This window comes from Mixophyes fleayi, chromosome 3 (genome assembly GCF_038048845.1).
Source record: "Mixophyes fleayi isolate aMixFle1 chromosome 3, aMixFle1.hap1, whole genome shotgun sequence".
Classification (NCBI taxonomy): Eukaryota; Metazoa; Chordata; class Amphibia; order Anura; family Limnodynastidae; genus Mixophyes; species Mixophyes fleayi.
In genome coordinates this window covers 171,514,351-171,586,439 of record NC_134404.1, presented here as the reverse complement: position 1 = coordinate 171,586,439, position 72,089 = coordinate 171,514,351, and the positions used below count along the sequence as shown (strand labels likewise).

Here is a 72,089-nt window from a genome sequence, read left to right as displayed (position 1 = left end):
GACTTGCCTGGTACTTCCCAACAGCGTTTTGTTAGAAGTCCTTCATGCCCTGTGGAAGATGGAGCAACTCAGGGTGACCATAAAACTGAATACAACCCTTTCACTGGGAATTATGAGCTGTCCTGCGAACCTCATAAAGATTCCTCAAACTTCCTCATGGCGTCCCCTTTACGTGGGTCTGGCTCAGATCTTGCCTCTAAACATGAGATGGAATTGGACAGGAGAAGTGTCATATTCTCTTCAAGTGCTTGTGACCAAATAAGCACCCCGGTGCAATCATATTCTGGTGTGAGCTGTTTGGACAAAGAGTTTTCTGAGCATGTGCCAAAGGGTCTTTGGGCAGGAGCTAGCCAATCTCTTCCTAGTTCGCACACCTTTTCCCACAGTGGCCTGGTAGCAGACCCATTGCCAGGAAGGCTGCGGCCAAACACTAGTTGTCCTGTGCCAATTAAAGTATGTCCCCGTTCCCCGCCTTTGGAAACTAGAACCAGGACATCAAGCTCATGCTCCTCCTACTCATATGCAGAAGATGGCAGCGGTGGATCCCCTTGTAGCCTTCCTCTCTGTGAATTTTCATCATCTCCCTGTTCACAAGGCCCACGTTTTCCACCCACCGATCATCAAGAAGCTTGTTCAATGGCAGACTCAATTTTTAACCAAGTACGACCGCAGATAAAATGTGAGCAGTCATATGGAACAAACTCGAGTGATGAATCTGGATCATTTTCAGAAGCAGACAGTGAGTCATGTCCTGTGCAAGACAGGGGGCACGAGGTAAGCAATCCAAATGGCTTTGGTAGAAGGTTAATGCACCATAAATTGGAAGAAGGAAAATTAGTCCTATCCATTTCTATAAAATGTCCCTATTTCAATACACTGTGCAGCCTAATTACAGTCATGTAAACTGTATGTAACATTTATCCAGAGATGACATAAAGGTGTTGTCCGTTCAAGTTTGGTTACTGTGAGAATAAAGTTACATATTTTTAACTTAATAATCTCATTTCTGTGACACAGGTGTTTACCATGGCTGATTTCTATAGTAATTACAGTTGCTATGTGACACTTCCATGGATGGATTCCTGACATCTCCAGCATGCCAGGGCTGTGACGGTTCTTAGTTCTATTGTGTAATGGGCATTAGGCCTTAATGTTAACATTTAAGAAGCACAGATTGATTTTCAATTACTCCAGAAGCCGCACCTTCAGCTTGTTTTGTTTTTTACCATTGAATCCATTTTTATTGTGATGGGCCTGATTTATCGACCACACGGCACACTACATCACGCAGATGGCATTGTGACAAATGTGAAATCCATCAACAAAAGCTTGACATTGTTTCTGGAACACGTCAAGTAATTATATTTACTGTGAGCTAACCTGTTTGTAAGCTTGTCATAAGCTAGTAGTCTCGCTAAGAAATAGGAAACTGTTAGGCATATTATTTTACACTTCACGCTTGGTGTTTTTCCAACTTGAGAAGCATTTCACCTACTAGATAGTACATGACCTCCTGCAACTTTGATATTCCAGACTTTGGGCTAGATTTACTAAGCTGCGGGTTTTAAAAAGTGGGGATGTTGCCTATAGCAACCAATCAGATTTTAGCTTTCATTTATTTAGTAACTTCTACAAAATCATAGCTAGAAACTGATTGGTTGCTTTAAGCAACATCCCCACTTTTTCAAACCCGCAGCTTAGTAAATCTAGCCCTTTGTGTTGTCCAATTCCAGTACTACAAAGAAATGGATAGAGGGAAGCCAGAAAGATGGATCACTGCCTTTTTTATTAATTTTATTTTTACAGCCGGGCATATAAAAGATTGGTTTATGAAATTAATATGTAGGGGGAAAACCCCTTTAGCCATTCTGCAGTACATATTTGAGATTTAAGACAATTAGCAACTCGTCTCTAAAGTAATGTTTTGTCTTTACACTCAATATTCAGACACAATACTCTCCAGCAGCCAAAAGAATAGCAGCTTTTACCGCCCCCACATAAGGAAACTGCCAAACCAAAACTGAAGTGAACAAACAGAGAAGTACAACTGTTCACAAACTAATTATTTGGATTGCTAGACAATATTTGGCCCATGTCTTTTTTTTTTTTTTTTAATAGGCCATTAAATTGTAGTCTGTTTGTAACTCACCACTGACCACGAATTTCTGTTTCCTTATTGTTAAACATCTGCACAAGCTCAATCAATTTCTCTGTACATTTTATTTGCTAACTTTTCTTCCAAGGATAATGAAATAAGGTGTGCACTGTCTCATGGAGAAGGTGTCACCTATTTGGGTAAGCTGAGGCTTCGGTCCCATTATGTATCACCCTCCCCCCTACACATTTCCCTGATCCGTTTGAATCTCCTGCTGCCTTATCGCAGTCAGATAAAGTGATTGGCTTTATGATTGTACTTAGAACACCGGTGGACACTCCATCCTACAAATTAAAGGACCTTGTAATCTCAAATTGACACTTTTTAAAAAGAAGCATGATGGTACTATATCGTTCACTGTTAACCTGACCTTTTTATGCAGCTCTGTTGAAAATTAACGTTTAATAGAGTATTATTTCTAGTATTATTAGTAATATTTTAATTAATGATCTTCCTGCTCCATTGCAAGGAGCTGAAGCCACTAGCCACATATTTAAGTAGTATTCTAATGATGCACGACACAATGCTGAGACTGCAGTCAGAGCTACTGTTGCATCATCGGCCTAGTCCACCAGTTCACATTGTAGATTTTTCAACGTGCAACTGTGAAAACCTGTCAGTCACTCTGCATACTCAGAGAAGCACCTTTCCCCTGAAATGGGAACCGACTGGCTCTTGCTTGAAGCCACTAATCAATCTTTAGGATATATCCTCTTGAGATCTGGTGCAGGTTAAACACTGTGCGTATTCAGTTAGATAATCTAAAGACTTACCAATGGGAAAAATGGTGACGCCAGCAATCCATGTAGTCTATGGTCACATCCTTATACTGTTAAGCCATGTCCCTTTTCACTTATGAAAATCAGGACTGTCACATGAAAAATGGACATGTGACTTTATTTGGTCTTTAAGATCACCGGGGGTTAATATAAATGAATGAATCTGAATATGTATTAAAGTGAATTAATACAATAATTAAAATAAAAACAATAATACATACATTTGTTTTCAGTAATACTGAATGAAGAGTGAAAGGGGATCTTGAGAAAGAGACAAGAAAGGGGCACTGATTGAAACTCTAGATGGGGGGAGGCATTTCAGTCATATAGACTCTGGAATGGGAACACTGAAAATATACTGGTGAAGTAAGGATTTACACACTGGATTTGGCAAGGGCAGAGAATATGAAGTCAAAGACTGGCAACTAAAGAGGTCCTAAATGAGGATATAAACATACATTCTGTGGAGGGGCTAACAGAAACTGTATGTATATGTGTGTGTGTGTGTATATGTGTGTGTATATATGCATGGATATGTACGTATATATGTGTATGTGTATGTGTGTGTGTGTATATGTGTACATATATATATATATATATATATATATATATATATATATATATATATATATAATGTATATGTGTGTGTGTATTTATGCAGGAGCAAACACAGGATTTGTAGAGGAGGGTTTCCACACCACACGACCAGTGGGCGTGACCAGCATGCATGGGGGCATAGCTATATTTTTAGACAGTGCTTGGATGCTCTCCAACTCTTCCTATCCCCATAATATACATGGGCAATGCTGCGTGCACTACTGTTTGGTGCACGCAGCTCTCCCTTTTCAAGCAGAGCCGTGTGAAGCGGGTGCAGGGTCCAGCCACCTCAATTACACAGTGCCCCAGGCTTGGAGGGGGTTTCCATGCACTAGGAAACTCCCCTCGGTTTGCCTATGGTATGTGTGTGTGTGTGTGTGTGTGTGTGTGTGTGTGTGTGTGTGTGTGTGTATATATATATAATATACAGGGTGATTCAAAAGTCGCAGTACACCCTTTTATTTCAAAAACTCTACAGGAAATTGGGAAACCTAAATACTCCAGTAAGGTTTGGGTGACGTGGTCTATCTTTTACGGTAAGTACCAAACATGGGCGCCATCTTGAAATCGGCCCAATTTCTGTAGAGTTTTTGAAATAAAAGGGTGTACTGCGACTTTTGAATCACCCTGTGTGTGTGTGTGTGTATGTATATGTATATATATATATATATATATATATATATATATATATATATATATACACATCTACGATATAAATGCCTAGTGGCGTGTGTGGGGGAAAAAAAACCTGCAGCGCCACCTGCTGGGCAGAGTTATACACTGACCTATATATTTCTTGAAGGAGAAGTGACAGTTGGGAGTGGTTGGTGGTTGCCGGGGGTGACAGTGGGGAGTTTTTAACACCTTAAGTAGCTTGATGAAGGATGTGGCGATGAAGATGAAGGATGAGGTGATGGAGAAGAATGATGAGGTGGTGACACGTGGACAAAACAACGTTAAAAAAGGGTGCTTGCGTCGGGAAGTAACGCTCTTCCCCTGAGGAGGCCTGGGCTAGGCCCAAATGCATGACAAGAACCTTTTTAAGACCTTAAGTAGCTTGATTTGACTAGAATGCGTGAGTATCATGCACGGGTTAACTTGCATGTATATATATATATATATATATATATATATATATATATATATATATATATATATATATAGTTAACCCGTGCATGATATTCATGCATTCTAGTCAAATCAAGCTACTTAAGGTCTTAAAAAGGTTCTTGTCATGCATTTGGGCCTAGCCCAGGCCTCCTCAGGGGAAGAGCGTTACTTCCCGACGCAAGCGCCCTTTTTAATGTGTGTTCATGAGGTAAAATTACCTCACGAAAATGAGTTTGACCCCTCAACTCGTAAATTTAGCCTTTACTACCCCTCCCACGGGGGAAGGGGGGATGATGGAAGTAAACTGACTTCACTATTCTAATTTTTTTGTCAAATAATGTCAGTATACCAAATTTCAGGTCAATTGGATGAGCCCTTTCTGAGAAAATAGTTTTTTCCACACACAAACACACACACTAACACACGCCGCTAGGCTTTTACTTTTATGTATTAGATAATGCTAAGAATTTAGTAGGTCAGTGTATAACTCTGCCCAGCAGGTGGCGCTGCAGCTTGTTGTTTTTTTTTCCACACACAGACTAACACACGCCACTAGACATTTATATTATAGATATAGATATATATACATATATCTATAATATAAATGTCTAGTGGCGTGTGTTAGTCTGTCTGTGTGTGTGTGTGGAAAAAATAAAACCAAGCTGCAGTGCCACCTGCTGGGCGGAGTTATACACTGACCTACTAAATTCTTAGTGTGTGTGTAAAAAAAAATTCAGAAAGGGCTGAAATTTTGTATACTAAGATGTTTTTAATTTGTTAATTTAATTTGTTAATTGTTAAAAGTGTTTATAAAGATTTTAAAAAAATATATATATATTTCTTGAAGGAGAAGTGACAGTTGGGAGTGGTTGGTGGTTGCCGGGGGTGACAGTGGGGAGTGGTTGCCGGGGGTGACAGAGTGAGAGGAGTGTGATACTCAGGACCGCTGAGAAAGATCCCTGTGTCTGGATAGACATCAGGATAGATGTGGCGATGAAAATGAAGGATGAGGTGATGGAGAAGAATGATGAGGTGGTGACATGTGGACAAAACCACGTTAAAAAAGGGCGCTTACGTTGGGAAGTAACGCTCTTCCCCTGAGGAGGCCTGGGCTATGGCCCAAATGCATGACAAGAACCTTTTTAACACCTTAAGTAGCTTGATTTGACTAGAATGCATGAGTATCATGCACGGGTTAACTTGTGTGTGTGTGTGTATATATATATATATATATATATATATATATATATATATATATATATATATGTGTGTATGTATGTGTGGGTCTTTGGTGGGAATGGATGTGTTTGCTATACATACTGTATAAATGAGAAAATGTACTCTTGGGAGAGGAGTATAATGAAACATATTTCTATAAATTAATCTAGGTACATCATTTGGTCTAGAAAATAAATATTTAGAGTTACAAATTTCCAGGGGCAAAAGCGAGGTTGTCCTGGGGAATACATGGAACATGAGAGCCCTTCTCATGCTTATAAAGTTATACGAGACACACAGGGATTATGCAAAAGATAAGAACTGAATGCAGCCTAACATGACTTTCCAAACCCGTGCATGGAAAACATCATATGCGACAGTGTGAACCCATTTGTTCTCCACTGTGGGTTGAGTGCTTGTTACGTTTCTAGCATAACCTGCCTTCACAACTAATCGAAAATTCTATGGTAAAATGTCATTGTGTAATATTGAAGTGTCCTAAAGACCCCTACATGCATGACTCTGTCACTCAGTACTTTACTGCTAAAGCACCAAACTTTTAGCCCAAACACTAATATCTCATTTATACCAGATAATCGGTGCAATATTGCTATTGCATTTTATGTACAGCATGCAGCACCTTGGAGAAACAAGTTTTTGTTTTAAAGCAGGAGAATACAAAGAAAGCATATGAAAAGAAAGGCAGTTTACAGAAATTTTATCAATGGCTATTACATACCTAAATATACCATTGGGTATACATGATTTGAGATATATAGAGAAGGCATACCATGACTATTGTACATATATATATATATATATATATATATATATATATATATATATATATATATATATATTCATGCTAAATAGAGGATATTTCCCTTTAAATGTGCTAGTAAAATCTTTGTTGCCAAACACTATGGTTGATCGATGTACAAATCAGCAGTCCACATCATCAAGTCTAAGGTTACTTGTCCTGATTAAAGTGCAGTGCTGTGTATTTATTTGGGTGTCTGATGTAGCTGATATCCCACATTACAGAGGTACAAAGTCTGGGAAATACTAGTTGTGTGAAAGGAAGCAAAGTTCAGGCTTTTCTGCCAGGATTTATACACTGGAGCAGCATCCAAAGTCTGCTCTGTGATCCCTCTAGTGTTGTAATGCGTAATCACCCACTTGGCTTACAATGACTATATTATATGAATAATTAAGGCTCCAAAATGAAAATTGATTCAATGTGAAATGACATGTTCACATTCACAAATACATTTATTCTCAATTATAAAATTAGCAGAATTCAGATGTTTGAATGTGTATGTGCTCATGATATTTTTTGAATAAATGAGTTATTGATGGATATAGTGTACATGAAAATAAATATTATGTTTAGCCCAGATATCATTAGTTTTGACACAATCCTGAAACATTTTATATCAAATGCTACAAATACAGTTAGACGTGGAGTGTTACTAAATATGTCCAACATACCCACTATCGCTCCTCTAGCAGTTTTCTAAGATAGGAGGGAGGTGCTTCTCTAAATAAACAGACACTGATTGACATCATGGCAGACCTACTTCACAGAAATGGACAATGTAGATTGATTGATTCATATTGAGAGGCAGAGCCAGTAATATTGCAGCAGTTCAATCTCTGCTTTTTGACCAGTATCAGAGTCCATCATGTTATGTCCCACAGATATTGGAGGAGTTGCAGCTATATGTCTTGGTGTGAGGAGGTGAACTTATTAATACTTATAAACAGAGCTTCAGTGGAAAGTCAGGTTAACATTGACCAATGTATTTCCCTTCCATGGTTCATTTATGAAAAATCCGATTTTAGCGGTTCATTAAAATAGTTCCTCCATGTGTAATTGTTTTTGTCAATAGAAGTCTTTTTCATCTGACATTATTTTCCCAGAATTCAGGCCTGCACCCATATAGCAGGAATATATATTTGACCTAGAAAAAACGCCAAGGAATAGTATTTCTGTTTCAAAAATATAGGATCCCTGTCAAAACTAAAGACTTAAATAAAGGGCTCACAGTCAACCATAATCAATCAATAAATTAATCCACTTACATGTTTGTTTGTAAATAGAATACAAACATATAATAACTGCACATGTAAAAATAGAGTGCAAGAAAAATGAAGAGTAGTGGCTAAAGGTAATAATGAAAAGATTTTGTAACATCACCTATACTTGTTTTGTCATGGATTCTGACACATTCTTGTTTTTTTTCCCACTAAATGTGTGTTTCATTACACTCCAATACATTTTACTATACTGTAGCTCAAGCGTCCAGGTTTGACGGGATCATCAGGAATAAAATCTTCTTAGCATGACTGAATAATTGATGACATCATTGCATGCCACAGTAACCCAGTGTTGACAGTGAGCCCTAGTTATTAGTTAAATAAAAATATGAGCTTCTTTCCTTTGCATAAGTATTAAATCTCAACCACAGCATACTTTAAATAGATTTAAAGGAATTCTAGTACCCTTATAAAATGTCTTGTGAAAACAGATTTGAATCACCACCAAGCGTTATTTTTTGTGTTTTCGTATTACTCATATTACTGCTTGCTAAAACTCTAAGTTACTTTATGTTCCTGCTAATAAAGACTCACTTCTGAATTTTTGGATTAATAGTCACACTTTCTGTTATTAATTTACATAATTGGGCTAGTAATTGCTTATTCTTTGAAAATATGCTATTGCTGCTCTCTTGTGGAAAAAAATGGCTACTACAATATTAAATTGTATTTTTTTATAAGATTGCCATGGTTTGAATCATAGATTTAAAACCTATTTGACAACATGCAGTTAGTTTGCATTTAATCTTTCATTTTTTTATTTTTTTTATTTTTTTCTCCAACCTATTTGACATTCTTAGATATGCATCAGTCTCCTTCAAAACATCTCAAACTATGTGCTAAAATTTCATTACCTATTTAATACTTGCCCGACTTGTTTAACACCCGTCCCGCAAGTGTAGGCGACAATTGTGTCCCAAGTAAAGTTGCTCACATAATAATTGCTTTTATTGTACTTAACTTAGTATACCATTATGAGGGGGAGATATAGATATAGATATATATATATATTATAAAACTAGGATTCCTCTTTGAAATTGTGGACAGTTTTGTTTTGTTTCTTGTACATAACTTTTCATCTGTCCATAAAAGAAATCCTTGTTTTCTGTCTGGGTGCTGAATTGAATAAGTGATTATAGGAACCTTTTCAGCGCCAAACTGTGTAAATTCAGATGCACCAGGCATCGAAAGCCTACAAAATAAACAATTTGATTTAAAACTATCTAATGGCAATATTCACAATATGCGCAGCATTCAATCGGTAACAACTCGACCATTTGCTTGCAGTCATGGTAGTTTATTGTGCTTCGTAAATAGCCTAACCCAATAGGAGCAAAAGGGACTATGTTATCATTGCAAAGGGGACTCCTTCCCTGGATATTTATACAATCAAGCTGGTTTTGTTACTGTAATTAGTATCTATTATTTGTATAGTACCAATATACAGTATTCAGCTCTTTACAGAGAATATTTAGTAGTTCAGACCAGTCCCATCTCCCAACAGTATAGGAGATATCAAAGTAAACGGATCTGTGTTTATAACATAGGTGCTGAATTGAGCCATGTCTGTTAGAAAGTAACACAGCAATGTTTTCACCTCCTCTTTTTGACGAGGTAAGAGGATCTGGTGGAGAGTCGGGAAGGGTGAGTTGTGTTGTTGGGTTGTAGTCGTGGATGGCTTGGTTTGATCCCTCAAAAATAGGGCTGCGGAACATTAGATTCCTGCCCTTGAATTTTTTTTATTTTACTGTAATGCTAATGTTGTACAAACATACAAAACATCAAGAATCTTAATGGTAACAGTACTTGAACACATGGTGTGGAACAAAAGCTGATTGAATGTGTACACAGAGGTGAGATTCTTTTGTGGAAACCAATAAACCACTTCTCATTCTTCTGTCATGTAGGTTAAGTTGCCCTTTCCAATTGATCAAATCACAGATCTTCCACGCAATGATTTCCAGATGATGATAAAGATGCACAAGCTGACCTCAGAACAGTTGGAATTTATTCACGATGTCCGGCGCCGAAGCAAGAACAGAATAGCTGCCCAGCGCTGCCGTAAGAGAAAACTCGACTGTATACAGAACTTAGAATGTGAAATACATAAGCTGGTGAGTACCTGCTATCACCTCGCTGTGATGAGGTGGAGATTGAGAACAGTGCCATGGCTTTGGGTAATATATTTGTGGCATAGTTGCATGCAGAATTAATATTTAAAGATGTAGCTTTGCACTTAAAAGGACGGTGCTTCTTCTGTCACTGTACATTTCATGGTTATGTGGCTATTTACAGGATCTCGCAGGCCTACTAGCAGTCGTATCTTTTTTTCCACACAAGCATAAAATAAAGAAAAAAGGTAAAGCCAGGGGAAATTTTTATGGTGGCGAAAGTTTGCAAAATGCCCCCAACAGGTTATGTTTTGTATGTTCCAGGTCATACTAGAAATTGACCCCTGGGTAATATGATAGTTTTCTAAGGGTGTGTGGCTGCCTGTACAACATCAGAGGGCACTTATGCATTCCTTCCTATAATAACTTATAATGTAAACATGTGAATTGGTTATGCTGTAACATGGGCCCCAAATTTTATTTTCTTAATTGCGTGTTTTTATTGCAAATTTTTTTTTCCAAGCAACACATCCCCATAGAAAAAAAAATCTCTTTCGACATTAGAGAGATTAAAACGGACTAAAATAATATAAACAAACATTGTAGATTTAGCACTTAGAAGTTCATGCAAATATAAAACGGAGGTAGTCACTATTACGAATGTTAAAATCCCGACACTAATTACCCCGGCACGATTACAGCGAAGATCTCATCGCCGACTCAGTGGAAACACTGACCGCTTCAAACAGAGACTTTACTAAATTGCGGCAGCTGAAGATTCCGGCACCGTCCGATGACATCAGGTTGAAAGGACACACTGCCATCCGACCTTTTAAAGAGGCGCCGCCTGTACATGGTTGTTTAATAAGCCATGTACATTGTACAGGAGGTGCTTCCTTAAATTACTATCTTAAGAGGTCAGATGAGAGTGTGTCCCTTCAATCTGACGTCATTGGACACTGTCGGGATCTTCAGCTGCCGTAATTTACTAAAGTCTCCGTTTGAAGCTGGCTGTTTCCACTCAGTTGGCGATGAGGTCTTTGCTATAATTGTGCTGGGGTAAGTAGTGTCGGGATTTCAACATTTGTTGTATAGTACCCAACCTATATAAGGAACAATTCAATAATAGACCTGAAAAATCATAGTGTTCGTCAAATGTACAGTTTGTCAGCAACATGTTCCTAATGCATGTCTCTCCGCTGTGTAGGGCTGAGAACCAAACACGTACCATTTTTTTTTAGCGAGGACAAAGGATATCTCCCCTAAGTAATTGAATTGTCTGCCAGGACCGGACAATGCCTACAAAATTTGGAAATGTACCAGTTGCATCATATAGTATGATATTTCTTACTGCCTTTTCTGCTAGTGTACATGAATCTCTCATGGTTCATTGTATCATTGACCAAAACTGTCCAGTTAAATGAAACATGTACTTGAATATTGGTCTATTGAAGGTTACTTCTATGGTGAGACAAATCCTAGGACATAATGAGGAGGCAACCGGTAGAGATTGATACCCAAAATCTGTGCATCATGGGACATGACTTGAACATATGCCAGAAAGTAACTCTGGGGGCATTGTATTTCGGGCAATCTCAAAAGAAAGAGTTGCATTCTCCAGGCTTGTATAAAGATCAAAAGATAAAGGTCTCGGGATGTGACTGAAATGTAAACCATCTGTAATTTTTCTATGTCTACTATTAAAGTCTTTTGATCCCTTGCTCCCCTTTCTTTGAATATTAATGGAACATTTGCTTCTATCTTGAAGTAGCACTCCAGCAGATTAATCTTGGATAAATTAGTGGAGACCAAACTGGTTTGTATATTTGGAAAATTATGGATACTTTATATATAAGATTAATATATGGTTGTAGCTCTTACCAGTACGTTTGTCTAGTTTTATGGAGGAGAGAGCTGCTAGGGGTGAACGCACATTAACCTTGGTCACTTGTGCCCAAAGGCAACATGACAGTTTTATTTTCGGTATATAGTGCTTTATTATGCTATGTACTACAATTCATGTAACCCACTGATTTATTGGGAATGATAATTTGTTTAACAGACAATGTCACAAATATTTGACATGTTAAATTTAGCGCTCATTTTTATTTTATAAAATAACCAAGCTATTTCCAAGAATTTTAGGTATCTGGAGAATCAGGAATCTGAATTCCAGGAAAAGAAAAGTTCAGTGTTACACATTTTCATCATTGACATCATCATCATCAGCTATTTATATAGCGCCACTAATTCCGCAGCGCTGTACAGAGAACTTACTCACATCAGTCCCTGCCCCATTGGAGCTTACAGTCTAAATTCCCTAACATAGACACACACAGACAGACACAGTTCGAGAGAGACTAGGATCAATTTGATTGCAGCCAATTAACTTACCAGTATGTTTTTGTCGTGTCGGAGAAAATCGGAGCACTCGGAGGAAACCCATGCAAACAAAGGGAGAACATACAAACTCCACACAGATAAAGCCATGGTCGAGAATTAAACTCATGACCCCATCGCTGGGAGACAGAAGTGCTAACCACTAAGCCACAAATTAGGATGCATAGGAATCTCATAAAATGTGTAGCCATCCATGTTGCTCACTTTTGAATCCCACATAGCAGAAAAGACATAGCAGGGTTCAGGAGACCAGATTGGTAGTAATCTGGTGAAATAAAATTACATAATATGCAATTCAGCTACCTCAGATCACTTGTAATTTCACAAAAATATGTTTAATAAAAATGTTGTTTATGAAATGTTTCATGTGATGGCATTAAGGCTTGTGAGAAACCATGAATATATAATTTGTTGTCCTTCATTGTAGGTGTGTGAAAAAGAAAAGCTGTTATCAGAAAGGAACCAGCTGAAGGCATGCATGGGAGAGCTACTAGACAACTTCTCTTGTCTGTCCCAGGAAGTCTGTAGAGATATCCAGAGTCCTGAGCAGATCCAAGCTCTGCACAGGTACTGCCCTGTCTTGAGGCCTTTGGATCTACCCAACGCGGCTGCATTTAACCCATTACCAGCAAGAGGAGAGCAAAGTCTTGTTACCGCTCAGGATGCAGGTGAAAACATGCAGTGCTGCAACGAGCAAGCCCCAATACAACTTGGAGGTCACTCAATTTCTAACAACATACCAGACAATTGTATTGCAAGAAGAGGGCTGGAGGGATCTGACCATGGTACTTACTCAGAGAGGCAAACCTGTTTGGAACAGAACAGTCAGACAGTGACAGTGGATTTCTGTCAGGAAATGACCGAGAAATGTACGACGGATGAACAACCAAGGAAAGATTTCTCCTAGTAATGTCTGATGATGCGGCTGTATGGCCAAGCAGATGTCACCAGTCAGCCTTTGGCTGCCACTGCCTCCAGAAGACGTTATTGGTGCACACTACAGCAGTCTTAGCAGCAATACTGTTTTATAAGTATTTTCCTCCTCTCTGAAAGTAGGAGATCCCTTCACGATGGTGCTATACCTTGCTCAGACAAGGAACTATACAGTGTCTACACTGTCCTCCTTGCGTTCGATTTCATTTGTTAATGTATTCTAACTTCAGATCTTAACAGGGATGGACATATAACATCCATGAGGACCCAACAGCAGCTTATATTCTCAGTGACCATGTCACAAAAACCTATCTCAGGAATTTCCTCGGAATGTTCATTTGTTTTTCAAACTGTACATAGGTTCTATATCCATATGCAAAAAGTCCACGCATCCCTCAATTCTCACACCCTAAAACTGGAAGTCTTCTGTTCTCTACTGTACACGCAAGATACAACATTCCTATTTATGTCATTGATGCCACAGACTGCTTATTATCTTCTTTTTCTCAATCTGACACTATTACCTAGTTTCTAGTTATTTATAAACCTTGTCTAATTTTCCTATCCACGGATGTTTTTCAGAACATCACCGCTCCAGTTTTCATTCAATCAAAGAGTTTCTTTGTAGATTGTTGTTGTCATACTCAGACTGTACACTTTGTCCTTGCCCAATGCACTGAGTTATGCTGGTGTGTGTAAATTTAACATGACTACATATGCATTATTTGTTTGTATAACAAAGAAAACAAAAAGGAAAATACTCAGGAGATTAGGATGTAGGAACACTTTCTTGCCAAATATTTACCATATAGTGTAAAATGGAAACATGATTAATCCCTCTCCAATCCTGGCTACTTAATAACTGTTCTAAAAAAAAACTTTTGATTTCTGTGGGTGATCTTTTGTAAGAAACACTTTAGAAATCAGAATAGAAAATGTTGACAAAGGGAGTACGCTGCAGTCCATCAAACCAATGAAAATCATTTACCTCATTAAAAAGTGCAGGAATTCTTGACGATATTTTTTTTTTTTTTACCCGATAATTTATATCGGGGTTTCCTGACTTCCCAAGGTGTTATCCTTAGTTACATAGTCACAAGCAACAGTGTGACTAGTTTAATTGCTGTAGTCCCAAAACTTACATAATGGATCACATGAGAATATGCTGTGTTGCTGTTTATTTGGAAGACGAAAACTTAGAAAAGTTGGAATTGACTGTTGTTTGAATTGTTGCTATGCAAATGCAACTCTAGGCAGCTCAGATGTATATTAAAGTGTATTTTAGACCCTGCAGCACACATGTAAGCACTGTGTTTGTGTGTTTGTGCTGCAGCAATCTCTCAGTTGATTAAGCTTCTTATCTTAGATTATTTTTCCCATTCCTTTGATTCGCCTGTAACATAAAATGACTATGAAATTGTTGTCCTGTGGACTTAAAAGAAGGACATTAGTAGTTTCTACCGTGAATAACCAGTGAATTTGTGTCTGCAAGATCTACCTATGTACAGTCCTGGAACAGTTGTTCTCTTTCTGTACCCCATTCCAGATTGAACAGTTAAAAGGCTGCAAGAATTGCTACCACCACATCAGAGTCATGAGGGTACCCTAGCAGGCTGATTTATCAAAGTTACTCCGTCTTGCTAGTATAATGCAGAAGTATTTAGCACATTTTCATAAATCAGCCTGGAAATCCCTGTATTATGACAGTTATTTAATTTATTAAATACTAATTCTTTCTTGCATATTTTATCTCACAGGCTTGCTTGTTAACCCTATGGTAAGTGAAAACCCTAAAGTATTAACAAAACGATACATAAGCTTAAATCGTAAACAGAAGTTGGTTCTTCTAGTCATTTTAAAAGGATAGGTATTATTTCAGCACAGAATATTAAGCCTCATAATCTCGGCTTCAAATTGCTTTTAAAATACCCTGTGCCATTCTGCTCTTTAAAATTTATAAATGCATAGGGGGTATAAGGAAAACAAACTAGGTAGCTAAGATAAAAGTTGATTTCGTTGGAAAGTATTTTTTATTATTTCACATTTTCTTAACTCTTCCTCAGTGGATAATTACTCAAAGATGAATGCAAAGAAATACTACTCCCCCCCCCCCCCTCACTGTAAATAAAGCTTTTGAAGAGCACTTTTCACCTAGGCGCATGGAGGCCTCCATTTTGTGGTGTGAACCAATATTCATAAGAATGTGTTGCCTTCACTAGGAACCAGTGACGTTTGTTTTTTTTACTAACCGTGAATGATATCATTTCTAAATGTTTTCATATAGAAATCCTTTTTATTTTAGCCATAAGGCTTGTTTTATATTACCCCCTTTCCTGTTCATGATATAAATTTTAAAATAGTCACCTTCACTTTGGTGGTGATGACAAACTGTGTTCTCGTAAATTGTATTTGCAGTATAAAAATATAAGTATTTTAAAGGAAAAGCATGTTTTTGAAGGTATAAAGATATGAATGCACCATAAAGCCACATTAATCTGATGTATTTTATTCTTCACGGGCAAAGTAGAGGTTTTTCTGAGCTCAACATTTTAATGCAATGTTTCTTTTAGTTTGTACATCTGTACCACAAACCTAAATCACTCCTAAAGATAGATCATCCCAGTCCCAAATAGACACCCTCTCTTAATTATACTTCAGTAAAAAGGTATAACATGTATTTTCTCAAAGTGTATGTATTGTCTACATGCAGTGTAAGCATCCATTATGGGGATATACCAAAATGCAGCCTTTCAATTATTTAGGCAATATTGATATCACTGAGGTACAACGCACAAAATGCTACATTTTTTTGAATTTATATCCACTCTGTGCAGCTAACAGATACACTTTCAAAATGTAATTAGTATTTTAGATTGTGCATTCTAATTTGTTTGAGATACTTACCTAGAGATCGCAAAATGTGTTTTATGCCACTTTGTGAGCACGGCTAAGCCACGTTACAAGTGGGCACTGTGAGTAACAACACCTAAGTGGAAAACTAATCTTTACAGATTAATAACGGCTCCTGTGAGACCTGGCAAACGGCACACATAATGTAGGTGCTTATAAGTTTGTGATACATAGGTAAATGCATTGGTTTTACATCCTTTTTATTTCCATACATTTGGTTGGATTAGTATAAAGCCTGCACCTTGTAACAAACAAAGTTAAAACTGATCATAAGGAAACTGTTTGAATCTCTTAGGACTCGTTTGCACATAAACACTGGAAAACTGGGTAAAAGCTTGTGTGATGTGTTTTTTTAACGTGCGTTTCATGAGCTTTTGACACATTTTGCTTTTAAAAATAGGTTCTGTTTTACTGGTAGAGAATGTTAGCATGGGAAATATGTTGTGCTGTTTTCTAAAATTCTAAACGCAGTATTCAAATTTCCATTTTCTATATTGTTTCATAATTGTGTTTATACACTAAGCCAAATTTAACTGGAATTAACAGTAAAGTGTCCCTCTTAACTTTATAACATGGAGCCTTAAAGTTTTCGGCATTGATTTGCCTGGCATTTAGTCCAGAAGATATCTTGGCTCATTGTATTAAATACTGATGAAACTGCTAGAAGTTCATGTTGAAGGAGACGTGGGCTAGATAATTTTTTTTAAAACTTCAGGGACATTGTAACACTTAATATCAGATGTAAAGTACAAACAGAAATAAGTGTTGGTACAAGTGGAAAGTCTTAGTGTGTGTGTGTGTGTGTATATATATATGTGTATATATGTGTATATATGTGCATATATATATATATATATACACACACGCACACACACCGCTTTAATACATACTGCAGATATTGCCTTTGAAATGCTGTGCCTGTGCTGTATTACACCAGTGTTTCATTCATTCAGCTTTTGTAATTTTTGGTATTCTTTGGTTTATTTACTTTTTTAGATATTTTTTTTTTAAATGACTACTTTAAACTAAACAGTAACAGCATACTTGCCAACATTGGCAAGATGTTTCCTGGGTGTGTAGGGCGGGGCTCAAAGAATTGTGTCATTAGCCCCACCCCCAAACTGTCATCAGTATTTTGAACCAATAAAAACGGGACAGGCCACAATGACGCATGCAAGACGTTACTAAGTCCCGCCCCCTCCGTTTTAATTTAACAAAGCTGGCCGAGATCCGCTAGAATTGCCTGCACTCTCGGGAGGACTCTCAGAAATTCGGGAGTCTCCTGGACATTCCGGGAGAGTAGGCAACTATGAGTAATAGGCTTCAGCAAGGACAGAAACTATGTAACTGCCAGTATCTCCAAGGAGTTTTGTTTGTGGTTTGCTAATTTCTCACACTTGCATAGGGTTTGATGCTGCTCAATATACATTTTTTGTTTTGTTTGTGTACATCATTTCTGAAATCTATATACGTAAGGTTATATACATTGTACCAGTCCTATTACCTTCATTAAATGAGAACAAATAGTAATGTGGCGGTCATTTGACTATTAGTAAGTGGAATGGCTGAAGAGCAGATGCCCTCAACATACTTAATTATGCTGGGTTTACTCTTTATATTATCCATTCTCTCTGCCAATCTTCACATCAGCTTTCATCTTTAAATATATTGCTTTGCATTCCCTTAATATCTCCATCCTGGTTTATTGCAACATTTGCATGTATATCTTTCTCATTTGTGTATCCAAATTTCTGTTAATTACTTTATCCAAAGCTGCTTGTTTTCTTCATTTGATAAACAATAATAATCTGATTTCCATATATTCACTATTAGTATCGCTTTGGATCTTCTTATTTTCCTTTCTATGTAAACTCCTTTCTTCACTAAGTGTTTCATTGTATTTTTTCTGCCACTCTTATATTACACCTCATTGCAAACACATTCTAAGGAGAATGTTGGTGATTATTTCTGTACACTCTCTTTCACATATATCATAATAAGTATATCTGCTGTACTATCCCCGAGTTTCAGGTAATCACAAATAGGAAGCCGCCAAAGTAGGGACTTTTCTCAGTGGAAAAATTTCCACATTGGTGTCCGCTAAATTAATTTAAATGTATATAACGTCATTTGCATGTAGAACTATTACTGCTGAGCCAGTTTGAAAAAAAAATTATATATATATATTATACACACACACACTTTTTAAGGTATGTCGACAGCAGTTGACTACAAGTTTTTTTAACGGCTACATTAAACTAACTTTAAAGCAATTTACAGTGTTTTGGTAGGCACAGCTGCTGAAAATACCATTTGTCAATTTGCTCTGAATATAAAATATTGTATCTACGCAGATGATGATAATTTTAAACAATAAGCCATACAAAGTATATATGTGTATGTTACTAGTCAAACAGTAGGTTCACCCAGCTGCTTTACTGTCAGCAGTAGTATTATTCAGACCACTAGAGGTGCTGCAGGGAGTGAGATTAATAGTTTCTTGTAATTAAATAGTATTAATACAGAGCATATGTCACATGTTCTGCTACTATGTTTGCCAATAAAATAATAGTTTTCACTATGCATCTTCATATCCTAAAGTTTGTGTAAAATAGGACAGTGTACTGTAATTATTTTTTATAGTAAAGAGACTTGCTAAGAGCTGTCCATCCAATGACATGTGGCCATTGTGGTAACTCATTGAGATTTGTACTGCTAATGTCAACCAGGGTTACTAATGTACTATGTATAATTTGAATTGTGTTGCCAGTACCACAACCTTTAATACGGTTGCATTCTACAGTATCAGCATAGCTTAGACAGCAAGTAAAGCCAAGCTATATACAGGTTGTGTATTACTGAGTTAAATAATATGCACTTAAAACTGAAGTGTTTGTACTTAACTAAATGTGTCCACCAAGCTCCTTATCACTTCTCTGCAACAGGCTGCCATGTTAGCTGGTGGTGGTGCTTTTCTAACTAAACAAGCAGACAGTGACGGACTTTTCAGCTTTGTGACCTGTACGAGGTCTCACCAGGACACTGTTCTAAAGATGTGGGAGAAGTTACAGCTATCTAGCTGAGTGGAAAAATCATATCTTTCTTTTTAGCAGAGCTGCAGTGAAATGTTAGGTTGACATTGAACAATGTATTTTACCTTCATGGGGTTTTTTGTTTTTTTTAAATGTAAATTTTGCAGTTTAGACATCTATAGTTCCATATTTTAATACCCAAGTAGTTTGCCAAATTGAGCATTAACATGCATACAGCTGCCTGGGTCTATATCTAGAGATGGCCTCATTCACTTGTGTACTTCTGAGGTCCGTATAACTTATACTTGCCAACATTGAGTTTTTTCTTCAAGAGGGGGGTGTGGTGGGAGGGTGCGGGTCATGGCAGATGGCGTCATTAGGAAGTGGGCAGGATGCTGGAGAATTGTCTGCTGTCCCAGGAGTCTGGGAGACCTACCTGGAATTTGGGAGTCTCCCGGACATTCCAGGAGAGTGGACAAGTATGGTATAACTGCAGTATTTTCACAATATTGAATGGGCATTATTTACATTGTAATAGCAGCTAAAGAGAAGTTGGTGATGAGCAGTGATTTGTGAACGTGTAACATCCACCATCCATGTGAGCTGTACTTAGGTTTTTACACTAGACTGATGCTTATACAAGATGTGTATGTTATATTTAGCAGGGTTTTGCAGGGATTGTACCCAGGATATTAGTTACACATGACATAAAGATGTACAATTGCAAACTGAAAGACAAAGGGAGGTTGAACCATAATTGTCTTTAATAAGAGCCATTTAATGATAAGATGATTTGTAAATGATTACTGTTTCTTTCTGTGCTGCTTTATTATTGGGATACTGCACACAGTTTCCTAGACATGTCTAGTCTCAGAAGCAGACATTTCATGTACTATGTATGCCAGTGATTAACCTGATACACTTCGGGGGCCACATGGTGCGGCCCTCTAACCTTCAAAAGGGCCACACATTACCTTTTAGTCTCAGTTCTAAATTAAAACAATACATTAAATCAAAGAAAGAGACCCCTATCTGTAATAACATCAGCAGACATTTTAAGCAGTGTTACAAGCTATAACAAACAATGCAGTAAGCATCTGGGGGCTGTAGGTGAAGGCTCATAGGGTCACATGTGGCCCTAGGGCTGCTTGTTACCATGTACTGATGTATGCTATGCTCCCTCTAGTGTCCAGTTCTAATGCAGTGAGCCATCCCATATACTAGGTGTGGTCAAGTCACATAGGGAATGAGCCATGTCGCTTCCCTGTAATAGATGTGGCTTCCCTCACTTCTGTAGTAACACATCCACTTCACCATCTTTTATAGTAACAAATTTTCCCTCTTACCGCTATAATAATATATCCTGCCTCACTCCTGTAGAAACACATTTCTTTTCCCCACCTCTGCAACATATTTGCCCCTTTGCCATTGTCGATGAACCCCCCTGCTCACCCTGTATACATGCTCCCCTCTAGCAACACGTCCCATCCCTGTAGTAACACATTCTTACACCCCACCATCTCACCCTTATAGCAACATATTTAAACATTATCCCTCCCAGAGCAACACATTACTTAGCGGCCTCCAGAGCAGTTGCTTATTCTCTCTCGTGAAACTAAGCTCTACTGGTGAATCAGATTGACCTTACTGATGAATGACCACATCTCACTGTGGCTGCTGGGTGGACCCCGACAGCCACAATGAGACCCGGTATAACACCAGACAAATACAGGAAGGAACTGAAACAGAAATACTAAAGTGGTATTTTTATCCCAGGCCTCGCTGTATATCTGCTGCTTCTCACAGGCTGCAAAAAAACCGGCCTTGTACATTTTAAAGCGTGAGCTGCAGTGAGGTCCACAGGTAGTAGGTAAATGCCATTAGCCTACTTACTGGTGTGTACATCTGCTCACATCTCACCTAACAGTAGTATTGTATGGAAAGGGAAAGAGGGGATGGAGTCATTTCAAAATATTGCTATGGGATCCATTTATTCTTGCACCCCTGCTGACTACGTTTTAGCAGGAGAAAATATTGAGCTATCTGTTGTTGGGGATGGCGCACCACTTTAAATGCAATACCCATGATAATGCACAAGTAGTTGCACTTCCCATTGAACTGCTTAGCTACAAGTCAATGGGAGGTGTATTTTCCAAAATAGCCTATATTGAAAAGTCATTCTGAATAACTAGCATACAATGACTAGCCTGAATGATAGTAATTGGGTGCAAAAGTAAATGATGCATTTCTTTGATGCTATAACTGGCAGTATGACAATAATCCTTTCTGTTTGTTACTGAATAATGTTTTGAAAGATCTTACACTGGACATCTAGAGGCTGATTAGGAGTTAGGAGCAAATCCAATTACTGGGTGCAAAGTTTGCACCTGGAAAAAATAATTTGTGCTGCATTAGACAAAATGAAAAATGTGCAACCTGTGAAGTGAGCACAGTTAGCCCGACTCTAACATGTAGTTTACAAATAGAGCTGGCTAGCATGAGTTTGCAGCATGCAGTATTTATCCTGCATTCAGAAAATATTTTCCTTTTTAAGGACTAAACCTCAAATGCATCTTATCTTATTTAAAAGAGCTACTAATAACATTAAAAGTTATACAGTATTTTACAGTTCACGTACCATAACAGATATTTTAAGATACTAAACATTCTATTTACATTTACTGTGCAGTTAATTGCAAGAAATCGCATGTGCCATGAGTTTCTTAAAGTATGTCACCTAATGAAATCACAAAACCTTCAAATTAAGAAATTCGGACATAATCTTCAGACTCTGGTCTACCAATAAATCCTAACAAAAACACATAAGTCCCAGGCCACAGATATCCCAACTCCTTGTCCTAGCCAGCCAATCCAGTACACTAGGATTGGCAAGGAGGAGGCAAGTGCCTGGTCGTTCGAGTCTGGCTTGACAGCTTGCCACTAAATGAACCCACTCCTGCATGCATACAGCCTGTAAAAAAGACTATGACAACAAATATACATAAATATAATACCAATAATACATTTGATACTGAAGTGCTCTTTTTTCTGTAACTAGAGACTAAAAGAGACCAGCTATAGTGTCCCTAAGGAAGGACTCCACTTAATGTTGTTTTTTTTGTTTTTATAAAACAGCCCCACCCCCAGCTTTTGCAAAACCCCTTTCCTATCAGTGTTCTTGGTACAGCTGCATTGCTAGCTGTAATCATTTAAAGTTCTCCAGGGTGTCGATAGCTGACTATTAACCGGCCAAGGCAAGGGTGAATCCAGCATGAGCTGCAAGGGCCCCAGAAATTTAATTATTTTTTTTTTCTTTAATGGAATTGATGACAAAGTTTTCTGTGTGTTGAAAAATATCCAGCTTTACAGTGACAACTTTATCTCAAATATCATCTGTTCTAATGAGATGCTGAAAATTGCTGGCTACAAATGCAGTAAAATTTGACAATTGAATCAATATTGTTACGTATGTGATATGGATCAATCATATATTATTGTTATTGGGCTTATTGACAACTATAGTCATTATTGGTCCTCAATAACCTGCGTCAATGACTCCAAGAAAGATCTGGCTACTCAACCCATGTGTCAGGTGGCCTGATGTCATCTTATTTGACCACCTACATGCATGGCTAAATTGGTCAGTGTTTGTGTGTGGCTGGCTTTTAAGCTGTTTTATTTATGCCAACTTGCATTTTAGGTTTTGTGGTTATTTAAGCATGGAAGTTATTTTAAGCAAATAAGAATATATTATACAAAATAGAAAAAACACAAAACTAGAAAAATAAAATATTAAATTATTACATTTTTGGCTTTCATGTTACAGTGATAGGGGGAGGTGGGTTCTAGATTTGTAAAATGTTCTCACTTATTGGAAACAAAGCTCTTTCTTCCTAGAAGTTTTTGGACAACCATACTGACTAAGCACTTTACAAAACAATATTCAATGTGATTAATTGGGTAGAGTATATGTAAAGCTATAAAACAAGCACTTAAATAAGCTTAAAAATCTCCCATAATGTAGGAGGATAAAAGAAACATAACCCAACATACTGTATATTAAAAAGTAATTTCTATAAAACAGAACCGTGGAGAATTAATTGAACAATTTACTACTATAAAATGGTGAATAGATGCTAATTATGATGTATTAGTATAGATCCTTCCAATCATTATTATTTTCTTAATATCCTTTCACATCTTGCCAAAGCCACAGGAGTGGAGTTTTAATTCAGAGCAGTATACTATTTTTTTTTCTATTTAATTTGGACTGCCATTTTATGATGTGTTTTGTTGTGATAGCTTCACGCTAAATAAGAGTTATTGCAGTGTACAGAAAAAGGTAATATGTATGGCTCATAGCCAAATAACCTAAATGTTTGTATTTATGATTATTATGGACTATGCTGAGATATAGAAATGATCCGATATATTACATTTTGCACTGTGTCCTGGTATGTAAATAGAAAATAACAGATTATGACAAATTAAGATGCAATGAGTTCTCTTCCACAATAGTAGAGAAAGGAGAGGCTCTTTCATGGCTAGAACGAACACATTGCTTTAAGTGCACCCCTACCTAAACAGAGAGGAGGCAGCCATTTTGTGATTTAAACCAGTATTCATGGGAATGGAGACTTTAAAGTCAGTAAATAATGTCACTGGTTCCTAATGAAGTGCTAGGCTGTATTTAAATGGCTGCCTCCATGGAGTACAGGAGATGGATAATTTTTACATTGTGTCATACTGACAGTGAACTTATATTGTACAAGAAGATTCTATTATTAAACCTTGAATTACTTTTACTAGTTATTCTATGAATAACCTTGATAGTCTAACCCTGAACCTTCAGAAACTTGCGCAATGTAACACAAGCTTGTCTTGCTTATTTTCTGAGGAATATTTTAGAATCTTCATTATTACACATACTGTAATGCAAGCCCACTGGTCTTGCTTTCTCCACATAATTTCTTCATTTTCATAATCCAACACATTCATGTTTTTTTGTTTTTCAGCTTTTCTGGAATATAGTGCTACATTCATCTACTTCTTGTAAATAATACCAAGGTAGATGATTTGCTTAACAAATATGTGCAGTAATGTAAGTTTGTGTATTTATGAAATGAAATCCAATAATATTTAATGACTTTGGCTTCCACTTGGTTGCTGTATTACCATATATATTGGCCTACTGTCGGTGTACATAGGAAGTATACATGCATTATAAATAGAGGATTTATAAAAGCGGAATATGTGACAATGAAATTATTTTTCTTCTTCTAAAGCATAAAAAAGAAAAAAAAACATTTCAGAAACTATTTTATTTTAGCTGTTCATAATTTTGAGCCATGTTTAGCTTTTTTGGGTGCATTACAGTACTCTTCAGCACTTAAATGGTTAAATGGCTCCATAATTATGCAATGTTGAATAATAAGCAAAAAAAAAACAAAACCTGTTACTTTGTTTTGTGCTGACAGCCACTCACTTCTGGAGAGGAGCTGACCTATTTATACATAGCTATTCATGGGTAGCAATACTTGAAAGACAGTGGTCATCATATTCCCATATGTCCACAACTTATTATTATTTTTATTATTATTACTATTATGTTGTATGTGTGCACTATCCAACCAAAAAGGCAACCATGATTATTGTGACTGTTGTTAGAGATACTGTACACCTCTGTTTCTAAAAACTCCTAAGTATCTGAACAATGGGGATCCAAAGCTTGGGACCCCTGATGCTTGGAAAATACTCACCTCATCCCCCTGGCACCTCTCTGTAACAGCTGATATTCCTGGTGGGAGAATACTGATATGTAGTGCTTCCTATACATAGGCACTTGTGTCAGGATCACGGATTGGACACCTGCCATTTTGATACCCAGGTGGAATTGCTGATATTAAACAACGAGTTTGGATGGTTATCTCATTATGTATGTAGTTTTAAACACAGTGGGCTTATGTGTAGACGATAATTAGCCATGTCGTTTTGGTTGCTTGTATACACATCACTTGTGACTTTTCTGGGACTGAAGTTGAGAAGCTACATTGTTTTGTTATGTGTTTCCTTTTTAATTTCAAGTATTAAGCTAAGTTGAGAATTTCTGGCCTGCAGTGCACTGTGTGGAGGGGTTTTGCCATAATTAAGATGGCCTGACACAGGAAGGCTTCCTCTTCCCATGATAAGCCCCACCCATAAATAGCTAGCTTGGTTTGTGGGTGTATTTTACAGATCAGAAGTGCCCAGCTATGATATCCAATGCTGTCCATTGGAAACTCGATATCACATAATGGTAAATTGAAGGTACCACAACCAAAAAGGATACAAAATTTAACTTTAAAAAGACTAAAGCTAAGCACTTAATTTAATGAAATTGTTTTGTTTTCATCTTTACAGTCTCTTTAATTTGCTTCACTAATTACTATACTTCATATTTAATTATAGCAAAGTTAAATTTCTCGAAAGTAAACATATGTTGTAAAATACCAGGGCAAAACATAACTGTATAAATCATGTTGAAACAATGGTTCTGGATTCAGTTTTGAATGGGTAGCTTGTCTTTTGTTTGTTCTTTTTCATTCCTGCTCTACTGAGGCTTAAAATTGTGGTTATGACTTATGCTGACCAAAGCAACACCCGTTTCTTCTCCCACCCAGGTTGCTGATGTCAGAATGTTCATAAAGTTGTATAATCAGTTGGATACAAGTGCACCTATTGTTTGTTTTGCCTTACAATCTTCAAACTCCATATCAAACAGGGTTTTTCTCAGTGAATGCAAGTGGAGGCCGCTACCTCCATTTCCTTCCTCCCCAGGTCAAACAGAATGGACCGTTTCACACACATCTACCTGTAAAATCCTCTGTACCTCTCATAACTGGTCAATGACTGTAACAGGTTACATCAGGTGTTTTTTCTACATACTTTTTACACAGATTCTATGCGATGTAACTTAATTCAATGCAGCATTTTATTGTACTAGTTCTTAAGCTTGTCTATTATTTTTTCTAAGTAACTGTGGTTTTTCTTGTGGCTTTCTTGTACAAATGAGCTGTTTACGCTCATATATATGTTACTAAAAGTTTTTACCTTTTTTGAAAGAAAATGCAATGCTATGAACTAATGAATTAAAATGTGTAAATACAGTATTGTGCAAATTTCATTTATTTGAACTGCTAGTGTTAACTCAATTTTTTTTGTCTAGACACCATCTCTGTTGATGAAATAAAGACATATCATTATGTATTAAAATGTTTCTCATTTTTTCTTCTGTTGTGCTTTATGACCAGATTCACCACTACGCTTGCCATAAATAAACCCTAACTGAAAGCTATAGGTAGTATACAGTTCGAGCCAATATTAAGGGGCGTATTCAATTGTTAGCGGTTTTTTCCCCCGCCGGGTAAAAAAAAAAAATCCCACGGGTTTTTGAAGGCAATAGCGACCGTTTTGACTTAGCGCAGCGGGAAAACTTGTGCAATTCAGTTGAAAGAGGTAATGCTGCCCCCGTGTGTTAAAAGTTGTGTTTGCGAGATTTAAGGGGAGTGAAGGGGAGTTTTAACGCGGTCATGTATAACACCAAAAAAAGGTTTTGTAAACATTTCCATACATTAGATTGCATTACACATTGATAATAACTACATTACAGTACTTTCTTTAGCATATTTTTTAATTGGCCCATAGATTGTAAGCTTGCGAGCAGGGCCTTCTCACCTCTTTGTCTGTTTTACCCAGTTTGTTTATTAGTTTACTATGTTTGTCCCCAATTGTAAAGCGCTACGGAATATGTTGGCGCTATACAAATAAATGATTGAACTATTTTTTACTATACAATCATCTATACCATGTCAAAATGCATTACTACATTCATATTTGTACCAAAAACATACATAAATATAATAATTAGTGATTTTTTTATTTTTATTTTTATTTCATTATTTTTTCACAAGAAAATCAACTTACACAAGTTAGGCATTAGTGATAAACATAGGTTTAACTTTTTTTCAACATTTTTACATGATTTCATTCACTTTTTATTTTTAACACACCCCAAGGAGGTGCGAGATAAAACCGCATATTTTCCTGTTTTACCCGCGCGTTAAAAAACAATTGAATAGCTTTTAACGCGGCTGCCTCTCGCACACCCTATACTTTCAATAGACCTTCTACTGGAGCACGAGAGGACCATTTCATGAAAAAAAATGTAGCGTTAAAAATGGAATTGAATTGCGGGTAAAGTTAACCCGCTCGAAAATTATAAAAAAAAAACTGCGTTAAAATTACTTAACATGGTAAAAAAAAACAACAACTCGCTGACAATTGAATACCCCCTAAGTTTCTTTAAACAGTTAAACTCTATACATAAAGTTGTCATATACTAAAAGAAGAAAGGGTAATAATCAGTTTTATAACCAGCAGCATTTGCAACTAAAGGAAGGGACCGTTCAATAGATGTGCACAAATAGCAGATTCCCTCTGCATGCACCTGGCAGACAGATAAATAGACCATAATAAGAAAATACTAAAAGAAACCTTGGTTACATAAATTTGCAAAAAATAGATTTAAGTAATCTATATGTTTAAGACACTTTGCTGTTATTGTGTTCTTAACCCTTTCATTGTCAGGAGTTTTTACCACATATTTTGCTTTTCTTTTTTTTTTTTTTGCTTTCTGACGGCTTCTCTGCCTGAGACAATGTTATCTAATTTTTTAGGACACATACGGCTTTCTTATGTTACCACAGTAAGTAGTTTAGTCTATGAGCATTACACAGCCAAACCAGGGGAACATTTTCTTCTTTTCTGATAAACTTTTATGAAATTTATTCCATCCCAGAAATATACTTCTTACTTTATTCTATATATAACGTTTACAAGGATACTAAATATGTAATATTTTTTGATAGGTTGTGCTATACTGTGTGCCATAAGCAAGTATACATATACTACTGCAGACATTAAGGGTCTTTTGTGAACATCAAAAAATGCGGACCTGTTTCTTTGTGCCCAAGTGCAGTTACTTGTCCAACTACTTCACCTCAATGTGCAATGCAATGCCACTTCACAGTCCTTGAACTGCCCCTGGATAATGTATGTACCCAGTTTTACAGGTCTACGGATCCACCAGAATGCACATGGTGGAAAGAGTGAAATGTAGTTTGAAAGACTAACACGTTAAGACCATCCCATAGAAAGCAGATTCTCTGCAAAGACACCACCTTGTATTTAGTTGCAGTCATTATCTTGAGGTTAACTTAATAGATCATCATAACTTTTATTTTGACCAGGTGCAGTGGTCGACATACTGGGACGAATTCTCTTTTCTGACCACTGAACTCAGCCATCTTAAAGGAGGAAGATTTTATGTCCCTGATACGGGCATTCAGGAAGACAGCTGAAAGATCTCAGCAGGTTCTCTTTGTTGGTACGGTCAGATACTTCACCATTAATTTTTGTAGCCACGTGCCTCCATCTACTGTCCTGTCTGAGGTTTTGGAAGTGTCAGGTAGTATTAGCTGATATGAACAAAAATGCCTTTACCAAGCTGGAGTTTTACGAAGAGAAGGTAGATGCATATTACAGTACTCACCTAGTGACCAATTCGCTTAACGACCTAGTCGTAGGAACGGAACTAGGTCGTTAAGTGATATATATATTTACAATAACCTAAGAAGTAAAAAGACATGTAGCACTAGAGAAGCACAGAATTTGACAGCAGGCAAGGGCCGCGACCAATTATTAACCTATGGTGACCTCAAACCCAATTTGACCCTTTATTCTTTGTATGGATATCCTTATGTCTATCCCAAGCATGTTTAAATTGCCCTTCTACTTTAGCCTCAACCATCTCTGATGGGAGGCTATTCCACTTATCCACTACCAGTTCTGAGAAGTAGTTTTTCCTTAAATTTCCTCTGAACCTACTTCCCTCCAGTTTCAGAGCAGGTCCTCATGGTCTAATATTTATCTTCCTTACCTGCCTAGTTGCAAATGGATCATTTACACCAGGGGTGTCCAACCTTTTCGCTTCCCTGGGCCACATTGGAAGACGACGAGTTGGTTTGGGCCGCACATAAGATAGACTAACAATAATGATAGCTGATCATCCAAAAAACCATAGAAAACATAGTTAACATATATATATATATGAGAAAAAAAGTGATATATATATATATATATATATATCACTTTTTTTTTCAAATCCCCCTATACTTACCTTTCAATCGCCCTGTTCAAAAAATCCTCTCTAGTTATTATACTATAATCACTTTTTGTACTGTTTTGATGCAATATCAATAAAGTGCATTTAAGCCAGGCATTGTATATCAGGGTGCCCTGACCAGGCCTGCGGTACCTGACATATACATCACTGTGACCCCAAATTGTGACCTGTTTTGCTAATTACACCACTATGTTAGTTAAGGGATAACAACTTATAATGGGCCAAAGAGAATAATATATAATGCCCCATTAGTATTACAAGTAGAAGTATGTAGCAGGGAGATAAAGGTCCATGATGCTCCAGGACCAGGTGACTTTTATTCACTGGTCAGCGTCCCTTGAAATAATAAAAAAAATCCCCATTAATTTACCTTTTAATCGGCTTGTTCTCCTGTCCTCTTCTCATCTTTTCTCCAATTCTGTGCTGCTGATTGTTCTTCTCGCGCGGTTGACTCCTCTGTGCTGCACTCCGCAATGGATGTTGGGCGTGATGACATCACGCCAGACATTCACTGCGAGCACCGCACGGAGGAGGAGACAAGGGAGGGAGCCGGAGTACCAGCTGACGTGACCGCGTGACCGCAAGGTAAGTATTTTCTTTTCTTTTTTTTGCAGGATTTTTTTTTTCCATTAACAGTACTGCGCCCTTGCCACAACCAAAACTCCTTCTGGGCCACATTTACAGGCGGGCTGGGCCGCATGCGGCCCGCGGGCCGCGGGTTGGACAACCCTGATTTACACTATCCTGCTAAAATTATGAAATTTCTACCAAAAGTTATATAGTTTGCAATCAAGTCTCAACCCTTCATGGCCCTCACTATAAATTGCTTTTTTTCTTCAACTGCCATCTTCCTAGATTGTGTTGTTTCCTGTATAGAGGGCCTAGAAAAAGAGATCACAATAGAAAAGTTTAGTCAAGCTATTGAGAGTTAAAAGACTGGATGGGCCTCTGGAACGAATGTCTTCATGGCTGTTTATTATTAAACACTACAACAAATATAGGTTACTCACTTTTTAATGAAGTTGTGGTAAACCATTTTTATCACAAGCCATTGAAGCCAATATTTTTTGCATTCCTAAGCATGGCAAAGATCCAAATTTCTATACTGGTTATTGCCCTATATTCTTAATCATTAAGTTATTTTTTGCAATTCCTAAGCTACTTAATCAATTCCTCCACTCACTCGATTTTATTTTATCTTCTTTTTCCTTAAACTGTCTATTTGTTTTAACTTGAACTTTGTTGGTTGCAAGGTCACATTGAAGGTGAAAAGGGTCTGACATGATTTCTCTTGATTTCAGGCTTTACATTGCAAACACCTGCAATTTCAATAAGGGTGTGTAAACTTTTTATATCCATTGTATATTTATACAGGACCTGAAATTCATATTCGGATATTTTGGGGGAATAAAATTAATCATAAACCACTACAACCACTCGGCCATACTCAGACACCTTAGAAATTGGCTACACAGTACACATATTTATACTGATATTCTTCTGGAAAGCCACTATCTTCCAAAGATTGTTTCGCTCTCCTTCTTACATATGCAGGATCGGGATGTTCTTCAGGACCTAAAGAATAATCATCTCTTATGGAGTACACGTAAAATTTGGTATATTTTAAGACACAATTTAGGTTTAAACTCTCATAACTCTTTATTCCAGACACTTGCTGTCATAGGATCTTGTGGCGATATAGGAGCTCCTTCACACTTACACTTAATCCTGATTTTCAGAGCGGATCATCTTCCTACTCCTTCATGGCTTGGAACAAACGAGGCATTACCAACATAGATTGTTTAATGGATATTCCAAGTAAGTGTCCCTTCACACATACCCAGGCGGCGGAATAATTTGCCTTCTTAGTCCTTTCCCTTTTATATGCTTTCAAGCACACCATTACATCTCTAACGTAATTAGAGAATTCTCATCGGATGATTGGTAGAATCCATTAGATTCTCTCCTATCTCATAGTCCACCTCGACATAAGGCTACCTCTCTTCACTATAATTTTATTAGAGATCGCATTGAACACTCTAATGTTACAACAGGTCTTTCTCAATGGCTGCAATCATTCCCAGACCTAACAATAGAAACCCTTCTAAAAATGTGGACACTTCCTGCTGCTTAATAAAAGCTTCTATGTACACTGAATTGTTCCTAACCAATTACCATAGAACTTATATTTCCCCTCACCGTAGCTTCATGATGGGCTCAACCTTCTTCCAACTGTGTTCAAATTGCAACAAAAGGGACACAGATTTCTTCCCCTGCATATGGAGTTGCCCCCTAGTCAGAGTTTTTTGGCTTAAAGTTAAAAGTTTTGCTATTGGTAAGTTGGGGAATTATCTTCCCTTTACACCTCATTGGGCCATTCTGGGTATCCTCCCTGCAGGCCAACATGTGTCAAAGGGCAGCAAAAGACTTCTTCTGGCTCCTAGTGCAACGGCCAGAAAAACAATTTTACAAATGTGATCACAGCTGGGGACTCCCCCATTCAGTTTGTTCTAAGGAAAAATTATTTTATATATTCAAGATAGATTGGGTTGAAGCCTCACTCGCTGAGGAATTGTTTTAAATGTGGGAGAGTTGCATTGATTTGCTTCAACTGAAAATTTGATTACAGATACATAAATGTTTCTCCTCAATCTCGTGGTAGGAACTGAGAGTTGTTGCTGACAACCCACCTATTATGAAATGGGGATGCTTTCCCACACGGTGGCAATGCTTAATATTGGAAATGTTAAAAATGCTTTCTTGTACAACATGCATACACTTCTTTACCTCTCAGTGGCGCACGCAGGGGGGGTTTCTGGGTCTCCAGAAAATCCCTCTCCGCTAACTAAGTGCCCACCATAGCTGCACTGTCCTATACAGAAGCCGCGGCGCTGTCAAAGAAGCGTCCGCGGCGGTGCTGTCTTGTATACAGCATGCATGGTTTTTTTTTGTTTTTTTGGGGGGGATCAGGGGGGAACCCCCCCCCCCAACAATCCTGCGTGCGCCCCTGCCTCTATATTGAATACGTGATCTTTTGTGCTTGACACTTTGTTGATATGTTGTTTACACATTTATTTTTCATGGACCAAATCAGACATGACTTTTACAACATTCTCTGTAAACGGTTATCTAAACGATGTATGCATTGCTGCTTCAATTTGTATTGATCTCTCTCAGAGCATTGACAACAAAATCCATTTCTTTCAACAATCCTTTCTAACTTTGTTTTTTGCTCTCTTAAGCTGGGTACACACTACAAGGTTTTCGTCCAATAATCGGCTGAATCAGCCGACATACGACCGCTCGTTCAAAAGTCGGGTCAGTGTGTGCAGTGACACGATGGTCGAAAGTCTGCCCAAATGGACGATTGTCGCCTCATTTGGTTGGTCATACCGTTTAATATTTTCGTTCCAATCTTGTTTCCGCTGTATAGTGTGGATAAACTTCTGACATATCCACGACAATCCTCCGATACTTCCTCGACCTGGGGGGCGTGTATATGTAAATTTTTTGATGTCTATCCCAGTCCCACGTGGTGCGGAATCCGCACATCACAGGCTTGTGTTTTGTATCGATGTGTATTGCACCTGTCTGGCAGCAGACCGTTACACGTGTATAAAGCACGTGTGTTATTACCCTTTGCATCTATGTTGGCAATTATTTCTCATTTAACCTTTATAAAGTTTAAAAACTATTAAAGTTATAAAGTCATGGATACAGCGACTCTGTCTGTCGTGTGGGATTCCTTTAAGGCGTTCTTAAGAGGCTCTTTAATTAGAAGCATCAACTGTTTTTAAGAGAGAATCTAGGTTGAAAGGCGATAGATTGGAAAAAGAGGTTGTGCGGTTGGAGGAAGTATACCTCTCCTCTCATGCGGCTTCTGATAGGATGGCTTGGATAACAGTACAGAGAGAGTGGTCGGACTATTTGCTAGATAAATCAAGGCGTAAGTTGCTATTTGCTAAGCATACACAATACTTTGAAGCGGATAAGTGTGGTAGGTTTTTAGCCTATCTAGCTAGGTCTGAAAGGGCGGCGGCTGTAGTGGCGGGGATTACTGATACTTTGGGTGTTGTACATACCGTGACTGAAGAGATTAGTGATGTTTTTTATACATATTTCAAAGAGGCTTATGCGTCTAGAGCTGAGTACTCAGATTCTGATTTAGATACGTTTCTGGCGGCTGTTTCCATGCCCGAACTGAGTATAGATGGTAGAGAAAGTTTGGAACTGTCAATTTCTGATGAGGAGATTGTAGCTGCAATATTATCGTTCCCAAATGGTAGGGCCCCGGGCATAGATGGGATAGCCATAGAGCTGTATAAGGAACATCTGGGGTTTTTTGTGCCTCACCTGAAGGACATGTTTACAAGTTTTAGAGATCAGGGGTGTGTATCTCCGTCTATGGCTGAAGCCATTATAGTTCTTATCCCTAAAGCGGGATAGGATCCCTTGTTTCCAGAATCATACAGACCGATATCATTACTGGCAACGGATATTAAGATCTTAGCAAAAATTTTGGCGACACGGTTGAACCCGGTGATTAGTGAGAGAGTGCATCCTGATCAAACTGGTTTTATGCCAGGAAAATCTACGGCCATAAATCTGCGTAGGCTTTTTTGTCATTTACAGTTGCCCCATCCTGCAGAGGAGGAAGCAGTGGTGGTGTCCTTGGATGCTGCTAGGGCCTTTGACTCTGTGGAGTGGAGGTACCTGTGGGCGGTGCTTTTGAAATTTGGGTTTGGACCGTTTTTTATTCAGTGGATTAGACTATTGTATTCTTGTCCTACAGCTAGAGTCTGTGTAAATGGTTTTGTGTCCCGCCAGTTTGTTATGGGCAGAGGTACCAGACAGGGATGTCCCCTGTCCCCTGCTCTGTTTGCCCTTGCCATAGAGCCATTGGCATGTGTGGTAAGAATGCAGTCAGATATTACTGGTTTAAGAATGGGTTGCAGGACGGACAAGATTGCCCTTTATGCAGATGATATGCTGCTTTTTTTGTCATATCTTAATAAATCGTTGCCAAACCTACTCCATATGGTTTCGGTGTTCGGTAGATACTCTGGACTTTTGATTAACTGGGATAAATATAGTGTAACTCCGATTAGGGGAACTTGCCCTACGGGCCAAGTTCTGCAGACTTCTCTTAAATGGACTCTGGTATTTAAATATCTTGGTATCTGGATTTCTAGTGATATGGGTCAATATATTCAGCGTAATGTCCAGCCTCAGATTGATTATCTTAGGAGCCGAGTTGGGGTGTGGAAGCAGCTGCCATTGTCGGTCACAGGTAGAATTAATCTGGTCAAAATGATAGTTCAACCAAAGTTTCTGTATGTTTTGCAGCAGTCGCCGGTCTATATCCCCCATAGTACATTCCGTTACATAGAACGTCTTATGGCTTCTTTGATATGGGCAGGCAGGAGGGCAAAAGTTAAACTCACTACCTTATATCGTTCTCGAGGATCGGGGGGCTTGGCTTTGCCGAATCTACGGCTTTATTATTTTGCCACCCAGTTAGCACATATTGAAGTTTGGTTTAGGTCAAGGCTGGGTCTAGACTTGCATGATTTTTTGGTTTCTGAGACAGGATCTAGTCATACACGTGTGCAGTTTCTTCTGGCCGGAAGAAAAGTTGGGAGGGACCCCCCTTTATTAACACAGGCCATAAAGGTTTGGAGATTGTCATCCCAGATTGGAGGTGGAATGGATCTGGATCCATGCACTCCACTATGGGATAATTTGGATTTTGGAGAGCTGACTAAGATGGAGGGGGCTGCAGCTTGGCGAAACTACAATATAACACACATTGGACAATTGTATGAGAATGGTATATTATATTCATTTGAGCAACTTCAGACACTACATGAACTACCTAGGGGTTACTTTTATAGATATTTGCAATTAAGACATGCTCTGGCCTCGCAGTTTCGGGAAGCTACTCCGAGCTTTAACGCAGATTCCTTAAGGGTGCAATTGTCAAGGTTGGGCCAGAGGCGGCAAATCTCCTTTATGTATTCAATTTTGGTGGAAGGATCTGGCGAAGGGGGCTTGCCGGAGCTGCGATGCAGGTGGGAGGGAGATCTGGGGCGTTTCAGTGATAAGGCATGGGTTATGGTGTTATGTAGCCTAAAGGAGGTCACCGCATCAGTTAGATTTCGCCAAGTTCAATTTTTTCTGCTACACAGAGCATATCTCACCCCTCTTCGGCTTTCTAAGTTCAGTGGCGGCCAGAAAGTGTTGTGTCCCAAATGTAGGAGCGAGGCTTCTGGCATATGCTCTGGGAATGTCCGCTGGTTTCATCCTTTTGGAGAAAGGTGGAGGACTGTATTAAAAGATTGGAGGTGGGAGTGATTGCCCTGACTCCAAGGCTCTGTATATTCGGTTTAGGCCTGAACAAAAAAACTCGTAGACTCATTAGATTGCTTATCAATACGTTACTCATGCTGGCAAAGGTAGTGATAGCTAGGAAATGGATGGCACCAGAAGGTCCGACATTGAATAGCTGGATTGACCTTGTAAACGATACAGTCGGGCATGAAAGGTTCATGTATACCAGCAGGAATTTGGTGGATAAGTATGAAAGAATATGGTATAGATGGAGGATATCCCCGTATGTCACGGAGGGATTGAGAGAAGTGGAACTCTCTTGATTGAAGCTTGGGGCAGACATCCAGCCGCCTATTATGGTATTAAGATCAACGATTGTATCTTGTATTGCCAAAGCTGTACGATTATTTCACTATATCTTGGAAAAATTTATATATCTTTACTTGGAAATGCGAATGTCAATGTTTTTTTTGCTTTTTCTAACTGCATGGTGTACATATACTTGACAATACTTGTATCACTGTATGGGGTATAGTTGGGGGGATAACCTACTGTGTTGGGGTTTTTTTTGTTGTTGTTTAAAGGAAAAAATGCAATAAAATTTTACCTGATTTAAAAAAAAAAAGTTATAAAGTCATATTAACCTTTATTAAATAATATTTATAAAATACTCTGAATAAACCACACAGTGCTAATGCAACAGTTTTATTGCAGGTAAAAAAATTACAATATAAAATTTGTATAGTACAATATGAAACGTGAAAAAAAAAATAGTATTACACTGAAAGGGTGCTACTGGTTTGTGGCACAACAGTTGCAAACAGCATATACATGTCATCAAAAGTATTATCAAGGTTTTTTTCTTGATGTTGGCAATATTTCCTTTCATTTTTTTAAAATAATCGTTGAGCTTTGCAACATTTTTTTCTTCTTCCAAACTTTCATCGGATATGACGATGCTATCTATAAAGCAAGAAAATAAAAATGTTTTACCATTACGCTTCTATATCTGTAATAAAGTTAATAAAAGTTTTATTCCAACACCTGAAATGTGCTCACCTTGCCCACTACTCGAGATCAGTTTGTGTTGTGGTCCCTCTGGCACATTTATTTTTTCTTGTTTTATAACAGGTGTTATTACATCAGTGGTATCTACAGTGGCCTTCTCACCGTTAATTCTTGCTTCTGACAAAACAATAATCATGAGTTTGCATTGGTTCATGTGAAAGTAGAATGAAATACATAAAGTCCTTCAAACAGGTACACTACACGACTACACGGGCTACTCACTTTTTTTAATGTTTCTACGGATTCGCTCCAGTCTCCTTGCCTCTTTATTTTTAAGGTGCGACCACCTCTTCTGGACTTGGAATTTATTTATTTTCTTTCCAAGTTTTTCCTTCAGTAATCGCAGTAGTTTTTGGATTATCAATTCCTTTCTATTATTAAGTTTTCTGTACTTTCGCTTTTGACAGTCGTAGTCGTACTGGTCCAGTATTTTTACCATCATCTCCATCTCTCTTGGGCTCATTGACTTTGCTCTTTTAACTGCAGTATATTCTTCTTGAGCATCTCCATCCCCTACCGTAACTTTTCCAACATTTGTTGGCCCTTCCACCACCATTTGTGACTGTGTCTCCGTCTCCATTGCTTCAACCCCCACTAACACCTTCTCTTCATTCGCCATATTCTCATGTTCCTCGGCGCCAGACAGGCTCCTCTATAATTTTATACACTCAGACATGGGCGTTCGTTTAGAGAATGGGGCATTCTGGGTGATGCCTATTCATGTATAATAACCTCGTGTATGGATTTTTTTTTCTATAACTGTAACCCGTTCATGACCATTACATACAAAGGGATTTTACGATTCTTCGGAGCTGTGCATTCGTTCACATATATGGTAAGTTTTTTCTGATTGGTGCATACATGTGTACTTGCATTGGTTTATTGTACAGCACAGATGGGACTTATGTTTCTTTTTATTATACCCAAACAGAACACAATGGCTTACGAAAGAAATGCTGACCTAATGAAGGATTGTATTGAGACCTACAGGGCTCACCCATGTTTGTGGAAAGCCAAATCCAAAGAGTATTCTAACCGAATGATGCAAAACATGGCGATGCAAGAGCTTGTAAAAGCATGTCTGCCATATCACCCTGGAGCAACTGTTGAATGGACAAAAAGCAAGATCCAGAACCTTAGGACTGTGTATAAAAAAGAATTAAATAAAGTTGAAGCAGCCAAAAAATCTGGAGCTGCAGCTGAAGACGTGTATGTGCCAAAGCTATGGTACTTTGATATGTTACACTTTGTGAGGGACCAAGAAACACCACATACGTCCACTAGCAGCATGCCCACAGACAGCAGTTCATCCACAGAGGTAGAGCAAGCATATGATATACCTGCAAGCGGCACAGTAAGTACAGTACATTATGATATTGCCATGTAACAGATTTATTCATGTTCAAACAATCAACAACACAATAACAATACATAACATGTATAATAACAGTTGTCATAAGCAATCATTCTGCCATGGCACGACACCATCACGGTTGAAATACATAAGGTACGCTTCACAATTTATTTTTGCCAATGAACTACTATTTTTAGATTGTCCACACTCTAATGGCGTCAAGTCCACTACCTCCATGTCCTCGGCATTATTTTCCACATTGACCTGAGTGGTACGTCCACTGTTGCTTTTACGCCGCAGAAAGTTATGCAGAACACAACAGGCCATCACTACTTTGTCCAAACGCAGGTTTATTGCAGAATGAAAAACTCGGAACCTGTTACTTAGAATCCCAAAGGCATTTTCAACTACACGCCGAGCACGTGACAGTCTGTAATTAAATATACGCCTTTCAATGGTCAGATTTCTTTGTGGGTATGGTTTTAAAACATTGTTGTGCAATGTAAAGGCGTCATCTGCAACAAACACAAAGTTTAGTCCATATTTTGTGCTACTCCGCGATGGAAGGTTTAGGGCATTGTTTTGTAGTTTGTTATGGAAGGTAGTATCCTCCAATGCACCTCCATCTAAGACTCTTCCATTTTTTCCAATGTCCACAAACAGGAATTCATAGTTCGCATCCACTATGGCCATTAAAATAACGCTAAAAAACCCTTTGTAGTTATAGTAGAAAGATCCAGTGTTTGATGGTGGCATTATTCGGACATGTTTGCCATCAATGGCACCACCGCAATTTGGGAAATTCCATAGTCTCTCTAAGTCCGCTATCACTTTCCAGTCTTCCTCTGTCGATGGAAACTGAAACATAAAGATGTGTAAATAGTTTACATTTGAACATGCATGCAATTGCCTTCCCTCATTCGTTTGCTCTTTTTCAGCCTACACTACTGTCAGATGGGCTCTTGCTGGATGTTGAAGGCCAGGATGCTACAACAATTAATAGCACTGCACGTGAAAGTCAGCTAACTGCTGACAGGCAGGACGTGACCCAAGCTGATACACCAGCAAAAAACAATCAGAAGCGAAAGAGATGCAGAATGAAGGAAATACCAGAAAGTGATGCACTAGCAGAAAATATGATTGATTGCGCTAACACTCTGATAACAAAAACAAAGGAACATGACACATTTGGTTTCCTCGGAGCAACAATAACTAGCAAAATGAGAAGTAGTAGCAAGCACATACAAGCTGAAATGGAGCTGCTGCTGTGCGACCTCATGTGTAGGGCTACCGCTGAAGATTTGTGGCCGGACACATTTATTTCCACAACTAACCATAGACGCAAACAAGTATACACATTTTGCAGCATGGTACCATGGGTGGACAAAGCGTCATGTCTCAACCTTGTATGACATCCACGCCATTAGCATCAGGAAGGATGCCACATTATGCAGGGGACACATCTGGTATGGACACAAGCGAAATTTTGCACTACCAACAATTATAAACTGTTGCTCTGGTCCAAATAATTTATGCATTGCACGTTCCAAGTTAAATGTATTTTTACAATGTTATATATGGTAATATGTATGTTAATAAACCGCTATGTTTACAATAAATACTATTGCTTTTCACCAACCTTCATATACTGGTCACTGAGAACTTCAATAATAGCATCACAGGTGTCAGATATTATCATGCCAAGAACTTGAGGTGAAATAGCCGTGCTGTATTTAAGATCTGAAAGTGTTCTCCCTGTTGCCAAAAATCTTAGTGTTGCCACCAGTCTTTGCTCTGGCGGTATGGGTCTCCTTAAATGGGTGTTCTCCCTCTGGATGAGAGGGGTTACTAGTTGGAGCAGTTCCTGAAAAGTTGAATCATTCATACAAAGAAAATTCTTGAAATCATCTGGGTTGTTGTCCCGTATCTCCTGTAGCAGGGGCATATGAGAGAACGTGTCTCTCCTCTTGAACCAATCTTTGCTCCGACAAGATCTACTCTTTCTCCTTCTTTCTCTTTGGTTCCGTACCAGCAGTCTTCTTGCCACAGCAAGCAGGAAAAGTGCAGCTGCTTGTTCTTGTACTACTGTAGCCATTGTAGGTTTACAAATAGGAATGAATGAAGAGACAGTGTAGCCTTCTGTTTTTATGCTGTTTTGGGAGTTAACTATAGCAAAAGCTCTGCCCCTTTATGCTAATGTCTTTGGTATCTTGCCGCAAATGTCGCTGCAGTGTGTACGAAATTAAAATCATTGCTCACGACAACATGGCTGTAAAAAGTCGCTAAAGGGACGTCCGCTCTTCCCTTTATCGTCCTAAACAAGGCTAGTGTGTATGCAGTCCATGGACCGAGCGATCGGATCATCGATCGCATGTAAAATCGCTCGCCATAAAAAGTTGGTCGCAAATTCTGTAGTGTGTACCCAGCTTTAGAAAGGGTATTATCTCCATTTTATGTAATATGCTTTGTTCTAGTAATTCAGAATCTTTCTTAAAGCACAAGTTGGATTGGGAGAAAGATTTCGGCCGACCACAGGTGAATGATGGATGGCAAAAAGAGATTAGGTCTAGAGTTGCCAAAGACTCTCTTTCTATATTAGTTAAAGAACATTCCTATAAAGTTTATATAAGATGTCCACTATCTCCATGGTCAGCATAGTTTGTCCACTTATTCATAGCGTTACTAATTACAGTTAATCTATCTAAATCTGATTTAGATAACATTGGAAAGAAGTCATGACCTACTCTTTCTTGTGTTCATAATCTAATAAAAGCCTTTTACTGTGAGTGTTAGATCATTAATTTACCTTTCAACCATTACTATCTTAGCAATCTATTATTTCCTATAGAGAGACCTATAATTTGAGTTTAAATAGCATTGATTTTGGGTTGTCTTTGTGTAGCAAACAACATGGTACTTGCTTGGACTGCATTGTGTTAAAACTAGAGATGCTCAGGCTCGATTCCTCAGAAACTGAACACACCCAAACTTAGGGTATCCGACTACCGATACAACTCAGCTCGGTAATTTTGCGCTTTTTCGGATTCCAAAATGTAGCAAAATGTCATTGTAACGTCGTCGGATCTCGTGAGTTTTGGAATCTATAAATACTGCCCTCCACGGCGATTTAGCGCCATTTGAGAGAGTGATAGAGTGAGAGCAGTTGGGCAGGCAAAGTTTTAGAATTGAAAGAGGAGGGTGGTAGCAGTGTTAAAGAAAATAATCCGTGACATTCAGGAGAGCTCCATAGCTCCAGTGTTTAAATCTCATTGCAGAAAAATACAAATACTATTGCTGCTGACAGGGTTGGTGTAATTCTGCAGTCCAATTCGACTGTGTTATATAGGTAACACAAAAAGGAGAGCTGCGTTGGTAATTCTCATAGCATAAAAATAAAAAAAACTAGTGCTGTCAGGGTTGGTTGGTTAATTCTGTAGTAAAATTCTACAGTGTTATATAGGTAACACAAAAAGGTGAGCTGCGTTGCTAACTGTCATTGCTGAAATACAAATACTAGTCTTTGCAGGCTTTTCTTCTGAATTTAAAAAACACAAAAAAGGGCGCCCTAGGACTAATGTTTTCTGAATACAGAGACAATTCTCTGCAGCTTCCACTTGGCAACTTACTGGAGTTAACCACTTGAAAAGTATAAATAAAAATAGGGAAGCGCTGATGAATTAGCAAATTTATTAATTAAATATTATCACATAACACCTATTTAAATATAAAATCAGTTTGCACATAAAAGAATATAGAGGAATAAAAATTCCTGAACCAAATAGCCCACAGCTCAAACAATCCGGATTGCACAGGATCAATATGGGTTCATTGTATCCAGAACATCAATATGTGGTTCAAAGAATATAATGCCTTATAGAGATGTTATTAAATAATCCAAATAATGGATAATTGGTTATGCGCATAACACTATTAATTGGATATGCCTCCTGTGATCATATAAATGCCGTAGTAAAAATAAGTACATAAAAAATATAAAATATATATTGTAAAGTCCACAAAATCAGGTCTGGTGAACCTTCTCCTCTCAATACAATAGAAATTAGGACAATTAGTGCTCCATTGTGAAGAGTCATTGCTAAAATACAAATAGGAGGACTAGCAGGCTTGTCTTCTGAATGTGCACAAAAAAGTATAGTGTGTTAAATACACCCAAAAACAAGAGCTTGTACCTTTTTAAAGAAAAAAAAACCTCTCTAAAAAAAGGTGTAAGTTTACTGTAGAAAAAACATAAAAAATTGCCAAGATACCATTCTACCCATAATATTACCAGGCATACCAGCATCAGGTAGCTCCCTTCTCTTAGCTAGATTTCAGCACTTGCACTCTACACTGTCATCATATTCACCCTCATCATTGTGTACGTCTTCCTCAAACAATACTAATTCATCCCCGCTGGAATCCACCATCACAGAAGTGTTTGTACTTTGATGTAATTGCTGATAATGGCCTTCCTCATGGAATTTGTAAGTCATAGTATGGCAGAGCTGTCACAATTTTTGGGCAATTCTTTTAGAGCAGAGCAAATGTCAAAATGTTGTGCTGACTCATCTGCATCACCACTGGGTGTTTTTTCCGGGAAGCAGTTGCCAGAGAAACTGAAGGAGGACACTAGTGATGGGTAGTTCACGAATTATTAGTTCAAATGAACTAATCTTCAAAGTGAACTAAATCATTTAGTTCACAGCTCTGGCAAAGATTAGTTCACCAGGAACTAAAACAAGTGGGAGGAGTTAGAGATAAAGCAGAGCAGCTCCAGCAGCCTCACTCACTGTCTCATTCACACTGGCTCTTTTGTTTCTATTCAGCTCTCTCATTTAATACTCATGAGTCAGCACCTCTAAACTACCAAAGGTGGCACTGCTGTGCTCAGACATTGTGTGAGACTCTGGAGCTGATCACTTACTGAGTCATGAGTCATTCTCCTCGCTCAGGAGTTCAATAGTTCATCTAGTTCATTTCACTCAGTGACTCATACGAGTCTCCAAATCATTTCACTCTTCAAATCATTCCACTCTTTCGAATCTTTCCACTCTTTCAAATCATTTCAATCATTTCAATCATTTAGATCATTTAGCTCATGAGTCACAGGATACATTTCCTTCCCTGTCAGCTCAAGACACACTGCACTGCTGAGTGCTGCATGCTAGATACTGTAGTTCTGTTTACTCCACCATATATACAGGGGAGATGTATTAAACCTTCAAGAGAGATAAAGTGGAAGCGTTGCCCATAGCAACTAATTATTTCTGTCATTTTATAGACTCTGCTAGATAAATGACAGAAGCTGATTAGTCATAATTGCCAACATTATGTTGGTTACATCTGGGAGTTCCTGGAGCGGGGTATTGGCGTAGGGGGCGGGGCTTCGTGAATTATGCCATTTTGGCCCCGCCCCCAGTGATGTGATGCTTATTTGGAGTCTTTTTACAGCTATAAAAATTCCCCCCTAAGGTTTGATACATCTCCCCTATATCCTGATTGCACTGATCTCAATTTTAAAAGCAAAAAAGTGACACTTTACAATACTCTGAATTTGGGTCTTTTTTCATTTGCATATTATGGAAATAAAAAATAATAATGAAAATGTAATTAAATTTGCAGAGCTCAACATGTCACTACTAGTTTTTGTATACGTGATTGCCCTTTTTAAAATATTAAAAATGATCTGACATATTAAACTTATCTGATCATTTTAACAGGACTATAACTCATCTAATGAGATGTAGTATATATGCCTACAGTATGTGTAATAGACTAGATCTATGTCTCCAATCACTTCTCTCAGCAGTGTTCAAGAGCCAGTGATCTAACTGAACTAACAAAGCTAAATGAACTACTGAGTGAAATGAGTGAAATGAACTACTGAGTGAAATGCGTGAAACGAACTATTGAGTGAAATTAACTACTGAGTCAAATGAGTGAAATTAACTAATCTTTTGAACTAATCTTTTGTGTGAACTAGATCAGAATGAACTAATCTTCAAAATGAACTAGATTTCCCATCACTAGAGGAGACATCAGGAGACATCATTACAAGATGTTGATAGCTCTTGGATCCTGACAAAGGGAATTAAGTCCTAGATTTACAATTACAATATAGTTAACGGATTTGCTTAGTTTAATTTCATCCTTCAATTTCTCTATCTGCTTCTCAAAAGTATAATTAAAGCAATCACTTGACTCAAGCTAACCGTGTCTGCACTCTCTTCACAGGTGACTACTTCGATGTACATTCCCCCTCAAATTCTATTCTTCTTGCATCTGCTGCATTCTCCTACATGCGCTTGCAGAAACTCGAAAATGACCCTAAATTTTTCAGGACACAGACAGCATCTCCTGCATGTCATTGTCATTTTTTAAAACGTTCTGTAACACCAAGTTGATTGCGTGAGCAATACAGGAAATGTGTTGGAATACCCCCTGCTGTAATGCTCTAACAATATTGGTGGCGTTATCAGAAATCACATATCCTCAGGAGAGTCCAAGCAGGATTAGCCATGTTGCAATGACATCCCTTAATTTTTGTAACAGATTGTCAGCTGTAATATTATTATCATTTATTTGTTGGGCGCCACAAGGTTTCCGCAGCGCTGTACATAGTACAAACAGTAGACCATACAGGGTTAAACAGTACAGAACGATAAACACAAAGTACCAATGCTTCAGTAACTCCGGGACAGACATATGGAGTATGGACAGAGTAGAAGAACAGGTATGGAGACACGAGGGAAGAGGGGCCCTGCTCATACGAGCTTACATCCTAAGGGAGGGTGGACAAATCAGACACGGGAGGGAGCTGGTGATGCCAGGGGAGAGAAGAAGGGGCCAGGGGAGAGAGGGAATAGCGAGCAGAGTAGATGAGGGGTTAAGTGGATGGTTGATAAGCTTTGAGGAACAGGTGAGTTTTAAGTGCTCGTTTGAAGGAGCACAGATTGGGAGCGAGACGGATGGAACGAGGGAGGTCATTCCAGTGCAGGGGGTCAGCTCGGGCGAAGTCTTGGATTCTGGAGTGGGAAGTGGTAATTAGAGTGGAGGAGAGGTCATTAGCAGAGCGCAGGGATCGGGCAGGAGTGTGAATGGTGAGGAGGTTGGAGATATAGGGAGCAGTAGACAGGGAGAGAGCCTTGTAAGTGGTGATAAGGCGTTTGAAGAGGATTCTGTAGGGGATGGGGAGCCAGTGTAAGGCATGGCAGAGAGGGGAGGCAGAGGAGGAGCGGCATGAGAGAAAGATGAGTCTAGCAGCCGCATTGAGTACAGAGCGGAGGGGGGTGAGATGTGAGAGGGGGAGGCCAGTGAGGAGAAGGTTGCAGTAGTCGAGGCGGGAGATGATGAGAGCGTGGATGATGATTTTGGTGGCGTCTTGTGAGAGGAAGGGTCGGATGCGGGCGATGTTGCGCAGTTGGAAGTGACAGGCTTGAGCAAGGGATTGGACATGGGGGGCAAAAGAGAGAGAGGAGTCGAGGGTGACACCCAGGCAGCGGAGTTGGGTGACAGAGGAGATGGTGGTGTTATTAACAACGATAGAGAGGTTGTGGTGGGAGGGGAGTCTAGGGGAAAGAAAGACAATGAATTCGGTTTTTAGAGATGTTAATTTTGAGAAAGCGGGAGGACATCCAGGAGGAGATGGCAGAGAGGCAGTGAGATACCCGAGAGAGGAGGGAGGAAGAGAGATCAGGAGAAGAAATGTAAAGTTGAATGTCATCAGCATAAAGGTGATACTGAAGACCAAAGGAGGAGATAAGGGCACCGAGGGAGGATGTGTAGAGCGAAAAGAGTAGGGGTCCGAGGACAGAGCCCTGGGGGACTCCTACCAAGAGATGGGAGGGGGTGGAGGAAGAGCCAGACACGGAGACAGAGAAGGAGCGGTTAGCAAGGTAGGAGCAGAACCAGGCGTGGACGGAACCAGAGAGGCCGAGAGAGAGAAGAGTTTGCAGAAGGAGGGGGTGGTCCACTGTGTCAAAGGCCGCGGAGAGGTCAAGGAGGATGAGTATGGAGAAGTGACCCTTAGATTTGGCCGATAGGAGGTCATTGGTCACTTTGGCCAGGGCAGTTTCAGGAGAGTGGAGGGGGCGGTATCCAGATTGGAGAGGGTCAAGGAGGGAATTGTCCGAGAGATATCTGGTGAGGCGACAGCAGACAATTCGGGGTCAAGATTAGGTTTTTTGAGAATAGGAGAGATAAGAGCATGTTTAAATGAGGAGGGTAAAACACCAGAGGAGAGTGATAGGTTAAAAAGGTGTGCCAGGTAGGAGCAGATAGTGGGAGAGAGAGAGAGCGAAGGAGGTTAGAGGGGATGGGAGCGAGAGGACAGGTGGAGGGTGGAGAGGAAAGAATAAGGGAGCGAACTTCTTCGCCTGATGTGGGGCAGAAGGAGCACCAGAGTTGATTGTTGGAGGGGGGTGGAGCGATGTGTATAGCGGGTGAGGGGATTGGGGCGGAGATGTTAAGTCTGATGGCTTCGATTTTGGAAGAGAAGAAAGTGGCGAAGTCAGCAGCAGAGAGGGAAAGTGGTACCGGAGGGGGAGAAAGGAGGGAGTTGAAGGTGGCAAAAAGGCAGCGGGGATTAGGGGACGGAGAGGAAATGAGGGACTTGAAGAAGGTTTGTTTGGCAAGGGAGAGGGCAGAGCTAAATGAGGAGAGGATAAATTTAAAGAGGAGGAAGTCAGCCAGGGAGCGAGATTTCCTCCAGAGGCATTCCGCAGTGCGAGAGCATTTTTGGAGGAAGAGGGTGAGTTTGGAGTGCCAAGGTTGGGGAATGAGGCGGCATCGGCGGATAGGAGAGGCAGGGGTGACCGCATCCAGGGCAGAAGTGAGGGAGTGGTTGTAGAGAAAGGATGCCTGGTCAGGGCAGGTCAGGGAGGGAATGGGAGAGAGGAGTCAAGAGAAGAGGAGAAAGAGATGGGGTCGATCGCTTCAAGGTTGCGTCTGGTGAGGGTAGCTTTCGGCGGGGGAGGAGGACAGAGTGAAAGCTGTATGCCTCTTACTGAAGCCGCTGATACACAGAGTAGCTTACTTCTAAAAAATGTGATGTACTTGGGTACATGCTGCTGCTGTTCCTGCTGGTGAAAGCGAATCACCAACCCAGTGGGCTGTCACAGTCATATAATCTTTAGTTTGCCCAGTTCTGCTTGTCCCTATATCTGTAGTTAAGTGTACAGTGGGTAGAATGGCATTTCTGGTAGAGGTGAGGAATAGCTTTTCTAGTAAAATGGTGTTGTGATGGAATTTGGTAATAGGGACAGCAGACCTCAAATAACTGTCTAAAACCAGCTGCATTAATAGTGGATATTGGACGCAGATCTAATACTAGCATAGTCCCCATCGCATCTGTGATCCGCTTTGCGACTGGGTGACAGCTTTCTTACTTTCTTCCTCTAACAAAGGATTGTTTAACAGTCAATTGTTGTAAACTACTAGTAGTCTTCTTCTGGGTTGAAGATCGACCCCCAGCAGCAGTAGCAGCAGCGGGACTAACGCTCAATAATTCTTCAGAGGAATCATGGTTAGTGGAGGAGTCATCTAGCCTTAGCAACTTGGATGGAGGACTAACTCCCATCATTTGTGAGGATTTTGATGATGAAGGTGTTAGGGGTGTAGATTGTAGGCAGGGCCGCCGAGAGGGGGGGGGGAGCGGGTACTAATTACCCGGGCCCGGCATGTCAGGGGGCCCGGCCCGGGCCCTTGCGCTGCTGATTTTTTTTAATTTTTTAATTTTTTTTTTCCAAACGTTTTTTTTCCTTTCCTTTTTTTTTTTTTTTGGCGGGGGGGGGGGGGTGGGGGGGGGCTCGGTCGTTGGTGGGGGGAGCAGGCTAGTTTAAAAAAAAAAAAAAACATACTCACCTGATCGCGGAGCCGGCATCCCTCCTCTCTGCTGCTCTGTGCTCTATTCAGACTGTCTGAATGCTGGGTGTGATGTCATCATGTCATGCCCAGCATTCAGTCAGTCTGGAGCAATGGAGCACAGAGCAGCAGAGAAGACCAAGAGAGGAGAAAAGGTAAGTGAAGGGAGGAAAACGAGGGGGGCACAGAGGGGTTAAAAAAAGGGGGGGGGGGGGGGGAAATGACAGAGGGGTTAAAAAATGAGGGGGAGCACAAGGGTTAAAAAACGGGGGGGCAGCATGACAGAGGGGTTAAAAAATGAGGGGGCACAAAGGGGTTAAAAAACGGGGGGGCAGCATGACAGAGGGGTTAAAAAATAAGGGGGGGCACAGAGGGGTTAAAAAATGGGAAAGCAGCATGTCAAAGGGGTTAAAAACGGGGAAGCAGCATGTCAGAGGGGTTAAAAAATGAGGGGGAGCACAGAGGGGTTAAAAAACGGGAAAGCAGCATGTCAGAGGGGTTAAAAAATGAGTGGGGGCACAGAGGGGTTAAAAAATGGGAAAGCAGCATGTCAGAGGGGTTAAAAATTGAGGGGGGAGCACAGAGGGGTTAAAAAACGGGAAAGCAGCATGTCAGAGGGGTTAAAAAATGAGGGGGAGCACAGAGGGGTTAAAAAATGGGAAAGCAGCATGTCAGAGGGGTTAAAAAATGAGTGGGGGCACAGAGGGGTTAAAAAATGGGAAAGCCGCATGTCAGATGGGTTAAAAATTGAGGGGGGAGCACAGAGGGGTTAAAAAACGGGAAAGCAGCATGTCAGAGGGGTTAAAAAATGAGAGGGGCACAGATGGGTTAAAAAATGGGAAAGCAGCATGTCAGAGGGGTTAAAAATTGAGGGGGGAGCACAGAGGGGTTAAAAAATGGGAAAGCAGCATGACAGAGGGGGTGAAAAAATGAGAGGGGCACAGATGGGTTAAAAAACGGGGCAGTATGGCACAGTGGGGTTAATAAACAGGGGTCAGCATGGCACAGTGGGGTTAAAAAATGGTGGGCAGCATGACACAGTGGGGTTACAAAGGGGGGGGGGAGGCATGGCACAGTGGGATTGAAAAAGGGGGGGAGCAGCATAGTATAGTCTGATGAAGGGGAGCCAGATGAAGGGGGCAAAAACAGCATGGAGGGCACAGTGTGATCATAAGGCATGGCGATGATGAAGGGGCACATTATTGTAATATTGGAGCTGGAGGAAGGCCTAATTATTAATCGTGGGTGCTATTGATTTAACGCTGGGGCTGGCTGTAATTTTCTAAATGTAGCCATTTTTTTTTCAAAATAGGTCCTTCAACATTTCTGGATCCGGACAAGCCACAACTAAAGAAAGCAGCAGCCACAGGTGGAGAAAGTGAGAAGAACAGGTAGGAGAGAGCAGCACAGTGTGTGAAATGTTGTGATTCTAGTAGGGACAATACCAATTTTTGGTGAATGTTGTGTCCAATGTAAGGTGTAGGCCAAGACTGAACTGTTTGTGTACACACTGCATTGTTTGTATACTACCCTGTGGTGGTAGATGTCCTGAAAGTCAGGAGTGCTTAAACATATGTGACGCTCCGGCGAATTGAGAGCCTAGTGGTTTTTATGTTAGCCACGCCCCAATGGCACGTTTGCCACGCCCCCAAATGCATGACCGCACCTCCCAAAATTTTTGCACTGCCGTTTGGCTAGCCACGCCCCTGAATATATGACCATATACCTAATCTTTTTTGCGCCGCCGTAAGGCGGCGCAAAAAAATTTTGGGGCTTACTTCACTATGAGGGGGGCCCCATGAATTTGTTGTACCCGGGCCCTGAATTCTTCTTGGCAGCCCTGATTGTAGGTGCTGGGATCTAGATGAGAGAAGGGAGGCAGATAATGCTGGACTGCTTGCTTTCTTAACATAAGTTTCTGATTTTCCCAACAGCTTTCCATGAACTCGCTTCAAATGCCGTACATGGATGAGGATCCTAGATGGTTAAGGTCCCTACCTCTACTCAGGGCCGGATTAAGGGAAGGGAGGCCCCTGGGCTTAGGGTACTGTGAGGGCCCCCAGCCATGAGGCCCCCCCCCCTGTGAGCTCACCTCCTTTCGTTGTTTCACTCCCTGTAGGACTTACGCGGCGCACAGTAATCTCCTTACTGAGGAGATCTCGTGAGAGTGAGACTATGAGTCATAGGGCTAGATTTACTAAGCTGCGGGTTTGAAAAAGTGGGGATGTAGCCTATAGCAACCAATCAGATTCTAGCTTTCATTTATTTAGTACCTTCTACAAAATGAAAGCTAGAATCTGATTGGTTGCTATAGGCAACATCCCCACTTTTTCAAACCTGCAGCTTAGTAAATCTAGCCCATCGTCTCACTCTCACGAGATCTCCTCAGTAAGAAGATTACTGCGCTCCGCATAAGTCCTACAGTGACAGCAGGCAGCTAACATCATAACATTTGCTGTTAGCTGTCTGCCATTTTCCTTGAACAGGTGACAGTCGGAGCCGGGGATGGGGACGCCTCCGACCCGATGAATGCCAGCAGGCCCCCCAGCTGCCTGAGGCCCCTGGGCTGTAGCCCCTTTAGCCCTATTGTTAATCCGGCTCTGCCTCTACTGAGTATGGCTTTACAAACGGCTAGACAACTGTTGTCAGGATTTGTGTAAAAATAATTGCACACATAAGAGGTGGATTTTTGGTCTTATGCCCAGGCATAACAATGGCCTTTTTGTTATCACTGGCAAGAACTGCTACAATCTTTGTTTGAAAGTGTATGAAAATAATATTGTGGCCTGTGAGGTGTTCAAATTTGACTGCATATGACTTTAAATTAGTGTTAGTGAGGTTAATAATAATGTAGGATCAAAAAAAGAGCAAAATTGTGATTTTAGCATATTTTAGCAATTTGTATAAAAAAAATACAAATCCAAAGCAAAAACAAAACAAAAACACACGAGGGTGGTTTTGGCAAAACCAAATCCAAAACACGAAGCTAATCCAGATCCAAAATCACTTCACGGGGGTCAGTGAGCATCTGTAGTTAAAACATCAAACACATAATTTTAATGTAATAAATGGGTTGTGAGACGCTGAGTTTCAGCAACTTGTTTTTTTGTTCTTTTTAACAAAAAATATAGTATGTACTTCGGGGAATTCCTGTGCCCTTCTGCAGATATTCACAATATTATTATAGACTAGTAAATGCATCAGCCTTCCCTGAACTTAGCATTGGCAACAAGCAACTTACTTTTAAAAGATAAGCTAGGAAGCTCCACTCTTGTGGAACTACAAGTCCTAGCAAGTCCTAATAGTTTAACTGCATCTAGAGAGCCACATATTGCCGCAGTATGATCAAATTCAACACTGGTTAACACCTCTGCGGTTATATTTGTTCTCTCTCTTCGTTTTTTTCTCAACTCCCTCGTTCTCTCCTGTCTGCCTTCTATTTTCCTGTCTGAATCCCACTGCTGTGTTCTCTGCTCTCCTTTACGTCCTGCATTAGCACCTTATGCTCTCCTTTTGTGCTTCCTCTCCATGCATTTTGCACCTTCTACTGTGCTCTCTGCTTTCCGCTACCCCTGTGGTTTTACCCTTTCTGTCATCTGGGGTACTATCCTCTATCTAGGTAGAAATTTCATTGTTCATTGTTTCATGTACAAAATTATATATCGAATCGAAGTTATATATATTTTATTCCGTATGACTGTTTTAATGAACTTAATGTTGTTCAAACAAGATCTCCATTTGATTTTTACTATTAATACATTTTATACTTTCTTTTGAACAGAAATTAATTATTACAAAATCAAATTGAGACCTTTGCAAATAGATCAGAATCCCCCAAAAAAGAGAAAGTAAAATAATCCTTAGTGATGGTTGGGTATTACAGGGAGTTAATCCCACAAAATGCTACAACAGCAGTGCCAATGCCGGAAATGACAAATACCAGGACATCATGATGGGTTGAAAGGCCCCAGAGGAGGCAGAGAAAGTTGTCATAGAAGTGCCTTATGCTAACTCCCAGTCTTTATCGCAACTCACTTTGATAAGCCTTTTTGTGCTACAAGCAGATGCATTTCAGTTTCTATTGGAATGGTTATTTACCAAATATTGAACCTAAAGAATATCCACTCATTTTTCTTGAACAGTAAACTGTCCAATAGAGAAAGGACATTTGCAGCTATAGAAAAAGAAGTTTGTGCTGTCAAATAAGCTATAGTAAGCTTAAAATATTATCTGCTAGAATGAGAATTCATTTTAGACACAGACCATGAACCATTTTAATGGATGTACTGGAATCGGGGAGAAAATTAAATAATAACCTGCTGGATTTGTTCATGGTTTAAAGTGAAACACAGGGCTGGCAATAAAAATGTCGGTGCAAATGGTCTGTATTATCCTAGTCCAGGACAGTCAAACAACTCATACGTGTTGAACTGAGAAGGGGCAATGTGGCAGTATTATCCAGAGCAGTATGTGATCCACAGATAACATGGGTTGGCTTTACCTGTATAAAACTGAAGGAAACCTTTTTTGTGTGTAGGCAAGTGCTTATTAATGGAAAGACCTGGGGCCTGATTCATTAAGGATCTTAACTTAAGAAACTTCTTATTTAAGTCTCCTGGACAAAACCATGTTACAATGCAAGGGGTGCAAATTAGTATTCTGTTTTGCACATAAGTTAAATACTGACTGTTTTTTTCATGTAGCACACAAATACTTAATAGCTTATTTGTACACTGAAATTTAAAGTTGATATTTGTGTGATACATGAAAAAACAGTCAGTATTTAACTTATGTGCAAAACAGAATACTAATTTGCACCCCTTGCATTGTAACATGGTTTTGTCCAGGAGACTGAAATAATAAGTTTCTTAAGTTAAGATCCTTAATGAATCAGGCCCCTGGTTCTTAATTCAGAACTCTTTTAAAGCAGCTCAGGTGATCTCATAAGAGGGAAATGAGAGAAAGGCTGAAGTTATGCTGGCTGGCTTGGGTCGACTGGCAAACAGGATAGATGGCTGGCTTGGGATAATGGACACAGAGGATGGCGTGCATGTGGGTGCACGCACTATGGAGTGGCACATTGGGCTGTACACTGTAAGCTGGGCTGTGCTGTGATATGTGCAGAATGGTTATGAATGTGGTGACTCCTGTAGCAATGATTGAGATCAGTAACATTACCCATCCTGCCTTGTGGCTAAGAAGCATCTCTTGATTTATTGTGGTATGTTATGGTCCGCTGGAGATGAGTAAAGGAAATGTCCTATTTATTTTCCTATATATGTATAACAGTTAGGCATGTAAGATTGTAAAACATGTTATATGCTATGTATTTGGTGTGATTTGATGTAAAAAAAAAACAAAAAAACAAATATAACAATAAACATCCCACTTGTTATTCTAATAACATTAACATCAAATCACTGTTGTTATCTATTTTCATAATCCTGATTTATGTATTTTGTCTAGGAACCATGACATTTTGTCTTCTACTATGCTTCTTTAAAGTCATTTTCTTTATGCCATTGTTGCAAATATCCATCGGTCAACTGGTGAATACAAGTGAGTTAAAGTCGTTCCCTGTACAGCCAGTTATTTTATTTGTTTCCTATGGTTTTTTTGTCTTCAATGAAGATTGGCAGCTGTAATAAAAATGCACAACACTGAAATATGTAGTAGTCACACTTCTTATTGACAGCATGTACATTTTCAAAGTCTATAAATGTGACCTTCAGTCCCAAAATTATTATCCTTTCATATATTATCATACAATGTCCATAGGACTTACATAGCATATATATTGCATATATATTACAGCCATATGATGAGATTTTCACACGCAAAGTTCAACTTCAGTTTTACATAACCCAATGGAAGTTTAGGGTTGAACTGAATCTTGCATTGTCCATCTTCTAATACAAATGATCATATTAGAAGTTTAGATCTTCCACAAAGAAACAGTATACATACACCAATGGGTCATATGTCTTTTCGATTCTTGAAGCTGGGTCAGTTATGAAAGTCGTGAAAGCTCTTTTAGCTATGTTTATCGGCTGTAAAAAATAACTGTAAGGACTGTTGAGTATTGACTCAAATGCATGAGAGGACTACAGATATATTGATGCAAAACATATTTATTCAGCAGTTATTGTCTACTGTCCAAGGTGGCTGGAGAGTTCACATTCTTTGAAGACAAGATTTTGTTCTGAATATGATGAGGAACCAACAGTAACCTCTCGCTGCAGAGGATAATTGCAGTGTGGGGCATTATAGTCCTCAGCATATAGTTGGAGTTTCTTGTCATTACATGTCAGGTATTGTATTGTACTTATGTTTTCCATGTACAAAACATAGTGACCTCCTGTCTTAAAAAAAATCATGGAATCGGGCTAAATGTTGCCAATTCACTTGCCGGGAATGGTGCTGGTCCACTAATCAGAGATTTCTGCTGGTGTTTGGTGTGCAAAGTGCGACATCCCAAATATTAGGCACTATTTTTTCATTATAGAGGAAAGCTCCAGAAGCATGCTCTGAAAAATAGTACATAAGAAGATAACATTTGATGTTAAATAATTAATTTGTTCATCCATACAAAGAAAAAACAAAGCATATTATTTACAAATGAAGCATATAGAAAAGTTGTCCAAACATTACTGACAAATTAAATTATTTATAAGGAGACTGCATCATCAGACCCTATGCCAGGGTTTCCCAAACCTAGTCCTCAGGGCTCCCTAACAGTGCAGGTTTTCCATATCTCCTTGCTAGAGCACAGGTGTATTCATTACTGACTGACACATTGTAACAGATCCACAGGTGGTCCTAATTATGTCACATGTGATCCGGAAAACCTGCACTGTTAGGGAGCCCTGAGGACTGGTTTTGGGAAACCCTGCACTATGCGATAAACCAACTATCTCTGTCTTTCTTCTCTACTACAGTACATATTACTTCCTTCTTGCCTATAATCTTCATTTCAAAATTCAGAATTTCCCAATCAGTGATTGTTAACAAAGCTGTTATCCATCTTGACTCAAGGTCACATGGCCCTTTCAGCACATCCTAGCACTTAATGTGGGCTTTTACCAGGACATTTGCTTCTGCATCGTAATTTCAGATACCCGTTTCATATCACAAATCAAAGTGCAATGTAACTCAATGCTTGGGCTTGACTGATCCAAAAAGTTGCTGTACTGGGGCCCCAAATTCCTCTTGGCAGTCCTGGCCCTGAGTGCTTATTTACAACAGTGAAGGGTTTTTATATGGCTTTATATAATGGGGCACATTTACCTGGCATGGTTTAGATGCAGCCATTTCTTTAGGAAGCAAGGTCACAGCTAATTGCTGCTTAATGGTACTGAGTGATCATCTTTACCACATGTTGCACCTTTCCTTTCCTAATTAGTGTCTTTCAGGGTTATAATGCCACCATCTATAGAGCACATGTGGCTGCCCATATATCCATATGTCATGGTCTTTTCAGTCACCAGATCTGGACCTAATTGAGCAATTATGTGATATTCTGGAATAATGCCTGAGACAGCATTTTTCCACCACCATCAATCAGTCATCTGTTGGGGGACTTTCTTATGGAAGAATGGCGCTGGAACCCTTCTGCTCAATTCTAGACATTGTTAGAATCTATGCCACAGTACATACAGGCTGTATTGGCTGCACATGGGGGCCCAACACTCTATTAAGGGACTTTATACTGGTGTTTCCACATCCTGTATGTATTACAGGGGAAGGGAAATGTGGAAGGTTAAAGGCTGGGAGATGAGACACCACTTCCAGGGCCACCATCAAGGGGGTACTACAGTAAGGGGCCCGGACACACCAAGGGGCCCGCCATCACTGATACTGACAGCACAGAACTGCTGTGTAATCTCTCTGAATGAGAAGTCTGGCTGGGAAAAACTGCCACCTCACCAAACCTAATAGCCAATCGTATCTCCTATCTGCTTCCACCAATCAGTGATCCTTATTCTGTCCTTCCAATTCGTCTGGCCAGCTGATTGATGTGAGCAGTTACCAATCAGCTCTCTTATCACAAAATATAAACAAGCCCACTTTCTATTTGGTGTTTTGTCCTGCTATGTAAGTTATTAGGGATATTTATCGCAATCTCCTCCATCTCCTTTTGTGCATTTGTTATAATCCAATTATGCAGTTCTGCAATAGTGTGTATATTATGTTTACTTGAGGAATAATTCTTTAATTGGCCATGTGGAGAATTTTGGGCTGGCATTTGAAGTCTAATGGGCATGTAAATGGCATGTGTTGACCTCCGATGATCATTTAAGGTGGCATGTGGGAAGATCTGAGGGGCATGTAGGAATTATGTGGGGAAGTCTGATGGGCATATAAAGGGAGGTCTGAGTAGCATGTGGGGAATTTTGGAGTGCATGAGGGATCTGGGAGCTTGTGGAAATCTGAGTGCATGTAGGGGCATTTTGTGACAAATGGGGGTCTGAGGGCATGTGCAGCTATTCTGGACCACGTGAGAGGTTTGAGTGGCATGTGATATAATTTTTAAGCAAGTAAAGGGTATGTTGAGGCATTTTGGAATGAGTGATGTGGGTGTGCAAAGGTCATTTTTGTGATGTTTGTTTAATTCTCAAAATTAACAGTAATGTGTGACCCTTTTGTATGTATTATATTCTGTGTGATTTATGTTATATACTGTGCTCACTTACTGATCGGTTTTTCGCAATTCATCTACCTATACATGTTTTATACAGGTCCCAACATTGCAGGATCTAGACAAGAAACCAACAGGTTTTTGAATGCTGCAGTAACAGGTAGGAGAAAACAACATAGATAACAACAGGGGAGTGGCATAACAAGCATTTGCTTCATGTTCCTGGGCTCCACCTCTGTGTCCAATGGGCCCAGAAAGATAGGGGTTGAATCCTAGTAGCTTATACCCTCTACATATTTATTGCACTAATGGAACTTAGCCAGAAACAGCTCTGCACTCCAATCTTGTTTTCTCCTCCCCATTGCTGTCCTTTTATAAAACACACTCTCATATGGTTGGTGATGAGATGCAGGGTACCGCTATTTTCAGTACATGCTGAGCTCCTTATAGCAATTAGACAATATACAAGTTATGCCAATACACGTATAAATAATATCTGTATGAAGATGAGTTATGATGTCATTGATTATAATTGAAGTGATCTGACATCATCACTTCAGTGTTCATTAGGAACAATGCATCACCTACTGTAAATTTTTACAGATATCTGTGGCTGAGGTCTGTGACCTGCGACCTTGGGCCTTTATATAGTCACAGAACTCTAAGGTGACTTAATATAGACTTAGAGTTTACAGTAGGGTCTACATTATCCCATATGTTAAGTACTTGTTTGACTACTAGGTGCAGTATTGAATATGCCCAGAGAAACATATAAAAGCATTGAAACGTGTAGTCAAAGAAGGCTGGCTGAAGCTTGGATCCCTTCCCTACATTGCTGTAATTACTGTATAATGAAAAATATTGATTTAATCAAGTGTCTACTGGATTCAGGAGTACATGTACTAAAACAGGCTACACATAATGACTTTCATACAGCTCTGTGTTACAAATATGACTGAATCTAAAGCAAAGACAAACAAGTAAACAATTGCACTGTATGTGCAAATAAAGATTGTATTGCCCATTTAAAAATGTACAACATAACAAGATGATAAACTGTATCTGTCAATAAAACGTATGTTTTAATTCCAAGATCTTAAGTCAAACTACCAAATGAAATTAAGTTAAAAAATGGAGAATTATGTGTATTAGTGCTATCATAATTGTTAGATTATGATGGTTATTATCATTATATTATATTGTAAAAGGAAATGACTAAAAAGGAAAATCATGGTGCCAGCTATTGGAAATAATAAAAATATATGTTCAGAAGTTTTTATAGTGGTTTTGACACTTGTCCATGTTTTCAACCTATATTTTCATTAGCCGGCATTGGGAACAGTTATTAGAAAGTCAAATAAAAAACGTCTAAACATTTTCAGAGTTATAATAATAAAGAAAAAACAAGTCATGACGACATTAATATAAAATATAAAAAAATATAGAAAAAAACAACTAACAAATGTAACAAAATGCAAATGTAAAAAAATAAAGAGTTTTATTTATTTTCACTTTCACTACATTTTAAAAAAATACTTTTAACTGGTTTCATTCATTTCCAGGCATGTGTTTGGATGTCTGCACCCACCATAAAATTGTATTGTAGTACATTTAATAATGCTGTTGATAATATGATGAATATTTCATATGTTTCCCTTCTGTTCTATCCTTACAGAGAATTTTACCCAAAAAGTCCAGTAAGAGAATAGCAGATATTCAATACTATACACTATGGGCTTGATTCATTAAGGGAAGTAAAGCAAAATTAAAAAAGGAGTAACTTTGCACATGGGCAAAACCATGTTGCATTGGAGGGGGAGCTAAATTTAAAATGTGATGACAAATTTATAGCTGGGGTAGGGCATGTCTTAGATCAGTGTAAAAATAAAGCTATCGAGTATTTGTGTGCTACATGAAAAACACAGTCTGTATTTAAGTTATGTGCAAAAGGCTAAACTTATTTGCACCCCTTGCATGGTAGCATGGTTTGTCCAGGAGCAAATTTACTCCTTTTTTGCCTTGCTTTACTTAATGAATCAGGGCCTATATCTGTGAATAGGAGTTTATACATTTTTAATTAATGAATTAACTGAAGCCAATTGTTGTATTAGTTTTAAATACAAATTTATTTTGTAGAGTAGTTACCACTTGCAAGGAAAACTTACGTACAACACAAAGCAGTTATCTATTATGTTAATACTAAATACTATATGTAAATCAATGGGGGGGGGGTTTCTGTGAGGAATATAAATAACTTATTTGACAGAGGGACTTGTAGTCTATTATTAATAAGAGTGCAGAGGTAAGCTCAGGAGTGTGGAAATGCAAAAGATATTTGACTATCGGGGAATTATTATTATTATTATTATTATTACTAATAATAACAATAATATTTATTTATATAATATCGGCATATTCCATACTGCTTTACAAGTGGGATCAAACACAGTAATAAAATGAGACTGGATATTATGGACAGACAGGCTGACAGAGAGATAAGTGTCCTGCAGTGCTACAAATTGCTTATTGATCCAACCAGATTGCTGGAGCAGCAGAGGCAGAACGTTTTGCAAGGCAAATTAGTATAGTCACTGCAAAATAGATTGTAGGGGTAAGTGTCTTTTTTGGTGAAAACCATTAAGGAGGGTATTGCAATAGTCAGTTCAGGGGATGAGTGCATGAATTAACATTTTGCACTGTCTTCTGCAAAACATGTGATTATTCTGGAAATCCTTCTTAGAGGTATGTAATAGGTTTAGATACAAATTGGATGTAGGACAAAAGAATAGTTCTGAGTCAAGGCTAGCACCTAAGCAGCAAGCTTGGGGTTGGGATTTATTGTCATGTTATCAACAGAAAAAGAAATGTCTGGTAGGTGACTTCTGATGGCTGGTGGGAATATTATTAGCTCTGTTTTTAAAATATTGAGTTTGAGGAGGCAAGAGGACATCCAAAATGAAATACATGGAGATGATGTTGAAATCCAAAGGAGCTTATTAGTTTGACAAGGAAAGTGGTGTTGATAGAGAAGAGCAGAGGGCCTAGGACCGAGCCTTTTGGTACTCCAGATGATAAAGGAAGCAGAGAAAAGTGTAGATCCAGAAAAACTCTGAGTGTAATTAGATGGTTAGAATTATAATTAGTATAAGAAAGTGTCCTGAAGAACTAGCTAATGTTTGTATGAGAAAAGACTAGTCAACAATATCAAATTTAGCAGAGAGATTCAAGAGAATTAGAAGAGAGTGCTGACTTAGATCTAGCAGTGATCAATTCATTAGTCACCTTAGTCAGTGCAATCTCTGTGGAGTATTGGGAGCAAAAGCCTGACTAAAGAGGATCCAATAGATTTTTATGAGGAAAGAAAGCATGCGAGATGAATATAGACCATTATCTCAAGAAGCTTGGAGGGGCACGGGAGCTGAGAGATGGGATGGTAATTTGAGAGAGAGTTAGTTTCTTACAGAATGAAAGTAATCACTGCATGCTTGAATAGTCACTGAAATACACCAGTCGAGAGATATTACATATTTTAGCTATTTGGGATGAGCACTGGGGCAAGGATCAATTGATTTTTGAGGGTATAGGATCAATAAAACAGGTAGTAGAGTAGGAAGATGAGAATAGAGCACATACTGTATCTTTATTTGTAGTATCAAATGACGGAAAGGTGTCAAAAGGTGCAGGGAAGGAATTTCTAAGGTTGTCGAGGAAGAGGATACTATATGCATGAATTAAAGTAAATAGCTGTAATTTAATGAGGTTTTTATGCATTTATAATGTATATGATATATGTAGTGCATGCAGTATTCATGTGATGCTGTATTTACTACTTTTATTAAAGAGACCATAGTTGACAGACTTTCCACCAAGCAGGAAAGATCAAGCCCACACTCCGGTCTATTTATGTATGTTGGGCATTTTATTACAATTCATGTCTTGTACAAACTGAGCACTACAAGTGCCAGTTGTAGAAACTGTACATGCATCACCCCCCTTATAAAAACCAATAATAATAAGTATGATCTTGATATGATTACCAGTGGCATATAAATTAACAGACAGTTGATGAGTCTTTTGCAATTAAGATAGAGGAGAAAATGCATACAAAATAATAATAAAAAAGGACAGGCAAAAGGGAAAATATAGATATTTTGTAAAACTACACAAGATTGTAGGAATTAGCTCTGTATCTTTAATTATCTACTACGTGGAGCCAGGAACTAGCAAGGTGCCAATAATCATGAGCTATCCAAAGCCTACAGCTAGCACTGTACATGTACTTATTAACAGCCGGGGACCAGGAACTAGCACAGTACCAGTGGACAACAACTGCCCAGAGCCAGGAACTAGCACTGCGTCTGTGGTTGTCAAATGTGTGTTGCCATAAACTAGTATAGTGCTAGTAATCCCCAACTGCCCAGAGCTGGATTGCTAGTATCTGTAATCTTCAAATACCTGGAGCCAGGAACTACCACAGTGCCTGTAATCACCTATGCACAAACCTAGTAAGTTGTAAAATGACTGTACCCATGAACATGTATCCTTTCTAACAGTCTCAATTGTTATTTCACTATTTAATGTATCACGTGTGCCCCACTACACTTAGATCATACTTCCCAACATTTACATTTGTTAAATTGGGACAAAATAAGCCCTGACCCTGATTTGTCCACAAGCACCCACTTTCGTATAAATCACCGTCCCTTTTGAGGTGAATCGGTACTGGAAGTATGCCCTCACCTACTGAATACTCAGATTTACCACATAAATATAACCTTACTGACCCCATACATGTAGCACAAATTAATTATATCTTCACCAGAAAGATGTAACATAATATATCCTACTCCCGAATCCAAATATTCCCCCCCTAACCCTAATATGGGTCTCTGTGTGACAGACAGACTGAGGGAAAGTTTCAGTATCACACAAAATGGCCACCGGCACAGTACTGTGGACATTCTCCAGTCAGAGTACAAGAATCAGAGTATGACTGTACAGAAGTGTCTAACACAAAATGATGCTTGGTGCAATCTAAACTTACACTTCTAGTATTCAGTGTGCATCATACCTCACAACTTCTGCAAGTCGGGACAAATGTGTCGACAATGGGACAGTCCCCTCAAATAGGGACTGTCCCAATGAAATCAGGACAGTTGGGAGGTATGCTTAGATTCTAAGCTTTTTGGGTAGGGAGATCTCTGCCTTCTGTTTCATGTGTTTATAACAATACCTTCAATATATAATGCTGTGTAATATATTATCTATAGTTAAAAATATAATAATAATAATTGAGGATATTCTAATATAATAAATACATTAATTTAATATAGTTACTTCTAAAGTCATGCACACAATGCAATTCTTATATTCTTCTCCCCTCCGTTAAAGTTTTGACAGAATAGAGGAGAGGTGAAAACTTGCATAGATCATTAAACATTATGGAGAGAGAGTGCATAAATGTGCTTTATAAAAGCAGATGGCAGAATAGGAATGGTATAATCTGAACATATAATCTACATTCCACCACTCCTGCTCTGTCAACAGTGTCCCAATCCCTAGAATCCATGGCATTATTAAGATCTATCTTATTGAGCATTCATGGACATTAATCATTTTGAAAGACAAACATCTGAATATAGTACAAACAATAAAAACTTGCATATCGCAAAACAGATGTTTGAAAATGTTATATGCTTCTACAAATTTGCTTCAAATCTATGAAACCTTTTTTACCTCTCTTATTCATGACTGTCATTGTTAAGGTGCCTATCTTAAAATGTAAAAAAAAAGTCCCAGTAATGCAAATAAAAATGAGTCACTTCTATTTGAAAACATAAACCCACTTCTGAAAGTAGTTACACAGCACACAGTACGTGCATTCTTATCTATGAACCGCAACTCACACCACTTCTAACAATGTATGCTTCATTAGAGTTCCAATTTCTAAATACTGTACACGCACCTGGGATGTACACACAAAATAGCAGACTGATACTCGCATAAAATTCCTTTTTACGATGCAAAAGTAATAGAGTACCAAAACTTACAATAAGAAACAATACTCACAATCCACAAAGAACGAAATGGAGACAATACTGAAGGGGAATGGGACAGAGGTTTGGGTTCAAAAGAAGAGCATTTGGGGTTATGTTTCTTCACTGTATGATCCAGAGTGAAATATCATCAGAAGCAGCAGTATTTATTTATGAGAATGACTTGGTCACTAACACTGTTTCTTTAACAATAAAGATATGTCCAATAGGAGTTCTATGCTTGAGAATGAACATCTCCACCAAGACATGACCACTAATTGTTATCCTTAACATATTCAAGTACTTATGACTATATGTAAAAAATTACAAAACCATGATAAACCATCTACAAATGTAAATGTTATTATATCACTACAAATTCAAATTATATTGAAAGTTTCACTAAGAGGTTGCTAATGGAATGCTTCCAAGCATATCGAGAAGGTCCATACATCCTCCAAATTCTTAAGTTCTATCACTATATATATATATATATATATATATATATATATATAATATGTGTGTGTATTTGTTTACTTGTCTTAACCCTGTACAAGTGGACAAATGGCATTCCATGGGCTATGGTTAATCCAAATGTTGGTCCATGATTTGTGGAAATAAACAAATGTTTAAGTTAAAGCTGGAAAGGTAAAAAAACCAAAAACAAGTTATACAAGCCATGAGGATTAAACAGGCTAATGCTATATATCTTTTCTAAGAGGTAACAGACTTGTGGGCTACTTTACATTCCTCAATAATATTGGCATTTATTGTATATATTAGGGAATTGATTAGATAAATGATGATTTGAGACCTGTATGCTTTCAAAGACACTATATGTATAGGTATCCCTAAATGAAACTCACACAATAGCTCCTTACCACCAGCCAGATTATCTTCTTGTGATTTCTAGTGATTCCATGTATTTAAAGCAACTTATAGGAAATTAGGCACAGAATAGTACAATGATGAACCAAAGACTAGACCAATAGCCTGTAAAGAGGATTAGCCTTTGACTGTCTGCCTCTACTTGCCATTGACATTCTGCGCCCAGATGGGGGAGGGGGTGTAATGCTTGAACTTTCCTCTCGTCTCCTTGACTCAGATCCTGAACCATTCCTTGAGTCAGAACTATCTGGGTCACTGGCCAGTCTGCTTTCTGAAAACCCTCTGGAAGTGGAGCTGGCTTTCCGATGTCCACTGTCTGCAGAGTCACTTCGATCTTCAGCAAAGTCCTTACAGCTGCTGACCCTGCTGTATTTACGTAATGCAGATGGCAGCTCCATGTGACTGGAGTGGAGGCATGATCTGAGAGGATGCACTGTACCGTGCCTTGCTTGGTCTAAAGACTGATGACTTTTAAGGCAGCTTCTGGACCCAAGGCAATTATTACGCTGAGATTTCTTGTTTGAGTCCTCACTGCTAGATGAGAGGTTCCTCTTCTGCAGGGTGGAGACATGATCTTCCCTGTGCTCTCCAGGGTGCTGATCAGGGGCAGTCCTGTTTAAAACTTGCCCGTGGTATTGATCAATGTGATTACTACTCATCCTCTGACATTCCACATAGCGGGACTCTTGCTTGCAAAGCAAGTTAAGCTGTCCACTGTGGTGATCTGTGTTAAGATGATCCACACTCCTTCTATGCTTGTCAGTAGCCATAACTTTACCATACTGGTTTTGGTCACTGATCATTTGTACTTCCTTAAATCCTGGAGTTGGTGGGAGATAAGCTGGTAGTCCACCTGAGTCCATTTGCTGGTCAGGCAGCAGTTTGTAGGCACTTGAAGACAAAGGAATGTTCTTGTTTGGAGAAGAGTGACTCAACATGCAAACCTGCTGCACTGAGTTCTTCTTCGACTTGCAAATGCTTATTTCATCTTCTGTAACCTCAGACATATGTTTTCCATAAAGTCCTTGTCTGATTTTCTTGATACCTAAATGAAAAATTTCTAAAATATTAAGGAACAGGGACACAGCAGCTATACTGAGCATGAATACCATAAAGATAGTCTTCTCTGTTGGCCTGGAAACAAAACAATCTACTATGTTTGGACAAGGGAAACGTGAACATTTATATAGTGGGTCAAGATTAAATCCATACAGCAAGTATTGTCCAACCATAAAGCCAACTTCTACAACAGATCTGGTTAGAATATGCAGCACGTATGTGCGTAAAAGAGATCCTCTAAGGGGAGCCTTATTTACTTTCTTCTGCTCCTCTAACTTCCTTAACTCTTTCTCCAGTCTCCTGTGTTCGTCAATAACAGTTTCCAACTCTTCCAGTTCTGCCCTGAGCTGTGCTTTTTTCTTCTGTCTCTCTTTCTCCAGAGCTCTCAGTCTATAAAGTGCATGTCCCATGTATACTAAGGAAGGAGAAGACACAAAGATTATTTGTAACACCCAGTACCTAATGAGTGAAATAGGGAATGCTTGATCATAGCAAACATTTCTGCAACCAGGTTGTTCTGTGTTGCAAATAAATTCTTCCTGCTCATCATCCCAAACATCTTCAGCAGCCACTCCGAGCACCAGCATCCGAAATATAAAGAGGATGGTGAGCCAGATCTTCCCCACTATAGTCGAATGAATATGAACTTCTTCCAGTATACTTCCCAGCAGGTTCCAGTCACCCATCTTCACACTCTCATGCCTGTAACACAATTACATTTGAATAGTTCACTGTGCCTACTAAAACAAGAGATCAATATATATATATATATATATATATATATATATATATATATATATATATTTATTCATCTGTGGTTCATGTCTTGAAGATTCCACTGAGAACAAAAACAATGGCTTTTCTAATAAACAAATATATGTATTTTCATGTCCTGAAACTGCTAGTTTATTTCTATTATGACCCTATGCGTTTCGTCATGTAGGACATTGTCGGGGAGAAAATGTATATACATATGTATGTGTATATATATATGTATGTATATATACATATATAGGCTTAGTAAAACATATGCCCACTACTTATGCTTCTTACCAGTTGCACTACAGATATATGCAATAAACCTAAACCTAATCAATGCAGTGCCCCAGTATGTATAATGTTTAGAAGATGATTCCAGCTACTGGAAAGGCAGCCTTAAAAGTTGTGAAAAGAAGATAAATCCAACATTACTTGTTAGAAACAAATGATCTTTCACATAAAAAAAAAATGAAAACAGTTTTCCCTAAACAGTTGTCAGATGGATTGTTGCGACAATACATGATAAATGGACTATATATATATATATATATATATATATATATATATATATATATATATATATATATATATTTAATATATTTAATTTGATTGTTGGTATAAATGTCCTCTTTTGCATTGTTCCTTTTATTTTACAGGTAAGCTCATTATGCTTGGCTTAAATAGGATATTACACTGTTGCTAACAAGATCATCAAACTCAAAGACATCATGACAAATTATTTAATTCCTGTTAACCCAGGACCAATCTGAAGCTAGTACCAATCAGTGCTAATAGAAACACAGAAAACACACATTTTCAAAACAAAAAGCAGCAAAATGTAATCATATTACAGAATTATAAACAGTGGTACAAGGTAAGTTGGATTGAGTTCCTATGAGAATATTTGAGGGGGTGGAGTTCACCTAAGAATTTCAGAAGCGAGAAATCCTTCTTATTGGTAAGTGGTTCTCAAACATGTCCTCAGTCCACCCCCACCAGGAGCACAGATGAATGCATATAAAAATGTTGGGACACTAATTCCACCTGGGTTCCTTTGAGTAGATCCTGAATAAAAGTTGTTCAAGCATGAGGATATGTGATACAATTCAATATTCACATTGCACCTAGTTGGAAATCTACCACTCTTTCATGTATTAAAAAAGGACAGCACAGAAGAAATATCAAGTCATAGCCAAATGTTAGAAACATGTCTAGTTTAGGTAAAGAAAAATCGCATATATGTATGGCATCTCTTGCTTAAAATTCTTAAAACCAGAAGGAAACAATAGAGAATAATTACTGCTGTTTTGTGAAAATATCTTATACATATACATTATTATTATTATGTGTCTCCTACAAGCACTGTGAGGAGCATTACTAAGTAATTTAATGAGGAGAGTAATACCAGAGACAGCATAGGGGAAGACCTGAACATTTATTTAATCTGTTTTAGTAGATTTTAGACAAATTATTTGAAATATATATAAATATCTATATAAATATAAATACATTTTTTTGAAAACCTTAAGTAGCAAACATTCCAGGTAATAGATACCATAACTGTATATCTTCGGTAATAAAAAATGGCCTTCTTTTTTGACTAATGCTATGTTTTTTACACTATGGTTTGGTTTACAGGTTCCTTAGAGCTATACATATTACCCAAAGGCAATAATCTGTGTATTTCATATGTTTCTAGCAATCACATGGTTATATGTACTCTTCCCTTCTTCCATTCTGTTACCTCCTTTCTCTCTCTCTCTGTTTTTCTGTATTCTACAACTTTAAGGCTGATGAAGAGAAATAAGGGTCCTGAAATATGTAACATTTTGTTGTCTGTCCTATTTTTTCCAGCATATTATGCTCTGCAAAATATATACGTATTTGTCAACAGATATCTAAAAAGTAACAATATTTTGAAGATCTCTGGAGTGGTTCCTAAATTGACAATTTGCAAATTATTAGTAAGAAAACTATAAAAGGACACATTGCAAAGAAATTGTGAAATTGTAGGTGTTAAAAGTGTATATCTAAATACTTTGTCTACTGCTCATTATTGGTGTGCACTACTAAACAGACAGCATTTAATATTATATGCATTCATTAGCTATAGCAGCAACAGAAATTGTCAATTCATTTTATCAGTTATATTTCATTATATCTGAATAAAGTTAGTTTAAAAGGGTTAATGTTGTAGGAGTCTCAAAGATTTGCTAATGGAAGATTTTATTTCAAAACAAAAACAATGTATGCGCACTTTGAGAAGAAAATAAAGCATTAGATAATGAGGGCACATGAACTATAGTTTACTGTACTCCCTAAATACACGGACTTTCATGTTGCCAACTTAACGCTCTAATTGCTGACAAATATGTACTAAACGGCTTCTGTGGCTATAAAACAGTGACATATACAAGCATTTTGCATTATATAAGATCATCATGCTTACCTTATATTTGGAAATAATACCCAGTGTTACCAGCACATCCTTTATGTATGTTGCAGCTGTCACTTATGAAATGTTGGCTCCTGGGGTAGATAAAACAATGAATGACAGACCATAATTCTGGAAAACTGCTTATTGATGAACCCAAGTATAGAACCAGCAATTGATTATGTGGTCGCTGAAAAGAGCCTTTGGCCAACATGTATTGCAATTGATGTAGTGTGAAACTAACAAAGTCCTAAGGCTCTATTTCTACTGCTTTGTTTTTGAGTTTATTCAGGTATCAATAACCATCATTTGCTAAATCAGGTAGTTGGATGCAATGTTTAAATAAAGAAAGTGTCTCCTATTCATTTCAAATAGAGACTGATTGCTTATATTTTTATCATAGTTTTGTGTCTGATGTTGCACCCTGCATGTCAATATAAAGTAATCAATCGGACATGTCCGATTTTATACTTCACTGCCCCATGCGCTATTTAGAGCTGTCTGGCAGCAGGCTGGCCAGGACACATTGCTGTTTTTATGATGGAAACAGGTCCTGTAAACGTTTGGATATATTACACTCTCAATTCTAAGTTTAATGAAAAAAAATTCAGTTACCACACAGGCAGAATGGATTAAGAGGTTGCAACAAGAGTTGTCAAACATTGGGCTAGATAACCATGTCCAGGGTTTCTATAATCATGAAATGAAAACAGGTAACCCAGTTATAGGAGACTATTCTCCCAAGGCAAGTTAATTTGGGTTCATCAGGTTAAAGATTTTGGGATGAAAAAAAGGGGGACTGCCTGTGAAAATCAGGACAATTGAGGACTCCAACCAGGTCTGCCCCACAGGCAAGGCACCTGTAAAATGTACAGAGCAATAACAGAGAAGAGGGAAGGAAAGGGAATAGTATCTGTTATCATTGTAGTGGTGGACTATGAATAGATGTTTCTACATAAAAAGACACAATGTTACAATAACTTCTTCACTGACTGACTCTTTTGTGCTTAAAATAGATTGTACTATATTATCAATTGAACTTCTAGCCATGGGCCCTATCATATAGAAGTAATCTACATTTGTTATATTATTCTTTTGAAAATGTTTGTTATAAGAAAACTTAAACTACAATACAAAGTTTCTTTATATAAAAATACAACTGAAACCATTCACAAACACCATATTATATGTATGTAAAACTGAAGAAAAACCTATTACTGAATACTTGGAGAAACTGCAAAGTAGAAGATGTTGAGGAATTTGAATCAAATACGAACTGAAGCTCCTCCCTCTTTTAGAGACTAAAAACAATTAGCCCAACCTGGAACCAGTACATTACAATAGTTGACCAGCAGCGTATGCTCCCCGCCTTAGTGTATTACCTCAGCAATGTCTCATACAAATAAACAGAGAGAGACTTGATGTGGAAAAACGGTCACAACTTTTTTTGACAAGTAAATTAAATATTTTAAAGGAGGTGACCAAAAAGCATTGCAGTTGCCAGCTACTCAAGCAAAGTTGACAGGGCTCTGTTATATATGCAGATGTAAAGAGCACCATTATGCCCTCCCCTTGCGCCAGTCTTCCCTCCCCAAGCCACCTCTCTCTGCTCTGTGGCATAATCCACAAACCCATATCCGTATGTGGCTTTGCAAAGTCATGGGAGTCTCTCCTTGCCTTCCATAGCTCAACTACTTGTGGATGTCCACAGTGCTTTTCTGCCCTTTAACCTGTACAGACATTGATAATCACCTGCAGACTTCTCATGGGAAAGGGTGGCTAGGTGCTAGCCGCTTGATTGGACAGATCTGGCTTCCAAGATGCTCTTCCTTACATGGAGGTGGCATAGTACCTCCCACCCCTCAACCTTACCTGTGTCACAAGTCTGATGATAATTGGCATTTGTGTTGTGGAGCTCTTGTTACTTGCAAATGCATTTTCCCCCCTTCTTTTTTTGAAGGATGTTGGGGGAGATGTTAAGAAATTGGTTTCGTTGCTTTAAACAGCCACTGTGTGGTATGAATAGGAACTTGTATTTCCATATGTGATAAACCAGTATTTTTCTGATTAAACATGAAGGCAAAAACAACTCAGTTTGCCATGTCCATTCTATTATCTACTACATGTGCCTATTGTTACAATATATTTGTGTATTTATTACTGTTTTAAATAATTAACATATGGCTCTGTTTATTGTGCATTAGTACATGGCATCCAAGTAACATAGGAAGAGCACATTTATAATACATCATTTCCAATGACCACAAAGTCACATCAGATCAGTTCTATCAATTTATGAGGAAAGGGAAGACAAAATCACATTAGGAAAGAGAGGGTAAAATGAAGGGGAGAAGATAGACTTGTCCCATTAAGTCCATTAAAAAAGGAATGCCTAAAGTGCAAGAAAAGAAAAGTAAAACACAGCGACATGGTAGCCAATTAGAGTGACATCAATAACGGCCATTCACAGGACACATGACCGGGCAGCATTAGAGGATACTAGAGGTATTCTAAAACATCAACCATGGCTGCCTTCAACCATGACTGTTCCATCGTATAAATATGCCAAAGCATGACATATCACCAACATAATTGTTGGGGAGTCAGAAGACCTCCAAGCAGCTGTGACTTGACAGGTATTGGCATTGCAGATATTTTACCTTGTTGTGTTCTACTGTATTCTCTATATATTGCGCTGCAGATCTTGTGTAGTCTTATAAACAATAATAATAACGACTGATAAGTTTATTAAGATGTTATTGGCCCCTGGTATTGGAAGGGAGCATATTAGGTTTCTAGTCCAGAGCTTTGCCAGTTTAGGACAGCCCCACCATGTGTGTACTAATGTGCCCACTTGAGATCATTGGCATCAGCACAGGCCTGAGGAGAATGAAACAAAAGCAAGCATCTTAAATGGGAATAGGTACCACCTGTAGTATAGTTTATAGATATTTTCTTTATTTTCAATAGATGTTTGCAAATAGATACAAATAGATGTTTTAGCACAGGAACCCAGTTTTCATAGTCCAGATATCCTCAACTCTCCCATTCCCACGTGGTCTCTGGGGGGAGTTTCTCCAGTGGCCATGGAGGATCAGAACCTTATGTAGTTGAAACCAGTCCTTTGACTTGCAAATGAAATAGACAGAGGGCTTCAATGGTTATGCCCATGCATTTAGAGTGACAAATGTTAAAACAGGTAGCCTGCGGGGTCCAGACATTGCCGCTTTAAATTACCATTCATGTAAGACGCGCACTCATCACACTGAAGTGCCGGAGAGCTGACCAGTCAGAATCACTGCCTGTCAGCCTGCGGTGCCATCGGACATCTGGCTCTTCGTCTTTAATGTAAGTCTGCTTCTGTTTACGTCATCTTTTTCTGCCATCGGGTTTTATTTTGTAGGTTTGACACTTGTCAGTATGGTCGTAATCAGTAATACGATTACCGCTGTCTAAAACTATCCTGTTGCCTCTCTCATACCAAGGTAGACTGCAGCATAAATAATGGCCTAGAAAGAAAATCAGGGTTATTCCAGAGGGATACAATGGGAGAGGGAAGTAGTCCCAAAAAGAAAATTGCACTGAACCCATATGTGACAAATGAAGGCAGTGACTAAATGCAACCTCACTAGTTGGGGCACTCCTGTCTAGCACCATTAATAATATTAAAAGCATTCGACACAACCCCATTTACCAAAACAAAGCTTGAACCCCCTTTGACGAAATCTCCTCTAAATCCAGACTGCTTAAGGGTTCGAACAATAAAGGGCCAGCTTATCTGATCAAATGCTTTCTCCACATCAAGAAAATGCACTAGTTCCTGGGTGTTCTTTTAACCAATAGAATGCATAAGTCTAATGACTTGTCTGGTGTTGTTATGGGCTTGCCTCACAGACATGAATCAGTCAAGCAAAACTGTTTTCAGGTGGTCTGCAAAAACCTTTGCATTGATCTTGAAATCAGTGTTCAACAGTGATATGGGCCAATAATGAGCACAATTGGACGCATCTTTGCTCTGCTTACGGATTACCACAATTCTAACTTTGAGGGCTTCCTTCAAAAGGAGCCTCCTTTTAAATTTTTAATGATGCCTGAG

The 72,089-nt window shown here is 38.8% G+C and overlaps 2 protein-coding genes across 2 annotated transcripts in view; one reads left to right on the top strand and one right to left on the bottom strand.

The window, feature by feature from the left end:
• Positions 1 to 17,101, top strand: part of BACH2 (BACH transcriptional regulator 2) — a 209,840-nt gene extending 192,739 nt beyond the window's left edge. The window contains exons 5-7 of the mRNA XM_075202783.1: positions 1 to 774; positions 9,867 to 10,073; positions 12,898 to 17,101. The exon at positions 1 to 774 is cut by the window's left edge and continues 762 nt beyond it. Of these exons, the coding sequence (XP_075058884.1) occupies positions 1 to 774; positions 9,867 to 10,073; positions 12,898 to 13,377 (1,461 nt within the window). The 3' untranslated portion in view covers positions 13,378 to 17,101. The remainder of the gene's footprint in view (positions 775 to 9,866; positions 10,074 to 12,897) is intronic.
• A 36,919-nt stretch (positions 17,102 to 54,020) lies between these two features.
• GJA10 (gap junction protein alpha 10) lies at positions 54,021 to 65,486 on the bottom strand. The gene is made up of 2 exons (XM_075200627.1): positions 63,888 to 65,486; positions 54,021 to 54,707 (listed from the first exon to the last, which is right to left on the bottom strand). The coding sequence occupies exons 1-2, from the start codon at positions 65,484 to 65,486 to the stop codon at positions 54,669 to 54,671; spliced, it is 1,638 nt and encodes a 545-aa protein (XP_075056728.1). The 3' UTR covers positions 54,021 to 54,668.
• Between the last annotated feature and the right edge of the window lie 6,603 nt (positions 65,487 to 72,089).

What these genes read in the sequence shown, in the direction of transcription:
- GJA10 (XM_075200627.1), bottom strand. Translation starts at nt 65,486, where the DNA reads ATGGGTGACTGGAACCTGCTGGGAAGTATACTGGAAGAAGTTCATATT. An exon ending in CTGGGCGCAGAATGTCAATG is followed by an intron (nt 54,708 to 63,887) that starts GCAAGTAGAGGC and finishes ACTATTTTTCAG; the next exon opens with AGCATGCTTCTGGAGCTTTC.